Genomic DNA, 72,089 nt, shown 5'->3' on the forward strand with positions numbered 1-72,089 from the left:
ATACATACATCAAGTTAACGCCCCTCGTGTCCAGCACACATAAATAAAAAAAAAAATCATTCATTTTAAATCTGTTAAATATTTATTAAATATGATACTACTGTATATTATTTAAATCAAATTATTAAAACATGAAACTTTAATATATTTTAATCTATATAACTTTATTTATAGATCTAATACAGATGTAAACTGCTGTCAATGCTCCGGTGAAAAATACCACTCAAATGAATAAATTAATCCATGTAAAATGTTATATGGTCACATTATGGTACTTTAATTAGGCCTATGTTTTTACACATTTAAATATTACATTATTTTAACACCTAAGTATTTCAGAAGAGTATAGGCTACATGTGATATTTAAATCAGAAATAAAATGATTGCTTTGTTGTGTTTATATGTATAGAAAAAGTTATGTGGATTTCCTGAACCTGTTCTGCATGTTGTAGCTACAAGAAAATCCTTATCCCGATGTTCAAATTTTGAACCTCATATCTACATCCAAGTGATGTTTTAGTTCAGCGCCCAGATACGTACCGGATTTGCATGTCAAGTAGATGTCCAGATTGACCAACGCAATTTAGACTTAATCTGCACATCGGATAGACGCCTCATGTTTGTTGGGTTAGGGACTTACCCGCATCTTTCTGCACTCGTTTCTGGAGTATTTCGAATATTTTCCAGTTAATGTGCAGTCCGTCCATTGACATCTGGCCAAGTTTTTTGATTCTGATCTATGAGAGCAAGTTATTAATTTTTTTCAGCGATGTCTTGAGCTGATGAATGGCCCATGAACTCTGAGCCAATGTATTTAGTCTTCACCTCGGATCCATTCCATAGCCTGACGTGCGTTTCTAACCATTTAGACTGTAAATAGTGATTAAGGTTTTCAACAAAGAGCATAACAGACGCTTTGCTTCAATACATCTGTCAAAGTCAGTTTCTTAAAATAAGGAGTCAGTCCAAAAGTGCATAATATGAGCACTTGCATTTGCTGCATGCAAAGCTGGCCACTATCTTGTTGTCTGGGAACATAGTCTGAAAAAGCTGGCCTTTGTCTTCACAAGACTTGTATGAATAGTGCAAATTAACCACCTTTTAGTGTCCACAGTACCTCTGCTGCATCCAGAAACGAAACCCTAACTGCACTCAAAATGGTCCCTTGTTTTACAGTGGATGAGAGGGAAGCACCGGAGCAGGTGTCATGTCAGTCGCACAGTTGAAAACGGCAGAGATCGGATTGGAAGCTGTCGAGCACTTGGCTGCAGACTGGGGCTTTGCACCTTTAGCATGGCTAGACCGCGCTGCCTCTCCCACGTTAGAAGTGTCAAATGTTTTATGACACATTGTACATTTATCACGTCCCGGGTCCTGATCTTTATCCAGCCACCCCTCATATTTTTTCATCATGAAGCCATACATTTTTAAATCTGCATTTCCCAGGCATTGCTACACAATACTATTGTTAGCTGAAACTGCGTTACTCCATGCAGAGGTCGTCACGTGAACGTTAACTGGTGGTTTGACTATAGTTGATCAATATTGGTTAAATATGGGGAGCGTGATTTCACAAAAGTACAACATCCTTGTTGATCCTGGAACAACATTCCAATCAGAATTGAGAACTTTTCAGGAAATATAGGTTTTACGCTTTCTACACCCTTGTCAATCAGCTATCATTTCCCACTTATTTTAGAAATAAAATATGGGTAGGGCTAGGTTTAGGGATTGGGTTAAGTCTATATTTTTGGACAATGTTGATCCAGGATCTTTAGAAGACGTTTATCCAGGAACATGTCTTACTTGGCAAAATCACGGCGACCAGTCGAATATACAGAGATTGTGTAACAAATTTCCATGAAATTTCCTTTCGCTGTCAACTGGAAAAATAGACCATGCTCCCGCTGGCACCTTTGCCAGTCTGTTGACCACAAACTCAGATCACAGGGCTAAAATAAACTTTAACCAAGGTTGAGAGGTCCACTTCAAAATGCACAAGATGTTCAACAAAAGAGGCAAACAATTACTAATTCAAGAGTTTAATTCATGCATCCAATAGCTAGAAGAGCACAGTCATGAACAGGGAGGCATATATGTGGTCTCAAACACATCACCTGAAAGAGGAACAGAAATTTAGCTCGACACGTTCAACAGGTAATTCAGTGAAAATCATGAGCCACTGAATGCATACTTGGCTGATAGTAGTCATAAACCTCAACAACCGCTGGCTTGAGATTCTGAACTTCAAGAACCTGCTTCAGTTGTAGCCTGTAGGTCATGGGGACACCCTTGGGAACCTGCAAGACAGAAGGGATAAAGCAAAAGTAAATAAACGAATACACCGCACACATGAAGGGGATGGAGAGATAACAGCGCACAGCTCACCTCTTTCAAATAAACAAGCACATGGTCATCTCCAGCATCAACGCGCTGCACTAGTGGAGCAAATGAATCTGGTGGAGATCCAAGCTGAGAGAAAAAAAAAAAAAAAATCCATTAACCTCTTAAGCGGCTTCAAGCATTTTAATACTTTACATACAAGTCATCTTAAAACATACGAACCAGTGACGTATCTGCTGTGAAACCCGACAGGAGTTTAAGGTCCACAATAACCATATTAGTAGTTGGCTTTGCACCATTGTACCTAAATGGATTTAAATTTAGCGATTGGGTGCATCTACAAAAACGACTTAAATAGCATTTATGCAGAAATTCCAATTGAATGCTTTGATATTAGGGGTAGAGGTGGGACAGAAATACATTCACACGGGCTTTCATGTGACCGTTACAGAATTGAGCAGGCACAGAGCAGCCTTAGTTCAGCTGTGTAAAGATGCATTAAGGGTCAAACAGGACAGTGTCCGAAGCGGTTCTTACGTCACAGTGATGTTCAACATTAGATTGGCTCCACGCACGTTGCAGTCTCTTGCCACCTTCACTTCAACACTAAGTGTTCCGGAAACTTTAATGGGTGTCGGGATGTTGTAGAAACATGCAACCTGAGAGTACAAAACCAAAACATAAGGATAACTGGGACAAGCATAGAGGTAGAAGTTAAGCAGGTGAAGGTACAGACCTGCACAGACACACAGGTGGACCCTTGTGCTCCAACACTATATATGCCAGGAACATTCTTTAGTGGCTTCTCCTGATACAGCAGCCTGTTGTCCCCATTCACGTTGAAGTTATAAACCTCTCCTGCTACGGACAATGACTTTACAGTAACAGTGCTGGAGCCTTCCAAGCTGAACACTTGTTTGGCGAGCAGAGACAAAGCATGAAGAGCCACCACAGTGTCCTAAAAATAAAGCACCAGATTTTAAATTTAAAAAAAAAAAAACTCCACTCAGACAGGATGTTTGTGCTCATGTGTGGTAGTCAGTCACCTGGGTGGATGAAAAGCCTCCATAAGGATTCTGCTGGGTCACAAGCCAGTTGACAATGCGGTTAGCATAGCCCAAATCAGCAGTCGTGAGGGGCTGTACAGAGAGAATGGCCAGCAGCACATACGAGCTGATCTCTACTGCCAGAGTATCACCAGATGAAGTCTGAGACCAGTGGAGCTTATTGCCTTGGGACAAGACAGAGGACAAAGTTGGTGCCAAAGACCCTGAAGAAGGTCTCAATAGACTAGTGAAGCTCACCATCAGAAATGGCAACATTGTCCAAGGAATTTAAAAGCTGGGTTCGAGTGCTGGTCTCTCCAGCCAGACTGAAGGTGTAGGCAAGCAGAGCTGTGGCGTAAATGTTTCCCAGGTTCCCAACGACAGGCCTCAAGCAAGATAGAGCATTGGTAATGATGGGATCCTGAAAGCAAAGAAAATTTTAGACTACTGGGGGACTGGAAAGTGATCTTCAAGCTTGTAGAACTACTGGTAGGCATGGTTTTACCGTGACAAGAACACCCATTTCAAGCAGTGATGCAACAATGTAGCCCGTCATGGTCACGTTATCACCAACACCACCCTACAATGGAGCAGTATAACAGTTAAGGTCAGTCTTAGACCAGTTATGGCACATTTAAAAGAAATAAGCACCTTCATGTCATTGTGGTACAGAGTTCCCTCTTGCATGAAACAGCCATCTGAACCCTGCTTGCTGATCAACCAATCCTGTGCGCTCTGGAGGACCTTAGGATCAATGAAGATGAAATGCCTTGCTAGGCCAAAAGACCTCATGACGAATGCGGTCAACCTGGCCATGAAAAGTCACATTACAACCCAATTTAAGTGACGCTCAAAAGAACCGCATGAAAACCTACCATGTATTGGATGCATCGTAACCAAACGTGCTGTATGAGCCATCACTGTGCCTGTAATTCAGTTGTCCCTGGTATCCTGCATTTAACAAAAAAAAAAAAAAAAAAAAACACATTTGATCAAGAGTCAGTCCAATGAGTAGTACTTGTAGGATTTGGTCATCTGTACCGCTCTGAAGGTAACCAATGGCAATCTGTCGGATGGTTGGGGTAAGCTGTGCAGTGGCTTCAAGGTATTGTAGGATGTAAATATTGGGAGCAAGAACAATCATATTCTGTTCTCCACAGCCAGATGGCATCTGTAGCAAGCCATTAAGATTCTTTAGTGCACGACCCATAATATCCCCTAAGAGAGGAAGAAAACGAGTCAAACCAAAAAGCCAGAAACCAAAATTTTGCTGAACGGCTTTAGGTCCATTTCCCCTTAATGAAACTCTACCAAGGACTGAAACGGAGCATTTGGATGATCCTTGTATCACATTTGTTGGAAACGTCAGAGATGCATCTTCTGAAAGGACACTTCCTGTGTACCAAACAGAATGGATCACCACAGAGTGCTAGGTTACAGTTTACTGGTAAAGGGCGAATGTTTAGAATGTTGGAGAGCAAACAAACCCTTCGGACACAGTAACCAACTTTGGGTGAAGACCCTTTCAACTCCCTCAGGCTATAAAAAAAAAAAAAAAAAAAAACACACAATTAAACACCACATTAGTAAAACAGCATGAGCTGCAGGATCATACTCAAGAGAGCTGGTTAACACTTACCAGAACAAGAAGACTTTGAGTAACTACGTCAATGCGTCCTCTCTCTGGCACAGTCACAACTTCAGTGCCACATTGAACCTGGGATTGTTCAGCTTGAGCACTGACGGTCACATTTACAGATCCTATAGTACAGACAGGAAGTGAGAAAAAAAAACCTGTATACACTTCAGTTTAGGAAGAGACACCGTGCAAAACAGACCGAGAACAGAAGCTGAGAGAATCCATTTAAAGGTCTTTCTCCCATTGGCACAGAGACAGGAGGAGTATGGCTCATTAAGAGGTCGAAGACTGAAGTCCAAGGAAGAAGCTGGCGTCACTTTAACCTGCCAGTAAATTATACAAGTGCACATTAAGTAAAGACAAACTTATTTTCCTCTACAGATCCATTTAGGGTGTGGCAGACATGCTTCATTTTCTGGGATGGAGTTTTTGTGCTACTAACTTGGCTGGTTTAAGCTTGTAAGGGATAGTGGTCTACTGAAGTTTTCCATATTTAAATGTGGTCAGCTGATAAGTGACATTTAGACTTCTAGAAATCATTCTTGTACACGAGATATTGCTTCATATGAGAAAAAAAAAATAAAATAAAATGGAAACCCAGCCCACACTCATGGAAGGTGGCCCTGTATTTTACATTGCCAATTCTAACAGGGTTACAATAGGCTACGTCTTGCTGTGAAAGCAAGGTGACAATCAGCTTGCATATCTCAAACAGAAAAAAAAAAAAAAAAAAAAACCCATGACACTAATAAATATGAATCCAGACCATGATGCACTTGGACAGATAGTTGAACACTGTAGCCTTCAGCTCAAAAGACTCCCCACGGATGATGGAGTAAGGCAGGGAGAGCTCCAGGAAGAAGGGCTGGAAGGCAGTCAGCTGAACAGGAGGAGCCAAACCGAAACCTCTGGAGGACAGGCAGAACACCTCAGTCTCCCAGGTGGTGATAGTGTCAGGAACCTTCAGAGCAACCTGTGTGGAACCAGCGTTTCTGGAAAAGGACACCAGAAGATACCAATGAGGGGGCAGGAGAAGGAAACTCATTGAGGCAAAGTGGCTTTAGATCATTGGGCTGTGGTCCTACAGGAACTGTGTTTGACAGTTCATATTCAACTTGAAACACACTGGATCCAGCCAGTCACGTCCTTCAGGGTTATTTGAAAACTACATGGAATGTGTTTTGGGGCATGGTTGGAAGTGCTCTACAGGGCTGCAGCCCTCTAGGAACAGTTGGACACCTCTTTTAGGCTTAGTCCACATATACAGTCGTGGCCAAATGTTTTGACAATTACATAAATAGTTTTCAAAAAGTTTGCTGCTAAACTGCTTTTTGATCTTTCAGTGGTTTCTGTGATGTACTGAAATATAATTACAAGCACTTCATACGTTTCAAAGGCTTTTATCGACAATTACATGACATTTATGCAAAGTCAGTATTTGCATTGTTGGCCCTTCTTTTTGAGGACCTTTGCAAGTCGACTGGGCATGCTCTCAATCAACTTCTGGACCAAATCCTGACTGATAGCAACCCATTCTTTCATAATCACTTCTTGGAGTTTGTCAGAATTAGTGGGTTTTTGTTTGTCCACCCGCCTCTTGAGGATTGACCACAAGTTGGGATTAAGATCTGGGGAGTTTCCAGGCCATGGACCCAACATTTCAACATTCTGGTCCCTGAGCCACTTATCACTTTTGCCTTATGGCACGGTGCTCCATCGTGCTGAAAAATGCATTGTTCTTCACCAAACTGTTGTTGGAAGAAGTTGCTGTTGGAGGGTGTTTTGGTACCATTCTTTATTCATGGCTGTGTTTTTGGGCAGAATTGTGAGTGAACCCACTCCCTTGGATGAGAAGCAACCCCACACATGAATGGTGTCAGGATGCTTTACTGTTGGCATGACACAGGACTGATGGTAGCGCTCACCTTTTCTTCTCCGGACAAGCCTTTTTCCAGATGCCCCAAACAATCGGAAAGGGGCTTCATCGGAGAATATGACTTTGCCCCAGTCCTCAGCAGTCCATTCACGATACTTTCTGCAGAAGATCAATCCGTCCCTGATGGTTTTTTTTTGGAGAGAAGTGGCTTCTTTGCTGCCCTTCTTGACACCAGGCCATCTTCCGAAAGTCTTCGCCTCACTGTGCATGCAGATGCGCTCACACCTGCCTGCTGCCATTCCTGAGCAAGCTCTGCACTGGTGGCCCTCAGATCCCACAGCTGTATCCTCTTTAGGAGACGATCCTGGCACTTGCTGGACTTTCTTGGACACCCTGAAGCCTTCTTTACAAGAATTGAACCTCTTTCCTTGAAGTTCTTGAGGATCCTATAAATTGTTGATTTAGGTGCAATCTTAGTAGCCTCAATATCCTTGCCGGTGAAGCCATTTTTATGCAACGCAATGATGGCTGCATGCGTTTCTTTGCAGGTCACCATGGTTAACAATGGAACAACAATTTCAAGCATCACCCTCCTTTTAACATGTCAAGTCTGCCATTCTAACCCAATCAGCCTGACATAATGATCTCCAGCCTTGTGCTCGTCAACATTCTCACCTGAGTTAACAAGACGATTACTGAAATGATCTCAGCAGGTCCTTTAATGACAGCAATGAAATGCAGTGGAAAGGTTTTTTTTGGGATCAAGTTAATTTTCATGGCAAAGAAGGACTATGCAATTCATCTGATCACTCTTCATAACATTCTGGAGTATATGCAAATTGCTATTATAAAAAATTAAGCAGCAACTTTTGCAATTTCCAATATTTATGTAATTTTCAACTTTTAGCCACGACTGTACATGGGTATTTTTATTACATGAGTTTATGCTCGAGAAAAAAAAAAAAAAAAAAAAAAAAAACCAAATGAAAACAAACACTGAGGCACTGTCAAGAGCATGCTAAACCAACAGGTGGCAGTATAAACCCAACCATAAAGCCACATTGGCCAATTACAAACTGCCTCATGTAGACAGGAAATAATGGCGCACTCCAATGTCACAAGCGAAAAGTCTCCAGTTGTAGTGTTGTGTAGCCAGTGAAACCAGAGTTTCTGAAAATCTTCATTTCACTGACCAGATACTGCATTTGTGTGGACAAAGTAGAATTTGGCAGTTTTGAAAATACCGGTTCATGTCGACAGGGCCTTAGGAGTCAATTTGCTGAAACAAGACTTACCCCACTTGAGCAAGCTGCCAGATCCAGGTTTCTGGAAAGTAAGTCCTGATTGTCACATCAAAAGAGGAGCGGCCATCACCTCCAGCACCCCCGCCTTCAGTCCCGCTTCCCCAGCCGCTTCCCCGGCCACTTCCCCAGCCACTTCCCTGGCCACGTAGGCCAAAAGGGACTGGGAAGAAAAAAAAAAAAAAAAAAAAAAAACTTCCTTGGGACTGCAACAAATTGGATTTGTCCATTCATTATAGGCATTAGATAAATCTGTTCTGTGCACCAGGTTATCCTATAGTAAGAAGAAGGGTTCCACTGTTTACAGTACCTGGTACTTTTCAATTTCACCTTAGTTGATTTTCCAAGCATGTCATACCTTTCCAAAACATGACGTAAACCCTGCTGATCATGATGACCTCCCAATCTCAATCCGTACAGCTGAGTCTTTACTAATTTTCAAGAAACGGCTAAAGACTCATCTATTTCGCCTGCACTTAACCAACTAACACGAGCACTTTTCCTTTTCTTGTCTTTTAATTTATATTAAAAAAAAAAATAAAAATTAAAAAAAAACTACCTATGCGTTCTATACTAGACTAACTGAGACTTGTCATGGCACTTGTATACTGTTGTTCTCTTGTTGACCTGACTGCTTCTATTGTTCTCATTTGTAAGTCGCTTTGGATAAAAGCGTCTGCTAAATGATGTAAATGTGATCACGGATTGGCCACAGTGAAAAACACTACCCAAGTCATTGAACTTGCAACGAGACCTACTAAATCAGCACAGCGAGGACTGAATCCAACTTTTTGAATTAGCACACCTTTAAAATATTTTTGGTCCAGTTTGATTAAGTAGTTTTAACTCTGCTTTTCAAATAAATTCATTAAAATGGAGTTATAAATTACGGAGTCAATTAATGTACATTTAATACAAAAGCAGTTTTGGTTTTCAGCCAAATCCAGAATTCGGTTTTGGCGCATCCCTAATTAAAACAAGTACTTTAACACCTTGCATTTGGATGCAAGAAGTCTGGAACAACACCATTTAAGCAGTAGTTGCCCCACTGCATTTCGCTTTCAGATTTACCCCCCCCCAAAAAAAAAAAACCTCCTACAGACCATTACCAAGCATACCTTGGTAAGACACAGTCAAGATATTTAGATTAAGAACCTAAAATACATACTATAAAAGTTGCGATAGTAATACAGGCCTCGGTACATCAGGCAGTTAGGTTCTTGGACTAGCAGATTTGTTGCGACCTTTATCCCCACACTCTGTCAAAAGCAAAGCAAAAGATGCATTTGAAAGTCAAATAGTATTCAGCCACTAAGTGATTGCAAACAACTTCCAACCTTGAAAACATCATAAGCTTCGTTTGCAAGAACCGCTCGACGGGGTCTAACATTCAGGCACTCCTGTTCATCCTCAACCAGATATGGATAATCTGATGGTGATCGTACCGGAAGCTCTCTGAAGACCTAAAAAAAAAAAAAAAACACAACATTTAGCGGTTTAAGAGAAAGACACAGATTGGCATCTTGAAGCAAACCACTGAGCTTTTGTTAAGCCTTTAAAATGGTCTCAGGTTACGCATGTAACCATAGTTCGAGAACGAGACGCTGCGTCCTCTAGGGGGCGCTTTGGGGAACAGTATACCCACGCCGCCATGCTGAGGGGAGTGCAGGCCAGAATCATGGCGAGCACTAAGTACCAACTCTACCATTTCCTGTGACAGTACCCCTTACGGCCAAAAGGCCTAAGCTACATACCCAACTTAATTGTTAAGTCCTCTGCCCAGGGTAGGGCTGAAGGCTTGGAATCAGGAAAGATTCCTTTAAAGAGACACGGCTAACAACCTAGCATTTCTACCAAGTCTCGCCTGTCACAGGGGCTACCGCTAGCTTACGCATAAGCTTGCTGAAAGAGCAGTCTCGACAGTTCTCGAATAGTAACACCCTGTTTAGATGGGTATCAGAGGATACACAGGTGGCACCCAAAATGAACAGGGCTTTTACCAACTCAAGAAAGGGCACGAAACGACCGCGCGAAACCCTCACCATATAGGATTTTAGAAAGAACACAGAATACTGGCGTGCGAACTTACCACAGTGTGGATTTCAGAAAGTGTGCAAAGACGTCACGTGCACACTTACCATAGCATGGATTTTCAAATACTGTTCTAAGGAGGGGCTCTCGTGGCACTCTGATAGAGCAGCTCATAGATGGAACGTTGCATCTCAAAACAGTATGATTGAGAGTCATCAACTCGACCTATGGAAACAATACTGGAGCGCTCTTGGGGGAAGAGAAAAAAAAAAAAAAAAAAAAAAAAAAAAAAAAAAAGAGAACTCAGTCTCATATGAGAGGAGAACTCCGAGCTCAGAGTAGCGTGCTCATAGGCGAACCTTTTTTTTTTTTTTGGAAAAAGGGGAGCGCTGCTAAATTACCACAAGAATCACCCAAATAGCCCCTCATGTTGAGGGAAACGATGCTTGAGGTGTATAAACAAATACACACTGGCTGAATGGAGCCCAAGGAACCAAGGTCTAATCATCTCAAGAAAGGGAACGAATCGGAGCACGTAACCCTTATCTTACAAGATTTCAGAAAGTTTGCAAAGTCTTGCGTGCAATCTTACCACTTGTGGATTTTTAGAAAGTGCGCAAAGTGTTCACGTGCACACTGACCACCATGTGGTTTTGAGAAAGTACACAAAGCTTAGCGTGTGTACTTAAAGGTTCCGAAGCACCGCAGAGGTGCTGAATCTCACGGGAGAGGCAAGCTCAATTTTACAAACCTCGGGCGAGGAGAGCATCACCTGAGGCAGCATATACAAGAAGACTTCTGTAACTGCCACCTCCACTTCCCGCTAGATGCGACAGCACCCCTAAGTGGCCAGGAGACCCCTCGGGGTGACCTGGCCGGATATCCATGAAATTCCCTGCAGTGCTGTGCCAGGCCTGATGATCGAGGAGGCTCACTCAGAAACCTGTGATCTCAGCCGCCTATTACCGGAACATGAAGCCGGATGGCTGGTGCACTGCAAAGGAAACTCACAGAGTTTATTAGTAGACACGTAAACACACATAAGTATATACAGAGAGGGTTACATTTACTCACCCACGCTCCTGTGCTGAAGCCCCGCTCAAGGGGCGCCTCCTTTTAGTCTGGACCATCAGTCAGGTGGTTGCTATGAACATAGAACCATAAAAACATTATAGGTCCAGCATAGGAGACTGTTATGCGAGAGGTTTCCACCTAACCTCGATCAGGTGGAGAGCTGTTGGTTACAGGGGAATTAGGAAGGGGAGGATAAAATCAGAAGTTAACCCTCTGAAGTTGATTAACGCATATGAGTTATGAGGCCATTTTCTCCTGATAACCTCTTAGACTCCAGAGTGTTAAAAATCCCCAAAGGGAACGAGTAGATACCTCTATATCACTCCGCTGCCTCGTCTAGATCATACCCCTTAGGTTCTGCTTACCTCCTCGTGACCCACGACTCCTCTAACCCCTGCCCGCAGGTGGGGGAGAAGTAAGAGTTGCGACACTAGCCTTCTGTGCCCATCTTTGATCCTCAGATCGAGACAGGCCAGGATCCCTATGTTGTTCGTGCTCAAACCTGGACCTTCGTGGAACGGCGGAGGCGGCCTGCTTGGTAGCACGGAGAGAGATCTGTGGTGCGGTGCGCAGCTCAGCTACCTGATCAGAAAAAGGCCCCTGCCTCTACCCAGGTCTCTTAGCCTCTACCCAGGTCTCTTAGCAGATCAGTCTGATATGCTTGAAGCACCAGCATTGTGCTGTAATAAAGCCACAGCCTGACCTGCTACTGCGTATGCCTTGCCATTTAAGCGAGATGATTTTCTGAAGGGGCTTAGATGGCAAGGAGGGAGATTAAGAGAGGATGATCCCCTGCAGAAAGAAAAAATTGCTCTTTCTACATGGGGCATTCCCTCATAGCCATTCGGTGCATCACCTCGATGTCGGCAAACTACTTTAATGCCGAAACCGATGGATGCGAGAAAACTGCAGCTTTCATTTCTTTTTAGTCGCTGTATGGAGATCATGCAGAAATAAAAAGGCTCATCTGAGCTGGAGGGTTATGGTCAAAAGGTAATTATCGCTCAACCTCAACATACGCAGGGCAGGAGAATTGAGAAGGCTCAGCCTCAGCTTTTTCACCATCCTCAAATATCCGCTTTTCCTGGGTAAAAACCCAGCAGAGCACTAACCTCAGTATCAGAAAGTGTTAAAGATATAACATCATGCTCCCGAGGCTCTCTTGTCCGCTGCCCATTTTTTTTTTTTTTGGAGCGTGAAAGGGAAAGTCCCTCTTTAAACCATTCAGACAGATCCACCTGTATTCTCACGAGCTCATTCACTTCCACGCCTCAACTTGGATAGATCTTGAACCGTGAGAAGCAGATGGCTGCCTTTTTTTCCAGAAGAGACGAATGAGAGCTTTTTCCATTGGAAAAAAAAAAAAAAAAAAACCCACACACAATGCACGCAGAATGCCTCCTCAAAGACCGTGTGCGTGATCTTCACCCAAACAAATGACGCGAGTATCATCGGGTGACAAATAACACAAACACGGATGCGCACATCGTCTAAACGCTTGCTAGTTGTCTCTATGATAAACAGAGAAAGATCACCCTTACCGGTTATTTCAGATGCACACGTCAAACAAAATGGTCAGTGAAGATGAAGATAGTGACGTGCTCTCCCGGTGCTTATTTATAGTCGCGCCGGTAGTGACGTCGGAGGCTGTCACCGGCCAACAAGTAGGTGTTTTTTTCAATGTATGCTTCAGACACGGAACACGACGAGTTTTTTCCCGAAAGCGGCCCCTAGGGGACACTGTCAAGTTCCCTTTCGAAGGAACTTCAAACTGTCTTCTCCAAAGACCTGTCCATTTAGACAAAACACCAAGCAGCATGAAAACCAAATCATGGCACATTGGTGAAACAAGATAAAAAACAAAATCACTTCGGTTTAACTTTCCACTAATAGGCATGTCAGCAATTGATGCAAATCTAGACAAGTTCAACCAGTGATCACATCAGAAGTCAAACACCTGGGATTGTAAACAAATCGTTTGACATGTTGCATGCAACGCAATCTTTGGTGTATGCCACAATAGCAGTCCCATTTATAATTTTGCACAACTCATTCTAAAGAATAACCTTGATGTCAAATCAACTCAAAGAATGTATTAAACTGCACATGGATACCGCTTCAGCACTTAAACGTCTTTCTGGCTCCATGATCCGGACACTCTGATCAACAGCGCTGAGGCCACACAGGGATCCTGCTTGAGCAGAGACGTTCAAAACGGTTCCCTCACTAGGAACACCTGTAGGTGGAGAAAACTGCAGAGACACCTGGAACAAGAACAAGCTCAAGCTGAAGGACATGTGGCCATGCCCCACATAAAAGTACAAAGGTACCAAGATATCCACATACCTGGTTTTGAAAACACATTTCAGTGTCAAAAACTGCACTAGCAGCAACTACAGTCTCACTGGGCAGAACACAGAAGGCCAGAATCTGCACTACTGGAGCCATATCTGGACTGACATAAAGCTCAAATGACAGTGTGCCACTGGGTGCATTTAAAGCACTCACTTGGACCTTCTGAAATCCATGCAGAACAACCACCCCTTTGGACAAGACCTGACAGAAAACAAAGACTTAAAAAAAAAAAAAAAAAAAGGTAGTTTAAAAAGGTGCCCCCCCCCCCCCCCCCAAAAAAAACCCATCAAAACCGGCATCCACTCACCATATAGACTACGTCAGCACTGTAGTCACCAGTTTCTCCAACAAAATAATAGGCGATCGTCACTGGATATTTGGCACCACATTTCAGTGGCTGCTCAAACTTCAATATATCCATTGAACTAAACGTTGGGTTGTTGGGAGTAGCAGTTTGGTAAAGCGGCACAGACTTCACATCTATCCTGAAGAAGGGCGACTTATAACCATAAAAAACCGGTGAAGTTGCACTTGCCTGAGGATCAAAGTGAAAGACTGGTTTCTTTCAAGAGACGGCTTAGTTTGAAAATAGGATTAAGGCAAACCGTACCACCAGATTCAGATCAGCTTTAGGGAGATCAGCGGTGTTGAGGAAAAAAGAGGCCAGTCCATGCATGTCCGTAGTCAGATTCATCAGCAGTTTGTTGGGCCACTGGCTACCATCCAGGAGATAGACCATCTTGCTTGCAATTGGAGTCCCATTGAAAGAAGATGCCAAGATCTGTTGGGGGAAAAAAAGGTTAGGAAAGGGAACCAATAAAATCTAATAAGAGATTAACCTTTACTCGCCTCTCCATTAATCGTTGATCCATAGTTGAAGAAACCTGGGAGGTTCAAAAACATGACCTTGCCAACTTCAAACGTAATGGATACAGTTGTGGATTTTGATGTCACAACATCTGAGAGGAAGTAAATGCCACAAATTTTAAGGAACTAAATAAACAAGACCCTGCTTCCAATCAGCCAGAAGCTCACCTGTTCCCTCCTCAGTGACGTTCCAGTTAACAAGAAACACATCTTGCAGGTCATTTTCAAAACTGGTGGTGAAAAACGCTGATGTACTGATGGTAAGGGAAGCACAACCACTGTTGTTCAACTAGTAGAACAAAAAAAAAAAAAAAAAAAAAAAAGTCAGATTTAACATTTAAAGAAAAGAAAACATCCTGCTCTGCATGGCAGTAACATACCATAGCAGTTGTGTTAAGACACACACGAGATGCGCCAATTACCAAACTGTATGGGTATGGCTCACGACACACTTCCACCAATGCTTGACCAGGTACAGGTTGCCCATATGTGTATCTGTTTAAAAAAAAAAAAAAAAAAAAACCCAAACCCCACACACACGAGATCAAGAACACCGGCCAAAAGACAGTCAAGACAATAAGAGCTTACTCTTACTTGGCACAAGCCTCAACTTTCAGTCCCGCATCTCCCACACTATACATCTGTGCTGTAGTCAAGCGGACATCAAATTTGGGCAAAACTAAACCAGAAATAAAGGCTTCAAATTAGGACCGCAGTCATCAAAAACTACCCATTGCACATCAAGTGTAACTTACCATACTTTTTCACCTCAAAAACCTGTGAGATAATCCGATCACCAATAAAAGCCCTCAGGGTGTACATCCCAACCTGAGCCTCAGGATTTAACGGGTGAGAAAGCTCCAATATCCACCCAGTTGATGAAATGTCGGTCCACTGATTAATCCGGTTATTATGCTTGTCCTATTTAGAGGGGAAAACCTGGAATAAGAAACTGCAAGCCAAAACACAAAGAACATGCAGAGATAAACCAGTGTTGTATCCATCCAAAGACTTGGTCCAGAACAAGTCCTCACCTCTACCACCACTAGACTGTACTGTAAAAAGACAAAAACAGTAACATTAGGCAATCAAGTACTTGGGGCAGGGGGTGGGGATACTGGACTAGAAGCAGATCAGGCTTTACCATTTGATCAAAAGGAACAAGTTTAGCATCCATGGTCAAAACCCTGAAGTTCACTGCAAAAGGGAAACAGAACATAATGCATTTGAACATGTAGAAAGATCACTGTACTACAAGTTCTGATCAATTAGATTTATACAAGGGTTATTCATAGCTCACCTGTTTGTCCTGGATTGTAGATGGGTTTGTCGGTTTGGATGAAGGTTAAAGGCAGGTAACGTCGGAACATGACTTTCCTCTCTTCTGTCATTTTAAAGAACCTCCCTTGAAGTACCACCCTCACTTTCTGCACCACTTCTTCATCTACTCGAGGGGCCTGTAGAGAAACAGTCTTAATACAAAATATTTATATTTATATATATATATATATATATATATATATATATAAAGGGGCCACATGTGCCCACAGTAAAAGACCTGGAAACAAAAACAGCGGTGAAACTCTGTTGAGGATCTCTGCTGCGCAAGCAGTGTTGTCTGGTTTTTGTCATCAACCAGAAAGATGGTCATTGTAAGACTCTCATTGGGTTTTAAAAGACTTGCACACAATTCAGCGTTAGAACAGGACTCAATCACTGCAGAAAACGTCACCAAGAAGGATCTGTGGAAACAGTCATTTGGTATTAGAAACCATAAGTCAGATCAGCACAAATTCATGCAGGTGTATAATCACAGAGGTAATTCCCGTAATATAGAGACAAAAACAAACTTTGAAGAATAATGTTAAAAAATAAAATGTCTTTTCAACCATTTACTCACGGTCCTGATGCCTGTCCATGAACAACAAAGAGAAAAAGGGCTAAAATAAGCCCTTTCCAAACACAAAACTCCTTCGAAGCCATGAGGGCGATCATCCAAGACTACAAACAAAATCAAATCCCTCTCTCACAAAACCTGCAGAACTTCACCAAGCTCTACAGCTACTCTCAATCAGCTGCACCTATTGCAGCAATATTTGAACGCTTTTAATTGGAGGAATTCATCGAATTCGTTAATGTCAATAATTAACTTCCAGCTAGTGATGGGAGAAACGAAACTTTTCAAAGCTTCGACTCAATTTAACTAATTGCTTGAGGAGCGTCTCGCTGCAGCTTGCGGTGGACATCCAACCTCGCCCACATCCAAGTGTGACGTCAGATGCCACGCCTATGCCATACGTAAAAATACGTCATCGGGTGCCAGGTGAACACCCATGTGTTGTGCGCATGTGCAAAAACGGTGAAAGTATGTTGTTTCGGGGATCAAATTAAATAATGTTATCTTTCGTTTTACTAATACAGGTTAAATAACTTGTATTAAATAAATTTAAATAGTACAAATTAAACCTAGGCCACATCTCTAATGTATGGAAGTAAATTCATTCCAAACAGTAGGTAAAACGCGTGCATTGCTTGATTATACTTAGGCAAATTAAAACAATATTTATATCTTTCGCTGTTCGCTTATGTAATGACAAATTCACATATTTTATGATCGATTGTAACATACCTTAGACAATATCAAAGTTAAGTAGACAATTTTGTTTAAGGCATTTTTAATTATCTAATTCTCTAAAAATATGTTTCACTTATAAGGTGGGAACGTTAGTGATCATATCACTATTTTAAGGATAAATATGGGTGTTATGCAATAACTGGAATCCTCCCCTCTTTATTTATTTTTTTAAAATGTGTTCTTTCATTTTAAATAAAAAAATGTTCCTGACTTTGGCAAATTTATATACTTAATTTGGTTTTAAGTATTTTTATTTTCCTTTTAATTATATACAAGAACAATTATGATCTACACACTAATATTTTTAATATGTGCATGGCAAAAAAAAAAGATTATCACCTCGCAAAAAAAGAGCAACATTTGCATGATAGGATTGATGGTTCTCTATATAGACTAAGCTACACATACATAGGCTTAAGTCATTGGTTGCTTTGATAGATTATGTAAGTAACATGGCATTGACTTTTGGGCCTTTTTCCATCAACACAAATATATATAAAAATGTGTCCAAGTCCTACGGATGCATAAAGATCAATAAAAAGACATCCCTTGTTTCACTGGGTATTGTTATATTTATTTCACAAAACAATAATATTCAACAATGTAGAGTAAATAAATTATTATAAATTAAATTTCTCCCAGAAACATGGCATTGACTTTCAGCCCCTGTTCATAAACACATTTTAATAAGAATGTTTCCATATCCTCGCGATTGTCAAAGACAAACACACAGGCATCCCTTGCTTTCTCAGTCTCTCCTTTCAGGTAGTCTTTGATTATATTAGACGGTTTTCTTCGTCCATCTGGAGAAATTCAGGCTCTGTAAGCTGTTCCATGGAGAGGTGACTGTGGCTCTGAACCCAGCACCATGCTACACCAATGTCCCTTATGAACTTCCTCTTCAGTTCCTCTTTGAACTTCTGTTGAAAGTACAAAATAAACTGTGTTTGTGGGGTAATTCTAAAATTACTATAATTATTTTCACAAAAAAAAAAAAAAACGTTTTTACCTCATCACTGTCATCTTGACCCATCACAGTTTCCGAACTAGCTGGCTGTTTGGTGATGGTGGACTGTGACAACCTAAACACAGACTCAAAGGTTAGGTAAATGGACCATTTGTAGAGAATCTTTTTCTAGGAACAAAACATTCTAGGAGGAAACATTTAGTGTTTCTGGGTAGTTTGAATGCAGAAGAATCCATTTCATTTCATTAACCAGTTGTGTGTATCTTGGATGTGACAGGTTTTGCAAGAGCAAACGACACCACCACCTTCGGAGCTGAGGGATGTCATCCTAACAGATAAAACACAAAATAAAAAAACTGAGAATGCATTCAAAAAACTTCTGGAAAAAATAAATATATAAAAAAAGGAAAACCTTCCAAAAGAAATTTGAGGTCATCACCTGGCTAAAGTCAAATGTCCAGTCCAGGGCCATATAGAGTGCATACTGAAAATGACAACAAATACCATTGAGAAAATTCAAATACTAAAATGTCCTGTACGGTACAGATAACACTAGACCGTATTCATCTAAATACTGCATGTAAACTAAACTAAACTTTTGCCATCACCATAACTGCTCAGAATCTGTAATTCACAGCTTACCATCAGCATGAACAGGCCACAATCCAGTCCCTCTCTCTGGGTTGGAATATTCTATCAAATATTTAAATATATAATTATTTTTTTATACATAAAACTACAGAACAAGGACTGAAAAAAAAACTAAAGATTGCATTTTTGTACCTTGGTTTTAATGATCTTCCATGGGCCATTCATTTTAAGATGAAGTAACCTGTAGGATTGTAGGAAAAAAGTTAACAAAACTGTAGAGTGTTCACAGCAAGTTACAAAACACACATAGATAAATAACAACAATATTCTCATCAATTTAGTGGTTCCCAAGAAACTACAGTTCATCTGGTTGTTCTTTGAGATTCACATACATATTTAGATTATACAACATACATATACATGCATATATGATTTAAAAACACAAAAACCAATCATTATCTAAAGACATGCTCTCACCATACCTCCATGCTCCACTGCATGACTTATGTGCTTCTCTAGAAGGTGAAGTGTCAAAGAGAACTTCTCTTCAGTGGTGGAACTGCAGCAGGGACATTCAAACTCTCCATCACGGCAGAACTGTTCTGGATCAGGTTTGGACTGCAGATGTGTAGGATACTGTAAAACATGATAAATATTATGTGTATTAATATAGAAGGATACAAAGATTTGCCACGAACAGAGAGTTATCAAGTAAGAAAGAAATGATGTGGTTGCTCAAACAAGTTAAACAAGTGAATCAATGCACATATCAAGATACAGTTAGGAACATTATAGACATTATGAAAGTAAACACAGCAGTGTTGGTAGCCTTATAACGTGCCTGTGTGAAGTCAGCCTCGTGTTATCGTTTTGCTGTTAGTTTCACTTCATGTCTAACAAAATATTCCTTGATAATTTAATGTATACATTTAACCATTTTAACTATTAACGTTAAGCAGAGACATACAGTGTGACAAACACTTTTGGAATTACACCGGGCTAAGAAACGAATTTTCATTACTTACAGCCATGGCATATAACTTCTTACTCTTCTGGGCAACTGGCAAATACAGATAACAACAACTTCTTCTTCTTTCGGGCAATCGCAAAACAATATTTCCTTCTTTTACCAATTAAAAACAACACAAACTTCTTCAACGTATCTTCTAGTCTTCTCGACGCTTCTTCTATTGCAAGCCGTTTTAGCATTTAAAACCTTTTTTTGACTATTCATAAATATAATTTCGGATAGTCACAGTTGTAATTCGGATAGGAAATAATTATAATTCGACTAATCACAATGATAATTAGAGATATCTGCAATTATAATTGCACTAGTAAGAAATTGGATTAGAGATATCTCTAAATACTTTATGACTAGTCAAAACTCCATTTAAGATATCTTCAATTACTTTATAGAGATCTTCAATAGATGCGTCATACATTCACAAATGTAATTAGAGATATCTCTAATTAAATTTCGACTAGTAACAATTATAGTTTGAGATATCTGAATTGCAATTCCTCCTAGTCGAATTGCTGTTGTGTGATATCAGAATAAATTTACTCAGCTCCTCTCTGCCTACTCTACGAACTGCTAACAACATAATAAAAGTCTGCTTTTGTTGTCATGGAGAGAAAAGCTACTGAATGAAGTGCTACATGGATCATTGAATATATCTGGATGCAGACTTGTGTGGTAAAAGGTCTCCAGCGTTTTAATTGAATCATGTTGAAAAATAGACCAAATGCTGTGTAATGTTCAATAAAGGCAGAAAATCACAAACTGCTTGTCTGAATTTATCTATTATATATTTAGACAATGAAAAACAATGGTTTTTATTTAGTTTTTTAAAGAAAGGTAGGCCTAATTTGCAGATTTTCTTACCATTCATTCTGACTTTTTTTTTTTTTATCAGGATTGTGATATAGGGGAGAGTGGGGGCGGTTGCAACACTTTTTACATTTCCTTCAGTTTCTCAGCGACTGTTTGTATTAGAAAGACAAATATATATATATATATATATATATATATATATATATATATATATATATATATATATATATATATATATATATATATATATATATATATATATATATTAAACCCATATATATCACCTACCTGCCCATACTGTTTCAACATGTGTACATGTGATAATATGAAAGTAATTTGTACTTAAATGGACCCTGAAAAATGTACCGAGGGGCAGTTGCAACAGTCATTTAGATGTAATAAAACTCATACTTCGGGATTATTTTTCAAATCTTTTTTTAGTTTTTTTGAGACCAGAGTTCACTGAGTTAACTTATTAAAGTAAAAAACAAGTACACAACCATGTAACACCTTTGTAAATCCCACAAACTGATTCATGTAGGCCCTAACAATTTCATTTTGGTTTTGGTTTGTTGGCTTGTTTCCATTGTGTTTTTGTCAGTTTTCTCTTAACTTTGGTTGGCTTTCTCTTAACTTTTGCTTTCTCCCTCTCCAAAGCCTCCTTTTCGGGGGTGTCTGTCAAGATGACTGATTTGAATTTTTTCCTACCGTTTGCTTTCGTTATCTTCCGTGGTCCTGCTCTGGGGTGAGGTCCAACAGTCTCAGGTGAGAACTCAGCTTGCACTGGAGGAACTGTAGTAGCAGCAGAAGTCCCAGCATGCACTGGAGGAACTGCAGAAGAAGCAGAACTCCCTGCGTGCACTGGAGAAACTTCCAAAGGAGCAGATGTCACAGCAATATCTAATTGTCATTATTATTGTCAGGAGGGACAGTTGCAACACCATGTGGGGACAGTTGCAACAATGCCTTGCAACTGTCCCACCCCCTGGCAGCCATATTAAAACTAGTGATGCTAGCCTAACAAATTAGCTTGAACACATTGTACCTAAGTCTGTTAAGAACTAAGAAACTGCACATTCAAACTATAAAACTATAAACATCAATGCTTAAACAGTTTAGACATTATAACAAAAAATCTAGTTGTAAAAAAGTTACTTTTTTACCTTGAATTTCAGTTCTCCCATAAGGTAGTTTCACATGTGGCTGTAAACTTCCAGAAAGAAGGAGGGGCATACTGAGCATGTGCAGTAGGAGTGTCACGACTCCAGCTCATTCCTGATTGGATAAATCAGCAATGTTGCAACTGCCACACGTTGCAACTGTCCCCACTCTCTAGACGATAAGAGATATACATTTTATAACTGTGAAATAAAAAGTTGCTTTTTTCTTTATTAATTAATTAATTAATTTCTTTATTTAGTGGTGGAAACGAGCTTCCATAAATAGCCCACAAGGTGGGAGTATTGTATTGTATTATAGCAAGAGATCCATGATGATGATATTCTGCTGTCTTCAGTGATGAGCGCCAATGTATTCTTTCAGGGGCGAAAATCTCATCTAAATGTTGGGGGGGGCAATAAACATAACATTTCTCACAAGCAAGTTTTGAAGGGGACACCAATAAAACAGGCAAGATTGTACTTAAGGATATGTGTACAGAGAGGAAAGCCTTACTATTGCATGGAGAACGTTCCATTATCCTTCTTCTCAAACTTTCTTTCTGGTTCAATGAAAAAGCTGACTAAATTGACCAAAACATTCTGCAAAACATTTTTTTTTTTTTTGCAATGTTTTTGAAGTTGTTTACAAAATCAAGCCACCAAAATACAATGGAATTTGAACTTAACTTCAACTTTTATTTATTTGTATAGCACATTTAATAGCAATGTTGTTGCTTCACAGTTATAATTAAAACATGCATATATAAAAACATTTGCCATGCCTAGCAAAATGAAGGCATACACACTCTTAGATAACAACTGTATAGCAGGGCCGGCCCTGACCAATTTGCTGCCCTAGGCAAGATTTTACCTGGCGCCCCATGCATCACAGCCCATTTCACCCTGTCATTGTGTTCATGATTTAGCATATATATATATATATATATATATATATATATATATATACACACACACACACACACACACACACACACATTACAGCAGAACTGTTTCCAACACTCATAATAAATCATCATATTAGAATGATTTCTAAAGGATCATGTGATAGACCGGATGTCACATGTGACACTGAAGAATGGAGTAATGATGCTGAAAATTCAGCTTTGCATCACAGAAATTAATGATAATTTAAAGTATAATAAATTGAAAACCAATTATTTTAAATTGTAATAATATATCACAATATTACATTTTTTTCTGTATTTTTGATCAAATAAATGCAGGCTTGATGAGCAGAAGAAACTTCTTTCAAAAACATTAAAATTAGTAATGTTTCCAAACTTTTGGCCTGTACTGTATCCCCCCAAAACTGCACAACTGTAGAATAAAACATTAATAAAAAAGTGATAATAAAAAAATGCATCTTAAAACTGACATGATTGTACAAAATCACAGTCTGGGGACTCAGAACTCAGAACCACTGCTAACATTAAGTTTAAGGTAAAAATAACTGCCATGAAATTATAGTATCTTACTCCTATGCAATAAATTGTTCTTTCACTGCATCTCTTTACCTCTGTCTTTATCCTCTTCTCTTCTTTTTGGCACTGTATCTATCGCAGACTATGCTCATTTATAATGTGTCATGTAAATTCGGCCTTCCGTCACAATCAGGAAACTTTCACCGTGTCTAGAACTGGCGCGAGCTGCCAGGCCCGTTTCTACGAGCTGTGTGTTAACAGAAGCAGTGCTGTCTACATTGGATGCGGCGTCGGGCACGCTACACAACAAATTACCAACAACTGATCGTGCGCGCGCTCTGTTTCTGACGCACTTCAAGCACTCGACGGGCGGGGGAAGATTGAAGAGCCGGACTTTTTTTTTTTTGCTTTATTTGGTAGTATTTCGAATTAATGGTTTTTAAATAGTAGCCTATTATAAAAAAAAAATGTAAAAAAGAAAAAAAAAAATTCACTCGTTCACTCATTCTGGCGCCCCTATGGATGAGTGGCGCCCTTAGCATTTGCCTATACCGCCTATGCCGCGGGCCTGAGATCGGTATAGAAGTAAAAGAGAGGGGAGAAAACAAAAAATAATTATTATTTATTATTTATTACGTCAATGACTGATTTGTTCAAAAAGTGGATTCATTCAGTTAGGAAACACCTCCTCATTGTGTTTCTCAAAATAAGTGCTGTTACTGCTGTAGATTAGTTTTCAACTTTTTTCGTTGGTGAAATAGAGCTAAAACAGGCAATATGGTGCCTAAAATGCACTTAATATTAACTTATTGTTTATTCAATTTTTATAAAAATCTAAATCACATTTGTTATGCTAATATCTGGAGAACAACTGCACTCTTATTGTGATGTTATATTAGATTGACTATATTAAATGAAGTAAACCGACTAAATCATAGTGAACGCGGGAAAATCTAAATGCGCACCCGCGCTAATCTAATCTAACGTACAAGACTGTGTGAATGTCGGTGGTGAGGTGAGATGAAAATGGGAGCAGGCAGTGGACCAAAGCAATGTAAGGCAAAGCAGGGAGAACTCGAGATGTTTAAAACTTTTTTTGTTGTTGTTGCTCCGTTTGCATTTGTATTGTTTTACTACTTACAAATTAGTTTAACTATATATCATTATATTATTTACAATACACATATTTCAATTATATTATAGAGGGGGACAACCCTCAGATAGGGGGGGTCCGGACCCCCCGACCCCCCCCGCGATTTCCGCCTATGTATTCTTTTAGGCAGCAGCTATTTGCACTAGGTGTAAATTGCATATTTTCTTAGCGATAGATGATATTTACACTAAGTGCAAAGAACTATAGATTATATTTACATTGTTAAAATAGCAAGATTTTCTGCTATTTATACTACTTATTTCAAATAGTGGCAATTATCTGCATCTCAGTATTGTAGTAGCCTACATTATAAAACAGTACGCAGTAGGTAAATGATCATTTTAATTAGCTAAACATTTTTAATGGATGCCACCTTAACGGGACAAAAAAAGCCCTCCCTACACCTACCCTAACCATTATTTATTTTCAACTTTTTAATTATTTCCTTAATTTTTATTGAAAATAAATGCCTTTCCAATACGATATGAGATTTTGAAAAAGTAGAAAAATGTTTGGCAAAAAACGGACGCGAACACGGGTAGAATGTACCAACGAGCACAGCTTTTAACCGCTACACAACTACAGTTGACGTTAATCCAACATCGTTTATCATTCTTAACTGATATCATATGTTGGTAGACAACAGTTTCCAAGCTAGGATTGATTGAATAAAATGTTTAAGGTTGGGCTCAGCAAAGGTGTATTTGCATGCACATTGTTGATATCTATAAACGTAATTTGACTAGTCAAATTGTTAATTTCATATATCTACATTGCAATTACGCCTAGTAACAAAGCTAAATGCAGATATCTCTAAATCTAGTTCTTCCTAGTCACAAATCTGATTGGGATATCCATAATTAAATTGCAGATATCTTTAAATTAGTTTTGACTAGTCATAATTCCAATTCAAGATATCTTTAAATATGATTTGCCTAGTCAAAATTCCAATTAAAGATATCTGCAACTGTAATTTGACCAAGTCATAAATGAATTGCAGATATCAAATGTATTTTGGATATCTTTACAATTTTTGAATTAAAGATATCTTATATTGTATTTTGACTAGGCAAATCATATTTAAAGATATTTTGAATTGGAATTACGACTAGTCAAAACTCAATTGAAGATATCTGAAAATATTTTTCAATGGAAGTCAATGGAAGGTTATGACTAGTCATAATCACATTGTAGATATCTTAATTCCAATTACGACGAGTCATAATTGCAATATAGATATCTGGAATTACAATTGTGACTATCCGAAATTATAATTTTGGATGGTCAAAAAAAGGTTTTAAATGTTAAAACGGCTTGCCATACTTCTTCCTGTTTGAAATTTAATGACAACATGATGTACTCGTAGACGGATATAGGCGCGGTTTATGATGGCACATCCGGGTGGGTAGGGTTGGATGTGTGACGTCTTTGGATGTGGGTGTGGTTTCTGACGTCACACTTGGATGTGGGCGGGGTTAATGACGTCACGGTTGGATGTGGGCAGGGTTGGATGTCCACCGCAGGCTGCAACTTGGATTGCTTCGCAAAAAGATTCACTGTTTCGAAGCGCTCAAAACACCACACGCTGACTCCTGCTGGTCATGAGTGTGTAAATGCAACAAAAAAAGGCTAAAATATGCATAAAAACTGCTTTTCGCAAACGCGATGCAAATGCTTTCTTGAAAGTATAATATATTAATGCACTCAAAATAATGTAATACTATTAAATGGGTCATTCTTACTATTCGTGCCATTTCAGCTTGGTAACTTTCCATTAAAAAAATTTACATTTCCATGATGTAATAATTTTATATAAAAGGGCTTGTTACACTTTAAGAAAAATATGCTGGTCTACCTCAGGAAATTCCTCAGATATGCAAGGACCAAATGTCCACCCTGTTACAGGCCTTTCTTCTCTCAATTAACAAGTGTTTTGAATGAACAGTTATCGTAATATTTACATTTTCTAAGATTCAAAATGTTCTTCTCTCTGCAAATGTACTTTTAAATGTTCGTAAATCTGGCATTATCTTAAAAAAGTTGTTGTATTTATGAGACACAGCGTAATTTCAACACATTTATTTTAGAATAAAAATAAATTAAAATGGAATTTTGTAACCATTTTATTTTAATTCATTTTACCATTTCATTCCCTACAAGTAACCACAAATATATATGTATAGTACAGTCGTGGCCAAAGGTTTTGAGAATTACATAAATATTAGTTTTCAAAAAGTTTGCTGCTAAACTGCTTTTAGATCTTTGTTTCAGTTGTCTCTGTGATGTACTGAAATATAATTACAAGCACTTCATACGTTTCAAAGGCTTTTATCGACAATTACATGACATTTATGCAAAGAGTCAGTATTTGCAGTGTTGGCCCTTCTTTTTCAGGACCTCTGCAATTCGACTGGGCATGCTCTCAATCAACTTCTGGGCCAAATCCTGACTGATAGCAACCCATTCTTTCATAATCACTTCTTGGAGTTTGTCAAAATTAGTGGGTTTTTGTTTGTCCACCCGCCTCTTGAGGATTGACCACAAGTTCTCAATGGGATTAAGATCTGGGGAGTTTCCAGGTCATGTACCCAAAATTTCTACATTCTGGTCCCCGAGCCACTTAGTTATCACTTTTGCCTTATGGCACGGTGCTCCATCGTGCTGGAAAATGCATTGTTCTTCACCAAACTGTTGTTGGATTGTTGGAAGAAGTTGCTGTTGGAGGGTGTTTTGGTACCATTCTTTATTCATGGATGTGTTTTTGGGTAGAATTGTGAGTGAGCCCACTCCCTTGGATGAGAAGCAACCCCACACATGAATGGTGTCAGGATGCTTTACTGTTGGCATGACACAGGACTGATCGTAGAACTCACCTTTTCTTCTCCGGACAAGCCTTTTTCCAGAATGTCCCAAACAATCGGAAAGGGGCTTCATCGGAAAATATGACTTTGCCCCAGTCCTCAGCAGTCCATTCACTATACTTTCTGCAGAAGATCAATCTGTCCCTGATGTTTTTTTTGGAGAGAAGTGGCTTCTTTGCTGCCCTTCTTGACGTCAGTCTTCGTCTCAGTGTGCGTGCAGATGCGCGCAACGATTCTGGTGGCCATGACTCGCAACATCGGCAGTTTTGTCTTTGCTTGCTCAGTTTGTGCCACTGGTTAGACTTCCAATCGACCTCCAGATGGGTTACTTCAACCGCTGTCAGTCCCTTCGAGACCCTGGTCCCACATCGCTCTAGATTTTATTACTGCCCTCCCGCCCTCCCTGGACAACACGGTAGTTTTGACCGTTGTGGACCGGTTCTCGAAGGCGGCTCATTTCATTACCTTGCCTAATTTACCCTCGGCCAAGCAGACAACGGTACCTGTTGTAGGTCACATCTTTTCTACCGTATAGACATGGTTTCTGACAGGGGTCCCCAATTTGTCTACAAATTTTGGCAAGTATTTTGTAAGTTACTGGGGGCAAGTGTCAGTTTATCTTCGGGGTTTCATCCTCAAAGCAATGGACAAAATAAGAAAGCCAACCAGGATTTGGAGAGAGTGTTGCAATGATCACGAGTACCTTCACTGGGAAATACAGCACCGGATCACCCAGGATCATCACTGGTTGTCCACCGAGGTCCCTGCGTCACCCACTATCAGTGCTTGTGTTCGTCACCACGTCACCACTCAATGTTTGGACTTCCTGGTTGTCTGTTTGTCTGACCTATTACCTATCTTGTCAATAAACCGCCTTGCATTTGCATCCTGCCTCTGTGTCGTAACAGTTCTTGAATCAGCTTCTCCCGACAATCTTCCCAAGGCTGTGGTCATCCCTGTTGCTTGTGCATCTTTTTCTACCACACTTTTTCCTTCCAGTCAACTTTCTATGAATATATTTTGATAAAGCACTCTGTGAACAGCCAGCCTTTTCAGCAATTACCTTTTTTTTCATTTATTCTAAGCTGTAAGTTGTAACCATCAGAATAATATAAAAAAAACTATTAAAATATTTCAGTTTGTTTGCAATGAATCTATAATATAAGAATGTTTGCTTTTTTATTAAAGTACAAAAAATAAAGACCTTTTCCATGATATTCAATTTTTTTTTGAATGCACCTGTAATTGGTTTAATTGCAGATGAGTGACAATTCTATAATATCTGATAAACAATGAGACGAGTATTTGGTCTCATCTCGACTGGTGGATTGGCGTATAGAGGATGTTGCCATTATGGAGGCCCCTCCTCAAAGCCCGAGGCCCTAGGCAATTGCCTGCTCTGCTTATAGCTAGCGCTGGCCATGGATATAACTAGGGGTGGGACGATTTACAGAAAGAAATCAAACCATATGGTTCTCCACACTCAGTTCGGCATTCCCTGGGACCGTGGTTCAATTTAAAAGCAGATGTGGCCCTGGAGTATGTGCAGAAGGTCCTTTGCCTGGAACACGCAATCAAAGGTAAATTGAAATGAAGGTTTGCTCTCCGGAGCTTAACCTTTATTGCAGATGTGTGTCTTCTGCCTCTCTGGGCTAGAGTAAGAACTTGGTCGGTCCACTTTGTCTCTCTAGGCTGGAGATTCAGGACATGCTGCATCTGTTTGTTGTCTCGCTGAACAAAGACTTTAAGACTTGTGGTTTGCATCAGTTTAATGTTTGAGAACATAGTTATGAATGGATTTGGATGGAACTCTGTGATTCCTCTTTGTTTCACCAATTGCTGCTGCTTCCAGATGTCCTAAGGAATTTTGATGGCGGGCACAGGCCAAAACCGGAGGAATCAGACTGTTGGTGGGTGAAGTGCAGAAACTGAATTTTGACCAATAGTAAGTCCTGTCCTTCCCTGGATTTTTACCGACAGTCTTCTTCTTGCCCTCTAAGAGGTGTCTGGCTGTTGTCCTGGCACCTTTATCTGATGGCTTTGGACAGTTTGAAAGAGAAATATGAGAAATTATTATATTAATAAGTAGAAGAAATAGATGGTCAGTTCTTATACGGGACGTACCATATTACATACATACCTCATATCAAACCATTTTACTGCAGCATTTTTTGAGATATGGAACATTATTACATTTTAGAATGCTATAAAGACCCCATTTTTAATAAGCAGAAAAAGCTAATGGTTAATCCTTATACAGCACATCCCAAACTATATGCAGACAGCCTGTAAAACATTATACTGCAGTATTTTCTATATATGACATATTATTAAACACATTAATTATTTAATACACATTATTAAAGTGTGTTCAGCTGAATTCAATTTCCGTTTTGTCGGGTTTAAAAAAGATTAGTATACAGCGGCAGCCCTCCAGTTAAGCCCTCCTCGTGTGAAGACCGAAGAGTGTAAAGACCATCGACTCTACCGTGCGACTCCACCGGGCAGGGACATCGGCAGGGAATATAAGTATTGTTTTGATTAATCTTTTTCCTTTTCCTTGTTTCATTTCTGTTTCAGTTGTTTTTTTTGTTTATAACCAAATCTTACTATGTGTTTCCAGATCCCTACTATCATTTCCACTCGTAAACCATGCATCACACAATGTAGACAGCGCAATCTTAACAAACTGCACACTTTGCCTATGTCTGCTAAAACACTACTTTCTTTTCCTATTGGTCTCTGGAATAGCCAGTCTGCTGTAAACAAAGCCGATTTCATTACTTCTATTATTAGTCATTCAAAGCTTAATCTCATGGCCCTAACAGAGACCTGGATCAAACCAGAGGACTCTGCTACACCTGCAGCACTCTCCAATAATTTCTCATTTTCCCACTCCCCCCGTTTGACTGGAAGAGGTGGAGGTACTGGTCTGCTCATCTCTAATTATTGGAAATTTAATCCTTTACCATCTTTGGGTATCAACAGCTCCTTTGAATCTCATTCAGTTTTTTAGTTGTCTATCGACCCCCAGGACCACTGGGTAACTTTTTGGATGAATTAGATGTGTTGCTCTCAACCTTTTCTGAGGATGGTACTCCCCTAGTTATGCTTGGAGATTTCAAAATTCATCTAGATAAACCTCTGTTTGCCGATTTCCACACTCTGCTTGCCTCTTTTGATCTCAACCGAGTGTCAACTACTGCTACTCACAAATCAGGCAACCACCTGGACCTTATTTATACACGAAACTGCTCTACTGATCATGTTCTGGTTACTCCACTGCACATGTCCGATCACTTCCTCCTCACTCTTAACCTCAACATGATCCCTGACACATCACTTACTCCTCCACATGTCATCTTTCGACGTAACCTACGCACACTTTCACCCTCCCGGCTATCTGCAATGGTTTCATCTTCACTTCCTTCCTCTAAACTGTTTGCATCTTTGGACGCGAACAGTGCTGCTGATACTTTCTGCTCCACTCTTTCATCTTGTTTAGACACTGTTTGCCCCTTATCTTCCAGGCCAGCCCGTAACACCCCTTCTGCCCCTTGGTTATCTGATGTTCTACGCGAACACCGTTCTAAGCTTAGAGCTTCTGAAAGGGTGTGGCGCAAGTCCAAAAATACTACTGACCTTATTGTGTATCAGTCACTCCTATCTTCTTTCTCTGCTAATGTCTCCTCTGCTAAAATGACATACTACCATAACAAAATTAACAATTCATCTAACTCTCGCATGCTTTTTAAAACACTTTCCTCACTTCTTTGTCCTCCTCCTCCCCCTCCTGCTTCATCTCTAATAGCTGACGACTTTGCAACGTTTTTCATTAATAAAATTAAACACATTAGTGCACAATTTTCCACACCACAATCAGCCAAGCTCATATCACCAGCAAACTTACACTCATTTACATCCTTCTCTTCACTCTCTGAGGCAGAAGTCTCTAAACTCATCCTTTCTAATCACCCTACAACTTGCCCGCTTGATCCTATGCCATCTCATCTCCTTCTAGCCATTTCCCCTGCAGTTGTACCTGCACTCACTCACATCATCAACACTTCCCTCCACACTGGTGTTTTTCCCTCATCATTTAGACAGGCACGTATAACTCCACTACTTAAGAAACCCAACCTCAACCCATCTCTTTTAGAGAACTACAGACCAGTTTCCCTTCTTCCTTTTATTGCAAAAACACTTGAACGAGCTGTGTTCAAACAAGTCTCTACATTTCTCACACACAACAATCTCCTTGACAGCAACCAATCTGGCTTCAGAAGTGGACATTCAACTGAGACGGCCTTGCTCTCAGTTGTTGAAGCTCTAAGACTGGCAAGAGCAGAATCCAAATCTTCAGTACTTATCCTGCTTGATCTGTCCGCTGCTTTTGACACGGTTAACCACCAGATCCTCCTATCAACCCTACTGGCAAATGGCATCTCAGGATCCACACTTCAATGGTTTGAGTCTTACCTATCAGATAGGTCCTTCAAAGTATCTTGGAGAGGTGAGGTGTCCAAGTCTCAACATCTATCTACTGGGGTGCCTCAGGGCTCAGTTCTTGGACCACTTCTCTTCTCTGTCTACATGGCATCATTAGGTTCTGTCATTCAGAAACATGGCTTTTCATACCACTGCTATGCTGATGACATTCAACTCTACCTCTCATTCCATCCTGATGATCCGACGGTAGCTATTCGCATCTCAGCTTGTCTAACAGACATTTCTTCCTGGATGATGGACCATCACCTTCAACTCAACCTTGCCAAAACTGCTTGTGATTCCAGCAAACCCATCGTTCCATCACAATTTCACCATCAAGTTAGGCACATCAACCATAACTCCTTCAAAAACAGCTAGAAGCCTTGGAGTTATGATTGATGATCAGCTGACTTTCTCAGACCACATTGCTAAAACTGTCCGATTTGCAGATTTGCTTTATTCAACATCAAGAAGATCAAGCCCTTTCTTTCGGATCATGCTGCACAACTCCTTGTTCAAGCTCTTGTTCTGTCCATGCTGGACTATTGCAATGCTCTCTTGGCAGGTCTTCCAGCCAATTCTATCAAACCTTTACAATTGATTCAGAATGCGGCAGCAAGATAAATTTTTAATGAGCCAAAAAGAATACACGTCACACCTCTGTTTATCAATTTGCACTGGCTTCCAATAGCTGCTCGCATAAAATTCAAGGCATTGATGTTTGCCTACAAAACTACCACTGGCTCTGCACCCATTTACCTAAATTTGTTACTTCAGACTTATGTGCCCTCTAGAAGCTTGCGTTCTGCAAGTGAACATCGCTTGATTGTGCCATCCCAAAGAAGCACAAAGTCACTTTTACGGACTTTTAAGTTAAATGTTCCCTTCTGGTGGAATGAACTCCCCAACTCAATCCGAGCAGCTGAGTCCTTAGCCATCTTCAAGAATCGGCTTAAAACACATCTCTTCCATCTTTATTTGACCCTCTAACTTTAACACTCACTATTCTAATTCTATTCTTAAAAAATCTAACTACCTTTCTAATCTTTTTATATTCTATTTTCTTTTCATTCATTACGCAATTGTATATGTTTGTGTGTGTGTATGTGCAAAGACCTCTAACTAGCTTGCTCTATACTTTTTTATTTTTTATTTCTATCTGTTTTCTTTTTATTTATTATATTATTTAAAATCCCATGCTACGTGTACTGTGTTAACCTAACTGAGACTTGTTATAGCACTTATATATCATTGCTCTTTTTGTTGATTTTGATTGCTTCCACTGTCTTCATCTGTAAGTCGCTTTGGATAAAAGCGTCTGCTAAATGAATAAATGTAAATATATTAAACTTCAAAGGCCTATAAAGAGCCCATTTCTAATATGCAGAAAAAGATAATGGTTCTTATAAAGGACGTCTCATACTATATGCACACCTCATATGAAACCACTTTACTGCAGTTTTTTTTTAGATATGTGACTATATGCTGCTTTAGAGGGCTATAAAGCCCCTATTTCTAACAAGTAAAAAATATAAATTGTCAGTTCTTATACTGTAAAATTAAGCATTCTATGTAAAAAATCAACAAACAATTCTTACAAGGGTCCTCCTATAATGTGTGCACCCTTTATACACTGATCAGGAATACCATCATGACCACTGACAGGTGAAGTGAATAACACTGATTATCTCTTCATCACAGCAGCTGTTAGTTTGTGTGATATATTAGGCAGCAAGTGAACATTTTGTCCTCAAAGTTGATGTGTTAAAAGCTGGAAAAATGGGCAAGCTATGAATTTGAACAAGGCCGCATTGTGATTGCTAGATGACTTGGTCAGAGCATCTCCAAAACGGCAGCTCTTGTGGGGTGTTCCTAGTCTGTAGTGGTCAGTATCTATCAAAAGTTGTCCATGGAAGGAAAAGTAGTGAACCAGCGACAGAGTCATGTCGGCCAAGGCTCACTGATGCATGTGGGGAAGGCTGGCCCATGTGGTCTGATTCAACAGCACGCTACTCTAGCTAAAATTTTAAAATTAAAAAACAAAAAAAATTAAGTTAATGCTGGTTTTGATGGAAAGGTGTCAGAATACACAGTCAGTGCATTGCAGTTTGTTGCATATGGTACTGCATAGACGCAGACTATTCAGGGTGCTCATGCTGTCCCGTCCATCACCGAAAGCACCAACAGTTGGCATGAGAGCATCAAAACTAGACCACAGAGCAATGGAAGAAGGTGGCCTGGTCTGATGAATTAAGCTTTCCTTAACAACACATTGCTGGTAAGGTGCGTTTTTTGTCTCTTAGCTAGGGAACACATGGCACCAGGATGCACTATGGAAAGAAGGCAAACTGGTGGATGCAGCTTAATGCTTTGGGCAATGTTCCTCTGGGAAACCTTGGGTCCTGCTGTCCATGTGGATGTTACTTTGACACGTACAACCTACCTAAGCATTGTTGCAGATGCTTTCACCCTTGGAAATGGAAAATTATATTCCCAGGTGGCAATGAACTCGTTCAACAGGATAATGCGACCTGCCACAAAGCAAAAATTGTTCAGGAATGGTTTGAGGTGCACAACGAGTTTGAGGTGTTGACTTGGCCTCAAAATTCCCCAGATTTCAACCCAATCGAATATCTGTGGAATGTGCTGAACAAACAAGTCCCATCCATGACGGCCCCACCTTGCAACTTACAGGATTTAAAGGATCTGCTGCTAACATCTTCACCCTTCAGGGGTCTAATGGAGTCCATGCCTCGATTGGTCAGGGCTGTTTTGGCAGCATAAGTAGGACCAACACAATATTAGGAAGATGGTCATAATGTTATGCCTGATCAGTGTATGAAGACATTTTACCGAGCAATTTGGTAAATTCTCAGAAACTCCAGTTTTGAGAAGTATAGAAATATTCTTTTTAAAGAATTCTAAAGAAAAGGCTGTTTCTCCTACTTTTTTCAGCACACCTAATGTGAAGTCTGTGTACTGTGGCAGTTTGAAGTAGAATTCATTCATACACAACAAATAACTCAAAGACTGTTTTAATATTTTCTCATTTTTGCAACGTATAGAAATATATATATATATATATATATATATATATACTGTATATATTTTTTCATAAGTAGAAAAAATATTGGCCTTTTCTAGCAAAGTACCTCATACTCTATCAGCACAGTTAATTAGGAGTGTGCGTACTGTGGCAGCTTAAAGTTGCATACATCCAAGAAATAAAAAATAAATAAAAAATCTTAAAAAACAGTACATTGTTTCTCCAGTTTTGAGGCTTATAGAAACGTCATTTTAAATACATCAATAAAAATAATGGCCTTTGCAGGCACTTTCTACTCTGTTAGCAAATATGAAATCACACACACTTCAGAACTGTCACACTATACCTCACAAACTGTCTGAATACCTAATATGGAGAATTTTCTCTGTGAAAGATTAGAGTGGTATGTATCCGATGGATGCATGGATGGATGGATCATAGCATATCCCTAGTCTTGCTTCTAGAGATCTCACTAAAATTTCAGCTCTAAACCTTATACTCTGTATGTGAAATAATTTCATGCTCCTAAAAAATATTGAAGTTAAATGTTTTCCATTGAAAACATTAAATCAAAACGACTATTTTTTACTTACTAGATTACACTTCTCTATGAGCCTCTGAAGTGAAATAATTCTCTATAATAATTTCTCTACATTGTCTCAGTAAAATGGCTTCATATATAGTGTGCATGTAATCTGAAATGTCCTCTAGAACTGACCATTCATGTCTTTTACCTTACAGAAATTAGTATTTTTCTGGCCTTATAAAGCATAATAATGTCCCATATCTCTCAAACGCTATAGTAAAATGGTTTGATATGAGGTGTGCTTTTAGTATGGGATGTCCCATATAAGACTGACCATTGCTTGTTCTACATATTTGAAATGGGGTCTTTATAGGCCTCTGAAGTAGAATAATACCCCATATCTCAAAAATGCTGCAGTAAAACGGTTTTGTATGAGGTGTGCATATAGTCAAAGTCACCTTTATTTATATAGCGCTTTAAACAAAATACATTGCGTCAAAGCAACTGAACAACATTCATTAGGAAAACAGTTCTTGAAGGCAGTTCATCATTGAATTCAGTTATGCCATCTCTGTTCAATTAAATAGTGTCTGTGCATTTATTTGCAATCAAGTCAACGATATCGCTGTAGATGAAGTGTCCCCAACTAAGCAAGCCAGAGGCGACAGCGGCAAGGAACCGAAACTCCATCGGTGACAGAATGGAGAAAAAAACCTTGGGAGAAACCAGGCTCAGTTGGGGGCCAGTTCTCCTATGACCAGACGAAACCAGTAGTTCAATTCCAGGCTGCAGCAAAGTCAGATTGTGCAGAAGAATTATCTGTTTCCTGTGGTCTTGTCCTGGTGCTCCTCTGAGACAAGGTCTTTACAGGGGGTCTGTATCTGGGGCTCTAGTTGTCCTGGTCTCCGCTGTCTTTCAGGGATGTAGAGGTCCTTTCTAGGTGCTGATCCAGCATCTGGTCTGGATACGTACTGGATCCGGGTGACTGCAGTGACCCTCTGATCTGGACACAGACTGGATCTGGTGGCCACGGTGACCTCGGAACAAGAGAGAAACAGACAAATATTAGCGTAGATGCCATTCTTCTAATGATGTAGCAAGTACATAGGGTGTTATGAGAAGTGTTTCCGGTTCCGGTTTACCTAATTAATGCAACCTAAAAATCCTTTAACGGATTTGGATAATAAAAGCATATTAGTATGTTATGTGTATGCCAGGTTAAAGAGATGGGTCTTTAATCTAGATTTAAACTGCAAGAGTGTGTCTGCCTCCCGAACAATGTTAGGTAGGTTATTCCAGAGTTTAGGCGCCAAATAGGAAAAGGATCTGCCGCCCGCAGTTAATTTTGATATTCTAGGTATTATCAAATTGCCTGAGTTTTGAGAACGTAGCGGACGTAGAGGATTATAATGTAAAAGGAGCTCATTCAAATACTGAGGTGCTAAACCATTCAGGGCTTTATAGGTAATAAGCAATATTTTAAAATCTATACGATGCTTGATAGGGAGCCAGTGCAGTGTTGACAGGACCGGGCTAATATGGTCATACTTCTTGGTTCTAGTAATAACTCTTGCAGCTGCATTTTGGACTAGCTGTAGTTTGTTTACTAAGCGTGCAGAACAACCACCCAATAAAGCATTACAATAATCTAACCTTGAGGTCATAAAAGCATGGATTAACATTTCTGCATTTGACATTGAGAGCATAGGCCGTAATTTAGATATATTTTTGAGGTGGAAAAATGCAGTTTTACAAATGCTAGAAACGTGGTTTCTAAGGAAAGATTGCGATCAAATAGCACACCTAGGTTCCTAACTTATGACGAAGAATTGACAGAGCAACCATCAAGTCTTAGACAGTGTTCTAGGTTATTACAAGCGGAGTTTTTAGGTCCTATAATTAACACCTTTTTTTTCAGAATTTAGCAGTAAGAAATTACTCGTCATCCAGTTTTTTATATCGACTATGCAATCCATTAGTTTTTCAAATTGGTGTGTTTCACCGGGCTGCGAAGAAATATAGAGTTGAGTATCATCAGCATAACAGTGAAAGCTAACACCATGTTTCCTGATGATATCTCCCAAGGGTAACATATAAAGCGTGAAGAGTAGCGGCCCTAGTACTGAGCCTTGAGGTACTCCATACTGCACTTGTGATCGATAGGATACATCTTCATTCACTGCTACGAACTGATGGCGGTCATATAAGTACGATTTAAACCATGCTAATGCACTTCCATTAATGCCAACAAAGTGTTCAAGTCTATGCAAAAGAATGTTGTGGTCAATTGTGTCAAACGCAGCACTAAGATCCAATAAAACTAATAGAGAGATACACCCATGATCAGATGATAAGAGCAGATCATTTGTAACTCTAAGGAGAGCAGTCTCAGAACTATGATACGGTCTAAATCCTGACTGGAAATCCTCACATATACCATTTTTCTCTAAGAAGGAATATAATTGTGAGGATACCACCTTTTCTAGTATCTTGGACAGAAAAGGGAGATTCGAGATTGGTCTATAATTAACTAGTTCTTTGGGGTCAAGCTGTGGTTTTTTGATGAGAGGCTTAATAACAGCCAGTTTGAAGGTTTTGGGGACATATTCTAATGACAATGAGGAATTAATAATAGTCAGAAGAGGATCTATGACTTCTGGAAGCACCTCTTTTAGGAGCTTAGATGGTATAGGGTCTAACATACATGTTGTTGGTTTAGATGATTTAACAAGTTTATACAATTCTTTCTCGCCTATAGTAGAGAATGAGTGGAACTGTTCCTCAGGGGGTCTATAGTGCACTGTCTGATGTGATACTGTAGCTGACGGCTGAATGGTTGCAATTTTATCTCTAATAGTATCGATTTTAGAAGTAAAGTAGTTCATAAAGTCATTACTGCTGGGATGTTGGGAAATGTCAACACTTGTTGAGGCTTTATTTTTCGTTAATTTAGCCACTGTATTGAATAAATACCTGGGGTTATGTTTGTTTTCTTCTAAAAGAGAAGAAAAGTAATCAGATCTAGCAGTTTTTAATGCTTTTCTGTAGGATATGTTACTTTCCCGCCAAGCAATACGAAATACCTGTTTTGTTTTCCTCCAGCTGCGCTCCATTTTTCGGGCTGCTCTCTTTAGGTATGTTCATTATACCATGTTCATTATACCATGGTGTCAAACTGTTTTCCTTAACCTTCCTTAAGCGTAAAGGAGCAACTGTATTTAAAGTGCTAGAAAAGAGAGAGTCCATAGTTTCTGTTACATCATCAAGTTCTGAAGTTTTGGATATGCTAAGGAACTTGGATACATCAGGAAGATAACTTAAAAAGCAGTCTTTTGTGTTAGAAGTGATGGTTCTTCCATACTTGTAACAAGAAGTAGAATTTACAATTTTGGCTATATGAAGTTTGCACAAAACTAAATAATGATCTGAGATATCATCACTTGGCTGAATAATTTCAACACCATCAACATCAATTCCATGTGACAGTATTAAATCTAGAGTATGATTTCGACAATGAGTAGGTCCTGAAACGTGTTGTCTAACACCAATAGAGTTCAGAATGTCTATAAATGCTGATCCCAATGCATCTTTTTCATTATCAACATGGATATTAAAATCACCAACTATTAAGACTTTATCTGCAGCCAGAACTAACTCGGATGTAAAATCACCAAACTCTTTAATAAAGTCTGTATGGTGCCCTGGTGGCCTGTATACAGTAGCCAGTACAAACATAACAGAGGATTTATCATTAACATTTGTTTCTCTGGATAATGTTATATGAAGCACCATTACTTCAAATGAGTTATACTTGAAGCCTGCTCTCTGAGAGATCCTGAAAACGTTGTTATAAATTGAAGCAACACCTCCACCTTTGCCTTTTAGACGCGGCTCATGTTTATAACAGTAATCTTGGGGGGTGGACTCATTTAAAATAATGTAATCATCAGGTTTTAGCCAGGTTTCTGTCAAACAGAGTACATCTATATTATGATCAGTGATCATATTATTTACAAAAAGTGTTTTCGTAGAAAGGGATCTGATATTCAATAAGCCAAGCTTTATCATTTGTTTATCCATATTGCTTCTGTTTTTTATTTGTTGAACCTCAATTAAATTGTTAATCTTAACTTGGTTTGGACGTTTTTTGTTTTTTCTAGTTCGGGGAACAGACACAGTCTCTATAGTGTGATATCTAGGTGAAAAAGTCTCTATGTGCTGAGAATTAACTGACCTCTGTGACGGGTATGGTATTTCCCGTATAAGTGACTGACTATTCATTTATTCTACTTATTAGAAATGTTATCTTTATAGCCTTCTAAAGCACCAAATGGTCCCATATCTAAAAAAAATGGTGCAGTGAAATTGTTTCATATAAAGTGTGCATATTGTAGAGGATTTCCCATATAAACAGTAAACAACTTTGAGTTGTTTTTTTAACCTAACCGTTGGGTTACACATATTGGGTCAATGTGTTGGGTTATCTTAAAATTTGTCTTTTTTGTTTTGTTGTTGGGTTATTTTTAGTTATAACCCAGCTGTTGGGTTAAATATGTTTCCCGCTTCACTCCGGTTCAAATTTAAATGGTCCAGTCAGCGACTGTGCATATTGTATGGGACATCCTGTATGAGAATTAACCATTGTTTTTTTTTCTACTTATTAGGAATGGGGTCTTTATAGCCCTCTAAAGTGCAATAATGTGTCATATCTTGAAAATGCAACAGTAAAATGTTTTCATATGAGGTCTGCATATAGAATGGGAGATCCTGTAAAAGAATTGACCAGTGCGGACATCAACAGCAGCCTGCCCTGCATGATTATGAGGTAAGTAACTGTTAATATAATTGTATGATGTATAAAACTTTTATAACATTAAGTAATGTGTACTGATACGTTATTTGTAATTTTTTATACGTTAAAAAGTTTTCATTCCCTTTAGTCTGTTTTTTCCCCCAGAGAATCAGATCGATTGTAAATGAATGCTGTTCCTGTTTGTTCGCCAGCATCAATACATTAAAAGATTAGCTGCAAAACTGTTTAGATAAGTATTACTTAACGTTAATAAAAATGTCTGTGAAATGTTTGACTAAATCATTAGATTTAAGCTAGAAAAGCCATTTATCGACCATTTATCGGATCGGACCAGTGAATGAAGCTGCTCTAGCGAGCTGAGCTCACACACATCAGTCATGTGACAGACAACAGACTCCGTGTAGGTGCCAGGTTTGGGTTGACGTCTTTTATTTTGAAATTTATTTTTTGGTTTGTTACGTCACTTGCTTTAGGTGCATATTACTTGTTAGTTTGTGTGTGGTTGGCATGGAGGAAGGGGGTGAGTAGCTGGGACGCTCACTTTCTGTTGACCGTTTTCATTTCATTTAGATTTATTTCATTTCTTTTCCTTTTGTTTACTTTACCGTCATCATCATCATGTTGCTGTTCTTTTCAATGTTATAATAAATCACATGGATCAACTATGGAAACGCGTCAATCTTTAATCCCTCTACTCAGCCTCTTAGCGGTTACTGGCTGCCGCTATATTTAGTCAACAGAAACCGGCCACTGTTGGATTTGATTATCGTGGATTGGAAAGGATTTCTACGCACACCGCATGCACGCGACATGCTGACGCACACACTGAAGTGAGATCGCGCTTCTGTATCCGGAAGGCAGAAGAGGTATGTGAGCGGTTTTGCTATGTTTGGCTGCAACATTGCTGTTTATTGAATGAGAAGACGCTAGTGTCGCTGTGTTTGGATACCGCTTATTGGATGGATAGTGGTTGTGGAATGAAGTGCAAGTTTACTACGCACTCGTGATCGCGTTGTGGTGGTGCGTTCATTCATGAAATTGTTGGCTTGATCTACGCGTTGAATACAGCGCCGTTTGGATTACTTGGATTGCGTTGTGAGAAATGGACGCAAATGAGTCTGCGCACGCTGCTATATGCAGCAAAAGAGAACCTAAGCTTACAGCAAAGGCCTTGGCTCTTAGAATTGAGACGTTGCAAAAGGATCGCAAGTCTAAGGTGAATCAAATGAAGAGCTTAATTTTATCAATGAAAGATCTCATGGAATGTGATGAAAATGCTTTACAATTGTCTTCAATGGTGGGATCTTTAAAATGTTTGAAAGATGATGCATCTTTGTTGCATAAAGAAGTACTTCCTTTTCTTCCTCCTGAGGAACAAAACAAACAAAATGAGTGGTTTGATGCAGTTTCTAAGCACAATGATGGATTTGTGGAAGATGTGGAACGATGGTTGAATGAAGCTAAGAATCTGAGGAAAAATGGTCAAATAACAGAATCAAATTCTACTCAACATTATGCAAATCATTGCCCATCACTTTCTGTCATTCATCATCCAAAAGCAATGGATAATTGTGCTGAACCTCATCTAAGCTGTGATACTAATGTTCCACCTTCTGCTGAACCAGTTTCATCATCTCATAATATGCATGTTCTAAGTGAAGATCCGAACTGTGACATGGACGATGGTGATGTGCAGAATCAGATACAGCCAAACGATAGTGTCTCTAACGTGGGCAGGAGAACGACAACTACTCATGGATCTCGAACCAGTCGATCTTCCATTGTATCTGCTCATCTTAAGGTTAAGGCCGAAATGGCAGCCTTGTTGGCACATCAGAAAATGTTGTCACGGAAACATGTACTGGAGAAGGAGGAGGAGGATTTGAGGAGGAGAAAAGAACAAATGGAACTGGACACTAAAATTGCTGTATCCATGGCCAAGATGAAAGTGTATAGTGACGTGAGGTCAGAACAAAGTGCTTGTACAATCTCTTCTGATGCCAGTGCGTTAAGGGCAAGAAATACTGGAACCAGTTCTCTTAACCCTAATGTGGAGCCATTTTTACCTTTGAGTTCACATTCAATGCCACAACATCTACCTGTATTTCATATACAGGCTCAAGCAGCACCAGAGAATCCGATGCGTTTTCCAACTCAGTCCGCTCAACAACAGCAACAGAGTGTAAATTCTAACACAAGGTTGACACATTCTACATTACCCAGCATCAGTCATGATGGTGGACATGGACCCGGAATGCAGGGTGCACATGGATCAAGTTTACAGGATGGTTTGGCAGGAGGAAGTATCCTTAAGCTTATTGACAAGCAGAATGAGATTGCTGCCCTATTAGTTCAGCAACACAACTTATCTTCACTTCCACCAAGGGAGGTCCCATTCTTTGATGGAGATCCATTGCGTTATCACGACTTTATGCGAACATTTGAAGAAGTGGTGGAAAAGAAAGCAAGTGGCCATGCAGATTGCTTGCATTTCTTGGAACAGTACACTAGAGGGCAACCTAAAGAGCTTGTTCGAAGCTGTCATTTGATGATTCCTTCACAAGGGTATATAAAGGCTAAGGCTTTGCTCAAGGAGCATTTCGGCAATGAGGTAAGAATAGCCTCAGCTTACATGAAAAGAGCGCTCTCATGGCAAACGATAAGATCTGAGGATGCTAAGGCTCTTCAGGACTACAGCCTCTTTCTTAGGAGTTGCTGCAATGCAATGCAGAACATTTATTACATGAACGAGTTGAATCTTGCCTCTAATATGCAAATTGTTCTGGCAAAACTTCCGTATAAGTTCAGAGAAAGATGGAGAATGGTGGCATATGATTTACAGGAAAGACGGAACCATCCAGCTTGTTTTTCTGATATTGTGGACTTCGTAGAAAGACAGGTAAAAATAGTCACAGATCCGGTATTCGGAAACATTCAAGATGTTCTGCCTAGTGGAGGTAGAAACCTGAATACCAAATTACCTCATACAAAACCTAGAAGTAGTTTTGCCACTACAGTCACTGCAAGTGGTGCAAAGGAGTGTGGTGGGAAGGCTGTGAATAAAACCTGTCCCTTCTGTGAGGGAGCGCATATATTGGACTCATGCAAGAGGCTTTTTGAAAGATCTCATGCAGAAAAGATGAATTTTCTGAAGAAAAAAGGGATTTGTTTCGGTTGTTTATGTACAGGACATTTCAGCCGTGATTGTAAAGAGAGAAGCATATGTAAAATATGTCATCTCAAACACCCAAGTCTTCTCCATATTTTTCCATCAGAAAGAAAAGGCATGCAGTATAAAGATGAGTCAAAGTCAACAGTGGAAAGTGCTTTTGTCTCGCTCCAGTCCAGTGCTCTTACTGGGGCTGGTAAAGAAAATTGTGCATTGTCTATCGTTCCTGTATGTGTGAAATCAAAGAAAGGAAGTAAAGTTGTGACCACCTATGCCTTTTTGGACTCTGGGAGTTCTGCAACTTTCTGCACAGAGAGTTTGATGTCCAAGCTCAATCTCTCAGCAAAGAAAGTTAACATTCTAATGAGAACCATGAGTCAGGACAAATCCGTTTGCTGTTACGCTTTGAAGGATCTTGAAGTGTCAGCATTGGATCAAGAGCATTACTGTGCTTTACCAGAGGTATACACACAGAGGACCATGCCTGTGGGTAAAACTAACATCGCCACACAAAACGACCTTGCTTGCTGACCTCATTTAAGTCATCTTTGTTTGCCTTCCATTGATGCTGGTGTGGAGTTACTGATTGGTGCTAATGTGCCAGAAGCTTTGGAGCCATGGCAGATTATCCGCTGTCAAGACAGTGGCCCATATGCTATTAAAACCATGTTTGGATGGGCAGTTAATGGACCAATCAAGCGACAGGAAGAGTATGTTGTTAAGGAACGTTCTCACATGACTGTCAATCGGATCACCGTTATGAAACTGAATGAGTTATGGGAGCAACAGTTCAAGGGTGACTTTCCTGAATGTGTGCAAGAGGAACAGCAAGGATTGTCAAAGGAAGATCATCAATTCATGGATTTTGTTTCACAGTCATCAAGACTGATCAATGGGCATTACTGCATTGGTCTTCCACTTAAAAACGAAAAGGTAGTCATGCCAAGGAATAGAGCAATAGTGGAACAACGTGCTCTGAATCTTAAAAGAAGGCTTCAAAGAAACACTTCTTTTCATGCTGACTATACTACCTTTATGGAGAGTGTCATCGCTAAAGGCCATGCTGAAAAGGTTCCCACAGCTGAACTGGAACGACTGGATGGACGCTTATGGTATATACCCCACCATGGTGTTTATCACCCTAAAAAGCAAAGGATCAGAGTGGTGTTTGATTGCGGAGCATCATATCAAGGAACATCATTGAATGAACAACTTTTGCAAGGTCCAGATTTAACTTGTGCGATTCAGAATGGAGGATGTTGCCATGATGGCTGACATAGAAACGATGTTTCATCAGGTTAAGGTAAAGCCTTATGATTGTGATCTGTTGAGGCTTCTTTGGTGGACTGGAGGAAACATTGATGCCAACCTGGAAGAATACAGAATGATTGTGCATTTATTTGGAGCAACGTCATCTCCAAGTTGCTCTAGCTATGCATTGAGAAAGTGTGCAGAGGACCATAAGGATCTGTATGATGCCAAGACTGTGGACATTGTCTTTAATAACTTCTATGTAGACGACTGTCTCGTGTCTGTGTCTACTGACTCAGAAGCTGTTCGACTGTACCAGAAGCTCACAGAAATGTGTGCTAAAGGTGGATTCCGATTAACCAAATGGATAAGTAACAGCCGCACTGTGTTAAATGCCATCCCTGAGGAAGACCGAGACAAGAAAGTTAAGAACTTGGATTTGGAACATGACATGCTACCTTTGGAAAGAGCATTAGGTGTGCAGTGGTGTGCTGAATCTGATGTCTTCAAGTTCAAGGTGACCATCAAGGACAGACCTCTTACTCGAAGAGGGATTCTTTCTATTATTAGTTCCATCTATGACCCTCTTGGCTTTCTGTCTCCTGTGATTCTACATGCAAAAATGATACTTCAAGACCTGTGTAGAGAAAAAATTGGATGGGACAGCACTATTCCAACAGTGTACATTCAGCGATGGACAAGTTGGTTAGAGAAACTTCATGAATTGGAGAAATTCGAGGTCCGCAGGTGTTTAAAGCCGGAAAGCTTTGGAGAAGCTATATCTGCCCAAATGCATCACTATTCGGACGCCAGTGAGAAGGGTTATGGCATGGTGTCGTATTAACTACTTCATAATGATCAACAACGTGCTCATTCCTGTCTTTTAATGAGCAAAGCAAGAGTGACTCCTTTAAGACCTATCACTATCCCTCGTCTGGAGCTCACAGCTGCCACACTTGCTGGACACATGGATAAGTTGTGGAAGAGAGAGCTGAAGATGAAACTTCAGGATTCGGTATTTTGGACCGACAGCACCTCTGTCCTCAAGTACATCCAAAATGAGACTTCTCGATTCAAATGTTTTGTAGCCAACCGAGTTGCTGAAATTCGCAGTGTTTCTGAAATCAGACAATGGAGGTATGTTAAGTCTTCCAACAATCCAGCTGACCTAGCATCCAGAGGTCTAAAGGTTGATTCATTTTTAAAGAACCAGATATGGATTTCTGGTCCTCCATTTCTTGTTCAACCACAAGAGTTGTGGCCCGTAGATCCTACTGATGTAGGTGTGATGTCGTCTTGTGACCCAGAAGTGAAAAGGAGTGTTCTGGTGAATACTGTGCAAGTTCATCAAGAGTATGATTTTATGCCATACTTTCATTATTACTCTTCATGGATGCGATTGAAAAAAGGCGTAGCTTGGATCCTTCGATTCAGGAACATTCTAGTTGATCTCAGCAAGGAAAGGAAAAGGTTGATGACTGCTTACTCTGATATGGATAAGGTGCAACGAGAGACTGTTGTTGAGAAAGAGATACAAAGCTTTAAATCCAATGTGCCTGCAAAATTGTTGTCTTCAGATGAGTTGGAAAGAGCTGAATTGGAGATTATTCGTCTTTGCCAAAAGAAGAGATATTCTGAGGAACTGGTTAGTCTACGGAAAGATGGATTGGTAAAACGGAATAGTGAACTCTATAGACTTAATCCTGTGCTTCAATCAGATGTCATCAGAGTTGGTGGGCGACTGGACAAGGCTATGATGCCTGAAAGAGTTAAGCATCCAGTAATACTGGCCAAGGATTTACACATTTCAGATTTGATTCTGCGACAGATTCATCATTACATTGGACATTGTGGACGAAATTACATGCTGGCTAATTTACGGCAGAGATATTGGATCCCTGGTGCTAGCACGGCTATTAGAAGAATTTTGTCCAAGTGTGTGGTCTGCAAACGTCTTCATGGAATCCCGGGTCATCAGCAGATGGCAGATTTGCCACAAGATCGAGTCACACCTGACAAACCGCCATTCACGCATGTTGGAGTGGACTGCTTTGGTCCATTTGAAATAAAAAGGGGAAGGAGCGTTGTAAAACGTTATGGAGTGATATTCACATGTTTAACTATAAGAGCTGTTCACCTTGAGATAGCGAATTCTCTTAATACAGATTCTTTCATCCATGCATTAAGACGATTTATTGCATGTCGAGGACAAGTTGTCGAGATCCGTTCAGACAACGGGACAAACTTTGTTGGTGCCCAACGTGAACTGCAGGAGGCTATAAAAAACTGGAATCATAATCAGATCAATTCATTTCTGCTTCAAAAAGTAATTAAGTGGAACTTTAATCCCCCAACTGGCTCGCACTTTGGAGGAATTTGGGAGCGGCTTATAAGATCAGTAAGGAAAATTCTAAATTCTATCCTTAGAGGGCAAAGTCTGGACGAGGAAGGTCTTTACACACTTCTTTGTGAAATCGAATCAATCCTCAACAATCGTCCAATATCCAGAGCATCTCTGGATGTTAATGATTTGGAAGCCCTTACTCCAAACCATCTTCTCCTCTTAAAAACACAGCCATCTTTATCACCTGGACTCTTTGACAAGAACGATCTGTATTCACGACGACGTTGGCAACAGGTCCAATACATGGTGGATCTATTTTGGAAAAGATGGACCGGGGAATACCTACTTCAACTACAAGAACGCCAGAAGTGGCTGGTGAAGAAACGCAATTTTCAAGTGGGAGATATTGTGCTTGTAGTGGATGATACTGCTCCAAGGAGTTCATAGATAATGGGCAAGATCATTCAGATCACAAAGGATACAAAAGGATTAATACGTCAAATTAGAATCAAGACCAAAAGTTCCTGTTTGACCAGACCCATTACCAAAGTTTGCCTTCTTCTTGAAACGGAGGATTTTAACTAGGTTATTCTACGACCGACTGACTAATTGACTGACTGACTTGTGAGAGCTCTCAACTGACTTACTGAAGACTTTGACTAAAGACGTTTTAATTGACATGTTTACTTCAGTCGATTATGGACATTGTTCACATTGAAGAATTGGACATTTACATATACATGCATACATACACATACATGTGTAGCCTATACATTGTTTATTTGCGGAATAAAATTTAGCGATTTATATGTATGTAGGTACATATTCAACGATGTGTAACTTGCATGATTGTGTTGTATTATGATTATTACAGTTTGTGGGTGTAATAATCAGGGGCTGGTGTGTAGGTGCCAGGTTTGGGTTGACGTCTTTTATTTTGAAATTTATTTTTTGGTTTGTTACGTCACTTGCTTTAGGTGCATATTACTTGTTAGTTTGTGTGTGGTTGGCATGGAGGAAGGGGGTGAGTAGCTGGGACGCTCACTTTCTGTTGACCGTTTTCATTTCATTTAGATTTATTTCATTTCTTTTCCTTTTGTTTACTTTACCGTCATCATCATCATGTTGCTGTTCTTTTCAATGTTATAATAAATCACATGGATCAACTATGGAAACGCGTCAATCTTTAATCCCTCTACTCAGCCTCTTAGCGGTAACTGGCTGCCGCTATACTCCGTGAGAGTAGTTTGAATGAACCTGCAATTTTCCGTTATAAAAGTTCAAAACCCAGACGAAAGAAAAGAGTGCAGTCGTGAAGCAATGAGCTCTTTCAGCGGAAATTTATACCAGTGCCCCAAATTTACATAACGTTAACGTTACTCCTACAACAAACCAGAGGGGAGCGTAAAAAAGAAACCGTATTTGTCTTAGTGCACCAGCACTAATTAATTGAACAGTAAAAGTGTTTTTTTTTTTTTTTATTAAAGGTGTTTATTCATATTGGATATTGTTATGCCTCTATTAGAATAATGCAGCCATTTCTCTTATGAAGCTATCTATCTATCTATGTGTTTATACTTATGTTTTAGACAATAGACTTTTTCGTGAAGGGAAAATTGCAACAATAGAACGTCTGCCTGTTTATTGAAACATTTCAAGGTAAGTAAACTATTTAAATGAATGATACATTTGACAAAAATTTACAAGTTTTCAATTTTACTTAGACCTATGACTTCCAAAAATTATGAAAAAAGACAAATGAGGTGAAATGATAAGTGTACTGCTGCTGCATTCCGTCCAACAAAGCTTCCTTTCATTTACAGTGTACTTCTGTTCCTCCCTACAAGTCCAAACTTAATGACCAAATCAGTTAAAGGGTAAAGGGTGGTAAAATTTACTCACATTAGCCGCAAATATTGCCGCAAATTTTCGGGAGGGAGTGAAAACTGGTTTAGTCTGTCTCTTAGTGCAAATGATAGTAGATCCCCACAAAGACTGTAAAAATGTAAACTGTAAGCTTAGTTGTTTTTTTTACTTGTGTTTTCTCTGTACTTTTGTCATTTAAAGGTGTTCGTGCAGAAATTGTCTTTAAAAAATGGTGTGCACAACACGGAAATGAAGCGGTCTTTCATTGACATTCAACCTGTAAGTAAAAGCTTGCACACTGCAAAATCATATGATAAAAATTTAGTGCCCTGTTTAGTCAAGTCATCTTTATTTATTTTGTATAAGACACACATTGTACAATACAAATCGTTCCATGAAGATATTTTGAAAAAAAAAAATGATGACAGAATTTTAATTTTTGGGCAAATTATCACTTTAACCAATTTAAATTCGCTATAGCTTTAACTCATTTAAATTCACTCATTTGTAAAGTTAGTGTATCAATGAAATATTAACATGTTAATATTATTAGCATGTTAACTGAACTTTTTTTATTCTTTTATGGTTGGCACTAATATAGTGCTGTACTTGAATCACGAGACAAGCCAGAATCCACATGTCCTGGTGCTTGGTGACAAGGAAAACTCCTCTCAAGTTTTTATTATTTTAAAAGGGGAGGCAATGGAACAGGAGACGATACTACAAGCAGTCGATCTGTGTTTCAAACTTTTCTTTGTATATGACATCAACTACCTAAAGCCCTCTGCTCCCATTTGAGAGTTTTTGGAACACACCGTCTTTAATAGTTCCTTCTTCACACTGTCTCCTCCTTAAAAACTTTGGATTTAGTAATCAGTAAAAAACTTTTTTATTTTATTGATCATTAGTAGGTCCAGCAGCTAGCATATTATTACTTGATTTTATGATTATATGTTAATTTTATTTGAAAGTGAAAGTCATGACATTTGCCAAGTGTGGTAACCCATAGTCAGAATTGGTTCTCTGCATTTAACCCATCCAAGTGCACACACACACAGCAATGAGAAGTGAACACACACCCGGAGAAGTGGACAGCTATAGATCCAGCACCTGGGGAGCAACTAGGGTTTCAGTGGCTTGCTCAAGGGCACATCAGTCATGAGTATTGAGGACCAGCAACCTTCTGGAAACTAGTCCAACTCTCTAACCATTAGGCCACAGCTGTGAACTGTATTTGCACATTTGTGTGTTTTGATATGAATATGAATTGACACATTTGTACATCTTGAAAATGTCAGTTGTATTTTTACACATTCTTGTACATTTAAATAAACTATTTTAAAATATATTTGTAAATGTGTTATTTGCATATTAAAATAAAATTTGTAAATTACAACAAAGTAGTTTCATAATATAGGTGTGTTAAGTAATATTTTTATAAAAAAAATACGGATGTTAATTAATATAAATGATTAACTCAACTGTTGGGTAACTTTTAACCCAACAGGATTTTAACCCAATTCATTGGGTTGAAATAACCCACAGATGGGAAGGTGCTATACCAACCCATAGTTGGGTTACAGGTTGGGTTATTTTTAACCCAACATTTTTAGTGTGTAAGAACTAACCATTATTTTTGTTTTTTCTACTTATTAGAAATGGGGTCTTTGTAGCCATGTAAAGCACTATATAGTCCCATATCTAAAAAATGCTGCAATAAAATGGTTCAGTATGAGGTGTGCATATTGTATGGGACATCCCTCTAAAGTGCAATAATGTGTCATATCTTGAAAATGCAACAGTAAAATGTTTTCATATGAGGTCTGCATATAAAATGGGAGATCCTGTAAAAGAATTGACCATTGTTTTTTTTTCTACTTATTAAAAATAGGGTCTTTATAGCCCTCTAAAGTGTAATAATGTGTCATATCTTGAAAACCCTGCAGTAATTTTGCAATGTAGGCATTCATATTAATGGATGTCCACGTCAAAGTTGGCTCTTTTCATCTCCTCCACCACATTCTCTTTTGTCACTTTGTATTCTGCAGAAACCACATCCTTGACATAAAACAAAGGCCACTGACAATGGCTGTGAATATTTTATAATGTTCACTAGAACTTCATCAATGTCCTTTTACTTTGCTGAAAACAAAATAAAATTAAAGTGACTTAATAAAACTGTGTTACTCATGACATTTGTATAAAGTTTTTAGGCTTTGATATCTTGTTGCTGTTGTTTTCTATTCACTTTTGGCATTGAGAGGGCCTGATTATTTTATACACACCTGATCTATGTACAGTACATCAGATTTTGACAACCGTCAGTTACAAGAAGGTGTTTGGAGTGCATGTGTCGCAGCATTGACGAGGTGTTATTGTTGTATATCAGCTGCTGATCACAAACCACAAAGTTGTTTTCCAAGTTCTAAAAAAGGACTGATTACTCCAGTAATTTCTAGATATATTTCAAATGGCAAATTATACATTTTCCTGCCAAATTTTACCATGTCATTTTTCTTTTAAAGTACAATATGGTGAGATTTTACATCCGGTGGTTAACTAGGTAGGCATCTTGAGGTGAGCACTGAACATGGATAGACTTGAGATCAGTTAAAACCACAGTAGACACTGGTTCATCAGTTCACTTTGAGATCAACTTCCCCTAGTGGCAGTAGTGTGACATAACAAAGCCTTGTTTGCTGGAATCACATAACAGTGATACAACCTCCAAATTTTAGAACAAAAGATCTGTAAAGGTTTTGAAGCTTAACTTGACTACAGGAGTAATTTTTCATGTAAAAGCTCACAAAACAGTTTGGTCTCTAATTAAAACTAATAGGCTTGTTGTATTCTGTTATATATAAACAATATACAACACAAGTTGTGTACAATTCTTTAATGTATCACATTTTCAAGTAAAGTAGATTTTTGTTTTTTTCATGCCATGAAAATGGAGCACACCTAATATGTCAAATTCAAGAACTTGACAAATCAATGAGGGAGAGAAAAGCTACTGAAATGTGTTGATTTAAAAGTTATATTTTTGTTTTAATATTTGCTGTTGCTGTATTTTTGAAACAGATAAAGAAATACATTCAGACATTTCAGTAAAAAAAAACACAGATATGAACACAACACACACAGCTCTCACAGAACAGGAGAATAATAAATGAGTTAAAATGCTATACATTTCTTTACATAATCAATTCTGAACATTTACTCTGTGATGAAACACACAACTTTATTCTTCAGTTTCACATGGTTTGTCAATACATTGCATTAAAGTAATTAGTCTGCATCGCTAATGTCATAGAATAGCATACTTTAATAATAGTGGGGGCACATTGCCACAATGCTCGCCATCTGTGCTATTGGAAATTAAATCAGACAAAAAATTTACTTCAGCCAGAATTTGGCTTTTGCTATGGTTAAATAAATGTTAAGCGTTCACTTTTTTCACTTTATAGTGGTGACATGGCAACTAAATAGCATAGGTTTTCTATGCTAGCACATTGAGTTGATATGAGCAAAACTTCACAATTTACAAATGGGAACATATTGATTGATTGATTTAAATAAATAGAAAATATGGTTTATCCTGCTGCCTATTTTGTTGTTTAATGAATCAGTGACTTCACCTGTATCTCATTCTTCCTAGACCGAAAATCCAAACATCTCAATAAAAATGTATCACCAGAATTTAACACTAACACCAGGAAGTCGCAGAAACAGCAGCTGGCTGCTCTCTAATAGTATAAACGAGATAATGAAAGAATGATGTGGTGGTGATATTCACAGATCAATTCTCCATTAGAAGGAAGAACATCTTCAGTCCCTCTGGCCATTAGACATCCATGGTCTCAGTGGCTGATGGACTGACTGCTGCCTCACACATGGCGCTGGGCTTATGAGCTGAGATATTTAGCACAAAATAAGATGAGAAGCCTGACAAATACTGCTGTTTGCCTACTTTAGTTTAATGTCAGAAGAACTGACTGAAGCGGCTCTGACTGTTCACTGTTTACTCTTACAATAACTGATTTGTTTTAACAGCCTTTCTTCCTTCAAACATTTAAGTATTATTAGAAAAATGTTGAATAGGCAAGTTACATTGTCTAGGTTCCCAGCAGAGGACTGATAAAAATGTAGTGGAGATTTGCAATCATGCTTCTTCAAAAACTTTTCTAGTTATTCTATCTGCAAAATATGTTTTTCAGTGCTCAAGGCAGCAGTGCAAATGAGACAAGTCAGTCTTTTAATTATAAATTGGGAAATAATATCTTGAAGCTAAAGAAAGAACATTCTAGTACATTCTTATATCTCAGCTGGTAGAGTATGGCATGACCTATACCAAAGGTCTTGAGTATGATTTAGTAAACACAAAAATTCCCAATATTTGTTATTGGTGAATGCAGCTGTCTACCAAATGTACAAATGCCAGTGGGCTGAATCTTGATAGCCTAAGGTGAATATTGTTAAATGATTTGTATGATACGTCTGGTCTACCTGGAAACCAGATATAAAAAAGACAAATGATACTAAGAATAATTAGACAAATAATAAGAATCTCTCTTCCCTATAATATAATAATATAATCAGCAGAACTTATTATTTTTCATCAATGTTTTTGCATTGCTTAAAATAGGCTTCTCCTTGAGGAGTCCTGCCTGCCTGGAACTAAACACGGAACAACTAGAAACAATGAAAACAATCAAACACGGGAATAACTGGGTCATGGGGAGCACATCACAAGACACAGAACATAGGGTGAGTCCAAGGGCGTGACATTACCTCCCCCTCCTGGAAAGAGCATCCACAAGCAGACTCAGGGGGTGGAGCCAACACTGGAGCCAATTGAGGGGAAGGAGCCGACACTGGAGCAGACTCAGGGGGTGGGAGCCGACACTGGATCGGACTCGGGATGGAGCTGACACTGGATTGGACTCAGAGGATGGAGCCAACACTGGAGCGGACTCAGGGGCTGGAGCCAACACTGGAGCACCGGAGCAGACACTGGAGCGCACTCAGGGGAAGGAGCTGACACTGGAGCAGACTCAGGGGCTGGGAGCCGACACTGGATCGGACTCGGGATGGAGCTGACACTGGATCGGACTCGGGATGGAGCTGACAATGGAACGGACTCAGAGGATAGAGCTGGCACTGGAGCGGACTCAGGGGCTGGGAGTCGAGACTGGAGCAGACTCAGTGGCTGGAGCCAACACTGGAGTGGATTCATAGGCTCGAGCTAACAGTCTTTTCCTCCTTAGATCCATCCCCTGGTTTGAGTTGAGGGAGAGAGGGTTTGGGAGTGAGTTGGCCAGCGGGCTTGATGCTGAGCTGGTTCTGGATCTGGGCGGACACTCTCCAGACACTGGAGAATACCTGCCCTCCACCTTAGTCCAGTGGTGTCTGGGAGGTCCACGGGGAAATGGTAATTGAGCCTGCAGAAATCAATGAAGGGAAGATCCCTGTGGGCTAGGATGGCAAATCTTGTGCCGGATTCCATGATCACAGGGAAGCGGAAAAACAAAACACTTTCAAAAAATGAAACAAAAATGAGGAGAAGGTGCACTGCTTACTGTTCGGTCCAATCTTCTGTCATGAAATGTCTATTGTGTTGGAGCACAGAGCAAAGGAACAAGGAGACACAGAGATGAGGGAGAATCATAGAAGAGTATTTAATGAAACAGAACAGGGGAAACATACACATAGGACATGACGTAGAAGTTTAAGAGTGAAGACTAGACACAGGAAAACACAGGGCTAAATAACTGGAACTAAACACAGAAAACCTGGAAACAATGAAGACAATCAAACACGGGAAAAACTGGATCTTGGGGAGCACATTACAAGACATGGAACACAGGGGCAGTCCGAGGCTGTGACACATGTATAACTTGCATGTGCATTTGCATATGTATTTTCTAAAGGATGCCCTGGGTTTATCAGAAAATCTAATTCAAAGCAAAACTGACAACTAGCCATTGGTCATAGCCCAACAAGATAGTGATAGTAATCTAACCTATTAAGACTACATCATTAAAATGTACATTTACTTATTTTTACTATCAAGTCAATAAGAGACTCCAAAACATTGAATGCCTTCCAAGGTCTAATGTGTGTAAGGAGCCCGGCACGTCATCTGTAGGAGAAAAAAAGTTAATCCGTGGAGACTGTTTTGCAATCCGTCCCCTCAGTTTGTAAACTGTAATCACAAATTCTTAAACTGTTCCCTCTGTTTAACAAATCATGCCCACAGATTAATAAACTGTAACCAATCATTTCCAATCCGTGAGCTCTGATTTTGTAAACTGTACTCACGCAGTACAGTTAACATACTGTTTTGAAAGGAATTAAATTATTTCTTTACGAAATTAACTCCTCAAGCCAATACTCAGGAACTCACAGAAAACAGATACCATTCTGCCATGCAATAAAACAATAAAACTGATCTGGAAAAGAGATATTCAAGGAGTGTAAACAACACCTATTTCCTTGCTCATTTATGACCTCCTTCCTCCCTCTCCTCTCCCCTCCTTGTCTCTGACTCTCACTTTTATCCCCAAATGCAAAAATATCCTTAGGCCATGTTATATCTTGTGAAAAAAAAATTTTCACTTCATGTTTAGTATCATTTTAAAGGTCTCTATGTGATTGGTAAAATGGTCTAAATTTTACAGTAGTCATTTAAATTATGATTGTCACGGTGCAGGGTGCCTTCTCAGCTACCCCTGAATCTGTCCCAGTGTTCGCTGACTTTCACTCTCCAGCCTTCCTGTTTCCCCACAGAGCAATCCAGGGTAGCGTTCTTCATCACTCTTTCAATAGGTCAAGCAAGAGAGTGGGATTCACAATGTGTTTCACAATCCTTTCTAAATTGGCTTCTAATTATTTCATTATGTAATTGACATGATACAATTTTACCAGACTAATAATAATATTTTATATTTGATTCATCTTAAACTCTTCTGAAATCATTATGACTAGTAAACTGTGAGGAGGCTTTTGTTACCTCAAATCAATGGCTAGGATAGGTCAAACTGAAGACTTGAGAATGATAGGAGCAGTAAGCATGTCATCGGAGTTGTTCTGATTTCTGTCCATCGCTGCTGTTAGCAAGTTGTAAGGGAAAAGACTAAATAAACTACATTTTTGTCATAAGCAAGGAGTAGGCGGCAGGAAAAACATGTATTAGTTTACCTACATCCTCTGACTAACATCAGACTGGCAAGTTTGTGATCGTAAGATCCACATGAAGCTAGTATTAGACTTAAAAGAGATATTAGGTCCCCAGTGAACGGATAATTGAAAGTATAGTGAGTCCGGAATAATCAAATATCAAAACTGATACATAATCCACCTTTGTGATCAGTTTTTAAATAGAAACATTGTCTAAATTCAGTGATCACTTTAAACTGGAGTCAGATTGAACACGGAGCTAGAATAAATGTACACTAAATTCTGATAAATTCAGAAGCGCAAGTAAAAGACCGAATATGCATTAAATATTTGACCAGGCCGCTGGATTCTGCTATTTGGGCTGGTGGGTGGATACTTAAAATTTATTGAATATTATTATGTGGAATAGGTCTACAAGAAAGTGTCTTAAGTGATTCTCTATCAATTGTAGTACGAGGTGGAATACAACGATTTAATAAGATGTGCAACAAAATCTTGTTTAATTTGTGATAATCTTCGCACTTGATTATTATTGTATAATAAACCTGGCATTGTGACTGACTGAGTTTGTTGACTCTCTGTTTGTCTTTTGTAAGTTGCCTTGGATAAAAGCTTCTTATGCATAAACTGTATAATAACAATAATAATAACAAATAGTTATTTTTGTTATTATTATTTTAATTTATAGGCTAAATAAATGAGTGTACTTAAAACAGTAAAATATTTGTCATAAAATAATTAATGAATGTTTTATTTTTAAATAACTTTTTACAGTTTTGGAAATGTGTACTATTCTTTCTTAACATAAAGACTCATTTTGGTGATTTTAATATACAAAACGCTTCGCCCAGATTTAGATTCTTCACTGTTAATGTAATTATTTAATAATTAAGGCCTATTATAATATTGCATTCAATTAGAGAGCAAAGGAATGACAACATAACCGGCACATTATTATAATTTTTTTATTGCTTTTTACCATCCTCTCTCGAAAATCAGTTTTTTTTTTCTTGTTTTTTTTGTGGAAAATTCAGGGAATTTGAAGTTTAAGCTTTTCTGAAGTTTAAAATCATTGGTTACCCATAAGCCAATCACATAACGTTTGGTTATGATGTGTGTTATGCGCCGGCTCAGCCGCCTCGAACTTCTGTAGTAAACACAGGTATGCTGCGAGAAAAGAAAAAAAAAAAATCAAGTGAGTTTCGTGCCTCATTAACCTGATCCTGCATGAGAGTGTCGGGTCTCGGGGCTAATCACCTGTCTTTTTGGTGTGGGTGTGTGTGTGTTGGGATGGTGACAGCTCACCACATCTGCCTGTTTGTGTTTTCCCCGCCTCCCTTGTTCCCCGTTGTTAACCATAATTGCTCGCCACCTGTTCTCTATGTCCTTCTAATTTTTTCCCCTTTATTATTCCCTGTGTTTCTCTGTCTATTGTCAGACTGTTGTTATTCGTTCCAATAGCTCCGATCATCTAGCAGTTCTTTGTACTCACCCTGTCGTGTCTTGTCCTCAGGCTCCAGTGTGTTTGGCTCTTTTCTCTGCTCTAGTTCTTACAAGCCCAGAGCTCCTAGTAGCTTCTGCTGTTCATCCTGTCACTACGAGTGAATCCTGTGAAACGTGACTCATCTGCTGTTCATCCTGTCACTACGAGTGAATCCTGTGAAACGTGACTCATCTGCTGTTCATCCTGTCACTGCGAGTGAAACCTGTGGAGCGTGACTCTTTCTTCTCTGTCTCCGCTTTGTGAATAAAGCCTTGAGTTTACCCGCACCTGAATCCAGCCTGCTTTCTCCTGACAGAACAGTCTGACCATATCATGGATTCAGTGGGATCTGGTCCGCTTCACGCGGCTCTCGCTCAACAGGGAGTGTTGATCGGGCAGCATGCCACTCAGCTCAACACCACCGCGCTGGATGTGGAGGTTCTCAGTGCCCGAGTCTCCGAACTCCTCACACGGGTGGACGATCTTCAGCAAGAGGCAACGAGCCGGGGTCCCGTTCCTCACACCGGTATGTCACACGAGTCCGAACCCCATGCCAACAATCCGCCGGTCTACGATGGCGATCCTAACGCCTGTCAAGCGTTTCTCTCCCAATGCTCGCTGGTGTTTTCTCTGCAGCCCCGGCGTTACGCTAATGAAGAGACCAAGGTGGCTTACGTCCTTACACTCCTCTCGGGCCGTGCCCGCGAATGGGGTATCGCCGTTTGGAGATCGCGGGCTCCCTGTTGTGCCACTTTCGCGGTTTTCAGTCAAGAGATGGCCAAATTGTTTGATCGCTCTGCTCAGGGTGACGAGGCGGCGGCCCAGTTATCACGACTGTCTCAGGGGAGGAGCTCCGTGACTGACTATGCTATCCAGTTCCAGACTTTAGCTGCGGCATGCGGCTGGAATGAGAGCGCGCTGCGCGCTCGTTTTCTTGAGGGGTTGGATTTCGCCATTTCGGATGAACTCGCGGCCATAGAGCTCCCGCGGGAATTGGATAGGCTCATTAGTCTCGCGCTCCGCATTGAGGGTCGTCTCAGCCGGCGCCGCAAACAACGGCAAACACCCGCCCCGTGGCGCCACCTAGAGTTCTCTTCAGCCAGTTTAGCCAGCCGACAGCCCTCGGAGGAGGAGCCCATGCAGTTGGGTCGTCTACGGCTTACACCACGGCAGAAGCAGGAGCGTCTGTTGTCGGGGGCGTGTCTATACTGCGGCAAGGGAGGCCACTTCGCCCTTCAGTGCCCATTAAAGGGCCAGGGTCCACCTGTGAGGCGGAGCGTCCTGGTGGGCACGGTTCTCAGCTCAAGCTCTCCTGCAACACGCACTCAGCTGCCGTTCCAACTCTCCTTCCAGAGTCATTCACACACTGGACTCGCCCTTGTGGACTCAGGGGCTGAGGGGAACTTCCTTGATGCTGCCTCTGCTCAACGTTGGAAGATCCCGCTTGTTCCTTTGGCTAGCCCCGTTTCAGCATGGTCATTAGCTGGCCGTCCCCTTACCACCATCACCCACGTCACTCCCAAGATAGACCTCCATATTGCTGGCAGTCATCATGAGCGGATTGAACTGTTTATTATTGATTCCCCTAAAGCTCCTTTAGTTCTGGGACACCCATGGTTGCACAAGCACAATCCCCACATTGATTGGGTCTATAATTCTGTTTTAGCCTGGAGTCAGTCTTGTCACGTGTCATGTTTGGGTGCTGCTTTTTGTCCTGTCTCTGTGTCTTGTGTTCCTCAGGAGGATCCCTCTGACCTGACTGGTGTTCCGGCGGAGTACCATGATCTTCGGGCGGTCTTCAGTAGGGCCCGGGCCACCTCGCTACCTCCGCATCGCCCCTACGACTGTGCCATTGATCTCCTCCCGGGCTCTTCTCCGCCTAAGGGTCGTTTATATTCCCTTTCAGGTCCAGAGAGAGAGGCCATGGACAAGTACATACGTGAGTCACTTCAGGCTGGGCTCATCCGCCATTCCTCCTCTCCCGCTGGTGCAGGGTTTTTCTTTGTTCAAAAGAAGGACGGCTCCCTGCGCCCTTGTATTGATTACAGAGGTTTGAATGACATTACTATCAAGAACAGGTACCCCCTACCTTTAATGTCTTCTGCTTTTGAATTGTTACAGGGAGCTCGGGTCTTCACCAAGTTAGACATGCGCAACGCCTACCACTTGGTGCGCATTCGGGAGGGGGATGAGTGGAAGACGGCATTTAACACCCCTTCGGGACACTACGAGTACTTGGTTCTTCCGTTTGGTCTGACCAATGCTCCAGCCGTTTTCCAGGGACTCGTCAACAGCGTGTTGGGTGACATGATTAATCAATTTGTCTTTGTGTATTTGGATGATATTTTGATTTTTTCTTCTTCTCTCCAATTACACACCCAGCATGTCAGACGGGTTCTCCAGCGGTTACTAGAGAACCAGTTGTTTGTCAAGGCGGAGAAGTGCGAATTCCACGCTGAGTCTGTTACGTTCCTTGGCCATATTATTTCTACGGAGGGGATCAAGCCTGATCCCGCTAAGATTGAAGCTGTTGCTCAGTGGCCGGTCCCTGACTCCCGGAAGGCTCTGCAGCGTTTCCTGGGTTTTGCCAACTTCTACCGGCGTTACATCCGGAATTTTGGTCAGATCGCTGCACCGCTGACAGCCTTAACCTCCACTAAGGTGTCTTTCAGGTGGAACCGGGAAGCGCAGGTAGCCTTTGACATTTTAAAGTCCCGTTTTGTCTCTGCACCTATTCTGATGGTTCCAGATCCGGAGGCCCAGTTCATTGTCGAGGTTGATGCTTCTGACGTTGGGGTTGGCGCAGTTCTATCTCAGCGTTCCCTCCATGATGGGAAGGTTCATCCTTGTGCATTCTTCTCTCGTCGTCTCAGCCCTGCAGAACGTAACTATGACATCGGCAACAGAGAGCTGCTGGCGGTACGATTGGCCTTGGGTGAGTGGCGTCATTGGTTGGAGGGGTCAGCGCAGCCCTTCTTGGTCTGGACGGATCACAAGAACCTAGAATACATCCGTTCGGCCAAGAGGCTGAGCTCGCGTCAGGCCCGCTGGGCGCTCTTCTTTGCCAGATTCAATTTCACCCTCTCGTACCGGCCGGGATCAAAGAACACCAAGCCTGATGCCCTCTCTCGCCTGTTCGGTGCTCCGGGGGGGAAGTTTGCGGCCGAGGCCATCCTTCCTGAGGGGGTGGTGGTCGGGGCTCTTTCGTGGGGTATCGAGCAGCGAGTTGAGGAGGCCGGTCGAGGGGTGCAGGTGCCGGGAGAGTGTCCGGCGGGCAGGTTGCTGGTGCCGGCTGCGCTGCGCTCTGAGGTCCTTGAGTGGGGTCACTCATCCAGGTTAGTCTGCCACCCAGGTATTCGGAGAACGTTGTCTGCCATCCGACAGCGTTTTTGGTGGCCTACTATGGCCGCAGATGTTAGACAGTTTGTGTTGGCCTGCCCCACATGTGCCCAAAGTAAGCCTGTCAATCGCCCTCCTGATGGTCTACTGCATCCTCTCCCTATCCCTTCCCGTCCTTGGTCACACATTGCCCTTGATTTCGTCTCTGGGCTTCCTCCGTCAAAGGGAAACACTGTAATTCTCACGGTGGTGGATCGCTTTTCCAAAGCGGTTCATTTTATTCCCCTGCCCAAGCTACCCTCCGCCCGGGAGACCGCCCAACTGGTGGTGGATCACGTCTTCCGTCTCCACGGGTTACCGGTGGATGTGGTTTCTGATAGGGGTCCCCAGTTCGTCTCCCGGTTCTGGAGGGAATTTTGTAGACAGATTGGGGCCTCTGCTAGTCTGTCATCTGGTTTTCATCCTCAGACCAATGGGCAGTGTGAGCGGGCCAACCAGGATCTAGGAAGAATGCTCCGCTGTCTAGCATCCAACAATCCGAGTTCCTGGTGTCAGCAGCTCTCCTGGGCAGAATACGCCCATAACACCCTTCCTGCGGCCGCGTCAGGTATGTCCCCTTTTGAGTGTGCTGTTGGTTATAATCCACCTCTGTTCCCATCACAGGAACCCGACGCAGCGGTTCCATCCGCCCTGGCTTTCGTCCAGCGCTGCCGTCGCACCTGGGAGAGAGTCAGGAGGATTTTGGTCCAAGCCTCTGACAGAACCAAGGCTGCAGCTGATCGTCGCCGGTCCTCTCCTCCTACCTATGTGTGTGGTCAACGGGTTTGGCTCTCTACCAAGGATCTGCCTCTCCGGGCGCCTTCTCGTAAGCTGGCACCCAGATTCATTGGGCCTTTCCGCATCACCAAGGTGGTTAGTCCGGTGGCGATCAGGCTCAAGCTCCCTCCTACTCTTGGTCGGGTTCACCCGGTGTTTCATGTTTCCAGGGTCAAGCCTGTGTTCTCTTCCCCCCTTAATCCTGCTTGCAGTCGCCCCACCCCCCCACCCCCTCGTCTTGTGGATGGATCTCCTACCTATACGGTTAAGAGATTACTCGATGAGCGGCGCCGCGGCAGGGGGTTTCAGTATCTTGTGGACTGGGAGGGGTATGGTCCAGAGGAGAGGTGTTGGGTGCCGTCCCGGGACATTCTGGACCGCTCGTTGATTGAGGACTTCCGGCGGCATCGAGGTAGGCCCCTTCCTAGAGCGCCAGGTGACGCTCCTGGGAGGGGGGGTACTGTCGGGTCTCGGGGCTAATCACCTGTCTTTTTGGTGTGGGTGTGTGTGTGTTGGGATGGTGACAGCTCACCACATCTGCCTGTTTGTGTTTTCCCCGCCTCCCTTGTTCCCCGTTGTTAACCATAATTGCTCGCCACCTGTTCTTTATGTCCTTCTAATTTTTTCCCCTTTATTATTCCCTGTGTTTCTCTGTCTATTGTCAGACTGTTGTTATTCGTTCCAATAGCTCCGATCATCTAGCAGTTCTTTGTACTCACCCTGTCGTGTCTTGTCCTCAGGCTCCAGTGTGTTTGGCTCTTTTCTCTGCTCTAGTTCTTACAAGCCCAGAGCTCCTAGTAGCTTCTGCTGTTCATCCTGTCACTACGAGTGAATCCTGTGAAACGTGACTCATCTGCTGTTCATCCTGTCACTACGAGTGAATCCTGTGAAACGTGACTCATCTGCTGTTCATCCTGTCACTGCGAGTGAAACCTGTGGAGCGTGACTCTTTCTTCTCTGTCTCCGCTTTGTGAATAAAGCCTTGAGTTTACCCACACCTGAATCCAGCCTGCTTTCTCCTGACAGAGAGCAACCAAGGGGGACACAATCACATTTATCGCACTTATCACCCTGCCGGACTTTGGCCTCCCCAGTTTCTCATCATTCAGCATTTCTGCTGTCGTTTTCGATTTCCCTAACCTAAACTATGATCTTACATCCAGCGCTTAGCATTTAAATCACGACTCTCAGCCCGCCCTCTATTCCTCGACTGGCTGGCTGTTTTGAGGCCGGAGGAAAACTGAGAAATAGGTTGCTATCTCAGACTGCACAGAAGCAAAATGAAATTGAGCGGAAGTACAAAGTCTGCGACAGCGGCAAAGAACCGAAACTCCATCGGTGACAGAATGGAGAAAAAAACCTTGGGAGAAACCAGGCTCAGTTGGGGGGCCAGTTCTCCTCTGACCAGACGAAACCAATTCAATTCCAGGCTGCAGCAAAGTCAGATTGTGCAGAAGAATCATCTGTTTCCTGTGGTCTTGTCCTGGTGGTCCTCTGAGACAAGTTCTTTACAGGGGATCTGTATCTGTGGCTCTAGTTGTCCTGGTCTCCGCTGTCTTTCAGGGCAGTAGAGGTCCTTTCTAGGTGCTGATCCACCATCTGGTCTGGATACGTACTGGATCCGGGTGACTGCAGTGACCCTCTGATCTGGATACAGACTGGATCTGGTGGCTACGGTGACCTCGGAATAAGAGAGAAACAGACAAATAGTAGCGTAGATGGCATTCTTCTAATGATGTCGCAAGTACATATGGTGTTATGTGAAGTGTTCCCGGTTTTGGTTTACCTAATTAATGCAGCCTAAAAATCCTTTAACGGATTTGGATATCAAAAGCATATTAGTGTGTTATGTGTATACCAGGCTAAAGAGATGGGTCTTTAATCTAGATTTAAACTGCAAGACTGTGTCTGCCTCCCGAACAATGTTAGGTAGGTTATTCCAGAGTTTAGGCGCCAAATAGGAAAAGGATCTGACGCCCGCAGTTGATTTTGATATTCTAGGTATTATCAAATTGCCTGTGTTTTGAGAACAGAGCGGACGTAGAGGATTATAATGTAAAAGGAGCTCATTCAAATACTGAGGTGCTAAACCATTCAGGGCTTTATAAGTAATAAGCAATATTTTAAAATCTATACGATGTTTGATAGGGAGCCAGTGCAGTGTTGACAGGACCGGGCTAATATGGTCATACTTCCTGGTTCTAGTAAGAACTCTTGCTGCTGCATTTTGGACTAGCTTCAGTGTGTTTACTAAGAGTGCAGAACAACCACCCAATAAAGCATTACAATAATCTAACCTTGAGGTCATAAATGCATGGATTAACATTTCTGCATTTGACATTGAGAGCATAGGCCGTAATTTAGATATATTTTTCAGATGGAAAAATGCAGTTTTACAAATGCTAGAAACGTGGCTTTCTAAGGAAAGATTGTGATCAAATAGCACACAAAGAAATTACTCGTCATCCAGTTTTTTATATCGACTATGCATTCCATTAGTTTTTCAAATTGGTGTGTTTCACCGGGCCGTGAAGAAATATAGAGCTGAGTTTTATCAGCATAACAGTGAAAGCTAACACCATGTTTCCTGATGATATCTCCCAAGGGTAACATATAAAGCGTGAAGAGTAGCGGCCCTAGTACTGAGCCTTGAGGTACTCCATACTGCACTTGTGATCGATTTGATACATCTTCATTCACTGCTACGAACTGATGGCGGTCATATAAGTACGATTTAAACCATGCTAATGCACTTCCATTAATGCCAACAAAGTGTTCAAGTCTATGCAAAAGAATGTTGTGGTCAATTGTGTCAAACGCAGCACTAAGATCCAATAAAACTAATAGAGAAATACACCCACGATCAGATGATAAGAGTAGATCATTTGTAACTCTAAGGAGAGCAGTCTCAGTGCTATGATACGGTCTAAATCCTGACTGGAAATCCTCACATATACCATTTTTCTCTAAGAAGGAATATAATTGTGAGGATACCACCTTTTCTAGTATCTTGGACAGAAAAGGGAGATTCGAGATTGGTCTATAATTAACTAGTTCTTTGTGGTCAAGTTGTGTTTTTTTGATGAGAGGCTTAATAACAGCCAGTTTGAAGGTTTTGGGGACATATCCTAATGACAATGAGGAATTAATAATAGTCAGAAGAGGATCTATGACTTCAGGAAGCACCTCTTTTAGGAGCTTAGATGGTATAGGGTCTAACATACATGTTGTTGGTTTAGATGATTTAACAAGTTTATACAATTCTTCCTCTCCTATAGTAGAGAATGAGTGGAACTGTTCCTCAGGGGGTCTATAGTGCACTGTCTGATGCGATATTGTAGCTGACGGCTGAATGGTTGCAATTTTATCTCTAATAGTATCGATTTTAGAAGTAAAGTAGTTCATAAAGTCATTACTGCTGTGGTGTTGGGAAATGTCAACACTTGTTGAGGCTTTATTTTTCATTAATTTAGGCACTGTATTAAATAAATACCTGGGGTTATGTTTGTTTTCTTCTAAAAGAGAAGAAAAGTAATCAGATCTAGCAGTTTTTAATGCTTTTCTGTAGGATAGGTTACTTTCCCGCCAAGCAATACGAAATACCTCTAGTTTTGTTTTCCTCCAGCTGCGCTCCATTTTTCAGGCTGCTCTCTTAAGGGTGCGAGTATGCTCATTATACTATGGTGTCAAACTGTTTTCCTTAACCTTCCTTAAGCGTAGAGGAGCAACTGTATTTAAATTGCTAGAAAAGAGAGAGTCCATAGTTTCTGTTACATCATCAAGTTGTTCTGAGGTTTTGGATATGCTAAGGAATTTGGATACATCAGGAAGATAACTTAAAAAGGTTAATATTTGCTTCTTTACTGAATGGTTAATCATGGTTTCATCAAATAAGCAGCTCCACTCGAGTCTGCGCTTGTGGCTGTAGAGTGCTTTTAATAACAAAAAAATAAGAAAAAAGTTTGCCTGGTTTGTTTTCCATAGGAGAGAGTGCGCTTTGAGCATATAAGTTAAACAAAATTTCCCTGCTCAGTTATCATCCGATTCATTAATCACCTATCATCAGTCATTAATCAGGAATTTTTGTTGCTCGGTTCTGTACGTTAAATCCCGAATGGATTAACCATCTTGTTTATGCTACTAGAATCACCTATTGAAAGATATATGAATATGACATGTCTTTCGCCCACCAAAAATAAAATAAAATAAAATAAATAATCGTCATTGTGACAAAAATCTAAGGACATTCAAATAAATGTAAGGACGTTCATACAAACCATTGTACCGGTCCAAATGCGCCGCCTGCTGGCAATTTGATGATTTTTGTTTAGAACGGTGCAATTTGCTAATTTGCCTCCAAAAATCCAAACGATTTACAAGAAAGGGTGTCCGTGGGGTAACTGTGCGTGTGCTTAACTGAGGTAAGAGTATGTATGTAAAAATGTAATTTACCCAGCCGTAAAGTGCTGGAAATTTAAATGTCCTTGGAAGTGCTTGGATTTGACTCAAACTAAGGCGTAAGAACCCTGGGGTTCAATTCTCTGAACAACAGGGTGTGAAGAGAACTTATCATCCTCTAATCATCCAATTCTTTAGGCAGCTGACTCACTGAGTATCAGGCATTAGGTGTGTTCGACTTCACACAGCACTGTGCAAACTGATATGCAGACAATCTGACTTGAAGTAGTGCATGCCGGTTAGAAATTTTGTCCAACTTGAGACTGCGCTGACGCCACATTACCATCATGTGTGGCATCAAAGTACCGTAAGGGGCCGTTCACATGTTGCGCCTAAAAACGCGTGGAAAACGCTAGGCGCACTAGTGATGGGATTTATGGCTCTTTGACGGGATCCGGATCTTCGCGATCCGTTCCTTTCAAAGAGCCGTTCAAAAGAACGGCTCTTTTGGCTCTTTTTAAATATTTAGTCAGTTTTAAGAAGCCAGCTTGGAGGCATCTCAGTTTATCCTGGAAATAATCACTGGGAGGAATGATGAGGTGAGATTTGTAGTCAAATAATTAAAACTCAGATATCACACACCAATATCTGAGTTTGAATTATTCTGAAATATTGATTATTACCTCGTTTGTCATGTGTGGACTATATTCCATAGGGTTGCACAAATCCCTCTGCTTAGACAGTGACAGTATTTAAAGTAGATAAAATTAGAATAAATAAAATGGAAATGTCTATACTACATACTATTACTACTGTAAACTTTGCAAATAGGACATCAGCCCCTTCAAGTCAATGAACAATAACAAAGTGGGCTGCAATGAACATGCACAACTAATAACTAATATCATCACGCTATAAAGGGTTGGCCTGCGCTGGGTGCGCCCCTCCCCCATAACTGTTCTGTCTCGCGGAGGAGCTCATTTGTGTGCATCTGTGTGAAACACGCATAGGATAAAAGAACGACAGAAAGAACGGCTCCCCTCCAGCCGCGACTCGGCTCCCATCGTTCATGTTTATGAGCCGTTCAAAAGAATCGGTTCGTTCGCGAACGTCACAACTCTAAGGCGCACAGATTTCTCCTTCTTTCCAAAGTGCTTGGGCAATTGTGCCCCTGAGGCGTCTGCCGTTGCTAAGCAACCATGACGCGCTCTCTCTCCATGAAGACGCGGAAATTTCAGCAAAGGATAAATGGATTTGCAGCACTAAAAATCGCTTGCATTAGCTCTGCTACTAAATTTATTTAAAAATGGCAATCCATATACAGCTATGATCAGCTGTTCCTTCATCTTGAAGCGTTACGCTTCTGCGGTTGCCAAGGCGCCGCACGAGGTGGTGGTTTGGGGCGATGTGTGCGTCTTGGACTATGAATACAGTGATGCGCTGGAGTTTTTACACTTTGCTCGCTCTCCCCCACTCGAGTGTGTTAATCAGGGATTTGCTTTGACAAACTATGTTTGTCCACCGCGGCTTCGGACTCAGAGTAGGCTCTGGCCGGCACATGCGGTTCTTTCCCTCCGAGCGAACAGGAGAAACGCGTCTCCCCTTCCTCAGTGAGCTGTTGAATGTGGTTACCCGCGTGGTGGATAAACTATACCCCCCGTGAGCCGCTACCCTTCTTCACGGACCTCCACCAAGAGGTTTCGAGGTCCTGGAAGCAGCCTTAATCAGTGCAAAAACCTGAGTTGGACGGCAAAAGCCTCTCGTCCTCAATCCCCTTACAGCAGTTTCTATACTTCGGCTGTTCGTCAGGGACTGTGCCCTCCACTAGAGAGTGCTGTTGGACTGCTAACGCACATCCAACCTATCACTGCAGTCCCCACACTCTAACATTGACTGTTTCGCAGCAAAGGCACCTCGAGCATCATTGGATTGAGCTATCACTTGAGCGCCCCATCAGACACTCTGCACAATCCAGCCTTCAGAGTTTGAGGGACGGCACAAGAGGCTGACAAAAACGGCCAGTTTATGACGGCTCACATAGCTGCCACGTTCTTGCTAGCGGCGTGGCCCGATGTTTATCTTTTTGGATTAAATCCTGCCATGGATACGCTTCATGATTATACACAACGAAACGCAGCGACTTTGACGCATGCGCTTCCCTTCCTGTTCATCAGGGACTGTGCCCTCCATTAGAGAGCGCTGTTGGACCGCTAATGCACATCCAACCCTCTCACTGCAGTCCCCATGCTCTAACACTGACTGTCTCGCAGCAAAGGCACCTCGAGCATCATTGGATCAAGAGCCTGACTAAGACGGCCTGTTTATGACGGCTCACACAGCTGCCGTAATCACGCTAGCGCCGTGGCCCTATGTTCATTTTGTTGGATTTAATTCTGCTGTGGATACGCTTCAGGATTAGACACAACGGAACTTAGTGACTTTGACACATGCACTTTCCTTGCTTACGGATGCTGTGAGCTTTCCGTGCTCAGACGTTAATGCATGTGGGAACGCTGCAGACGGAGGCTTGGAAACCACTACATTTTATGGGCCGCAGGGTAGCGCTTGCCCAGCATTTTCACTATGGGTGTTACGCAAAATTCGTCACGGATACACCATTCAGTTCAGAAAGGCCCGCCTCTTTGCCGTGGAAATCTTCCCATGGTTGTTAACCATATCGTGGTGCTGCGGCAGGAGCATCTCTGCGGGGAATAGGGGCTATAAAGTAGACCCCTCTCAGATGTTATTTAAATAAAAGTGACGATTTACGCCGTTTGAATCTTGCACTCAAGATGAGCAAAATCAAGATGTTAACGGTAAAGTCTATTCTGTCTCAGATTCAACCAAACAGTTGGTTTGTCACGATCGATCTGAAGGATGCATATTTTCATATTCAGATCATCAAGAGACACAGGAAGTTCCTCAGATTCGCTTTAGAGGGCAAAGTGTATCAATACTGTGTTCTTCTTTTGGCTTAGCCTTGGCTCATTGAGTATTTTCGAAACGCATGGACGCAGTTCTGGCCCCGTTGCGGCTCCAGGGCATTCGTGTATTGAATTGCCTGGACGATTGGCTGTTGTTAGCACAATCGCAGACTCAAGCACACTCCCATCGGGATCTTGTGCTGAATCATCTAAACAGCCTGGGCTTATGCACACATTTCTGTGTGCTGAGTGTTTTTTCTGAGTGTTTTAATTCCCTCTCAGCGGATAACCTTCTGGGAATAGACTTGGACTCTCGCGCGATGACAGCAAGACTATCTCTCCCGCGCGCTCAGTCTCTCGCGTCATGCGTGCGTCACTTCAAAGTGGGTCGCACAGTGACAGTGAGTTTGTGCCTCAGACTTTTAGGTCTAATGGCAGCGGCATCCCCTGTAATCCGTCTGGGCTTACTTCACATGCGCCCTTTTCAGTGGTGGACGACAAGCTGGAACATTTCACCCCGTTGTCTTCCGCATCGGACGATTTTGGTGACACGGAGGTGTGTTATGTCAATAAGACAATGGATGTTAACCGAATTCCTTCTAGCTGGAGTTTGGCTGGGGATTTGTGCTTCCCGAGAGACTGTCACGACGGACGGGGATTGGGGAGCTGTTTGTCAAGGGCGCCCAGCTCACGGAGTATGGACACAACGCAGATGGCATATAAACAGGTTGGAATTACTGGCGGTTTTTCTAGCTCTCCAGTATTTCTCGAATCTGCTGATCGGCCGTCATGTACTACTGAGGTCAGACAACATAGCGGTTGTGTCATATTTGAATCATCAAGGATGATTACGCTCTCGCCCCCTGTGCAGGCTGGCAAGAAATATTGTTCTTTGGTCTCAGAACAGATTTCTGTCGATCCGAGCGGTTCATGTCCCCGGACGTTTGAACTTCGGAGCGGATTTGCTATCCAGACAGACTCTGGAGCAGGGGGAATGGAGGTTGCACCCCCAAATGGTGAGCCTTTTATGGCAAATATTTGGAGAAGCAAGAGTGGACTTATTCGCATCGAGCATGACTACGCATTGCCCGCTGTGGTTCTTCCTATGCCCTCCATCGCCCCTAGGCTTGGATGCGTTAGCTCACAATTGGCCCAGAACCAGCTTGTATCCTTATCCCCCGATTCGTCTAATTCCAGCGGTGTTATCCAGGATACAGCTGGACAGAGTGAAGCAGCTGCTGCTGGTGACTCCGTGGTGGCCCACACAGCCGTGGTTTGCGGACCTGGTCAGTCTGTTAGCGGGCTCTCCATGGGAGATTCCCCTCAGACAGGACTTACTATCGCAAGCACAGGGAATGATTTGGCACCCAAGGCCAGATCTATGGAAGCTGTGGGCGTGGCCTCTGAGCGGAGTGAGTTAATATGTCCCGGTCTTTCTGTTGAAACCACCGAGACTATAATGAATTCTAGGGCAGCTTCTACGAGACGCTTATATGCTTTCAAATGGAAACTGTTTACAACCTGGTGTGGAATTCGTAATATGGATCCTGTTTACGACCTGGTGTGGAATTCGTAATATGGATCCTGTTTACTGCCAAGTGGCTTCAGTACTGGAGTTCCTTCAAGACCGTTTCTCTGATGGAGTAACGCCAGCCACTCTGAAAGTTTACGTGGCAGCCATTTCAGCTAACCATGTATAAATAGATGGTGCTTCAGTGGGCCGTCCTCTGCTGGTCTCTCGTTTTATACAGGGTGCGCGACGGCTGAGGCCTTACCGCCCTGTGCGAGTTCCTTCATGGGATTTATCCATTGTGTTGCAAGGTTTATTCAGCCTTTTCACTTTCAACAAGTGGTCTTGGAGGCTTTACCCCCTGCAGAGGCGGGGTCAGGAGATCTGAGTCTTTGCCCTGTCAGAGCGCTGAAGACTTATGTTAATCGAACAGCTCCATGGCGTGAGTCCGACCAGCTTTGTCTGTTAGGACACAAAATAGAGGCCATGCTGTCACAAAGCAGCACATGTCCCATTGGCTGGTGGAGACTATATATTTAGCCTATGAGGCGCGTTGACTCGCTTCGCCTTAAGGAGTTAGAGCTCATTCCACGAGAGCAGTGGCTTCATCACAAGCTTTCTCAGTGGTTCTTCTATATATGTTGTCTGTGCTGCGGCAGGATGTTCCTCACCGTGCACTTTTGTCAAGTTTTACAGTCTGGATGTGAGGATGGCTCCTGGCTCCTGGCTCCCGGGTTCTGTCCGCTTGAGCAGATGCTTTCCTTGGATTCCAACCAGGGGCGTCATGCATTCATGATTTTTTAGGGGGCACATTTTGGGGGGGGGGGGGTTGTGTCCGGAGTATAAGTCATTCTACGAAAGCACTGTAGAACTGATATAGGCTTATTTTTTTATTATTTTTTTTTTCCTTTTTATTCAAAACAATTCAAAACAATTCTTTATAGATTGTTATTTGATCAATATATGGAAACGTACTCGGTTACTAAACGTAACCTCGGTTCTCTCTAGAAGAGCGAACGAGTAATGCGTCTTAGCTAAGCCGCTACGGGAAAAGTCTCTTTTCACGAAATACTGAAGCAAAAATTATCCTTAATTTTGTATTTTTGTAAAGCGCATTTGCAGCAGTACACAGCCATAGGCGAGACGGCTCGTTCGCTCATTGGCTTGTTCTGCGGCAACTGCACAGCCTATCGAGCGCGGGCTGATGCAACATCAGACCAATAAGGGCGCTTCGCGCCCTTCTTGCCACTTCCCGCCGAAACGGGTGTGGCCCAACCTATAAAAGGAGCTCGAAAAGGCTGACTCACCTGATTTATTTCATCGCCGAAGCGAACCAGAGTGAATCGTGCGCACGGCAGAGAACGCAGTACTCGTTCGCTCTTCTAGAGAGAACCGAGGTTACGTTTAGTAACTGGGTACGTTCTCTTACGAGAGCTCTCTCGTACTGCGTCTTAGCTAACACGCTACGGGAACCCAATGTAAAACGCCGTGCGCGCAGGGATCACACACCAATAAACCTGAAGCAACGCCCAGGATTTACAGTGCACAGTCACCTGAGGGACTCACAGAGAGTCCAGGACAGAAAAGGGAAAAAGCCCTCCGTCCTATATCTAGCAGCATCCGTAGATGCGGCAATATGACATCACACAGCCGAGGCAAGGCCTGACCAATGTGGCAATGCGGGTCTTACGCAATACTGCCCATATAACAGTCGGCAGCGCAAAGCGCTCGTGAACTCAGAATTCCCCTCAGGGCCCTG

At 41.2% G+C, this 72,089-nt stretch overlaps 1 protein-coding gene across 1 annotated transcript; it reads right to left on the minus strand.

The window, feature by feature from the left end:
• Nucleotides 1-2,026: 2,026 nt before the first annotated feature.
• Nucleotides 2,027-16,607, minus strand: LOC132157494 (alpha-2-macroglobulin-like). The gene is made up of 33 exons (XM_059566855.1): nucleotides 16,433-16,607; nucleotides 16,091-16,274; nucleotides 15,833-15,989; nucleotides 15,656-15,729; nucleotides 15,288-15,453; nucleotides 15,127-15,211; nucleotides 14,913-15,027; nucleotides 14,701-14,821; nucleotides 14,515-14,624; nucleotides 14,276-14,446; nucleotides 13,973-14,200; nucleotides 13,657-13,866; nucleotides 13,425-13,574; nucleotides 9,543-9,668; nucleotides 9,361-9,464; nucleotides 8,200-8,304; nucleotides 5,795-6,020; nucleotides 5,228-5,351; nucleotides 5,029-5,150; nucleotides 4,877-4,928; nucleotides 4,701-4,784; nucleotides 4,431-4,607; nucleotides 4,265-4,340; nucleotides 4,041-4,197; nucleotides 3,895-3,969; nucleotides 3,648-3,810; nucleotides 3,390-3,574; nucleotides 3,080-3,301; nucleotides 2,881-3,002; nucleotides 2,566-2,647; nucleotides 2,389-2,472; nucleotides 2,195-2,300; nucleotides 2,027-2,117 (listed from the first exon to the last, which is right to left on the minus strand). Exons 1-33 carry the CDS (start codon nucleotides 16,525-16,527, stop codon nucleotides 2,077-2,079), a joined length of 4,299 nt encoding a protein of 1,432 aa, XP_059422838.1. The 5' UTR covers nucleotides 16,528-16,607; the 3' UTR covers nucleotides 2,027-2,076.
• Nucleotides 16,608-72,089: the final 55,482 nt, after the last annotated feature.

Source organism: Carassius carassius, chromosome 14 (assembly GCF_963082965.1).
Source record: "Carassius carassius chromosome 14, fCarCar2.1, whole genome shotgun sequence".
NCBI lineage: Eukaryota > Metazoa > Chordata > Actinopteri > Cypriniformes > Cyprinidae > Carassius > Carassius carassius.

Excerpts from the sequence above, each read along its gene's own strand:
- LOC132157494 (XM_059566855.1), bottom strand. The coding sequence starts at position 16,527 with ATGATCGCCCTCATGGCTTCGAAGGAGTTTTGTGTTTGGAAAGGGCTT. Across the intron at positions 9,669-13,424 it reads GACGTTTAAGTGCTGAAGCG|GTCTTCAGAGAGCTTCCGGT; the intron begins GTATCCATGTGC and ends TTTTTTTTTTAG. Across the intron at positions 9,465-9,542 it reads AAGCTTATGATGTTTTCAAG|AGTGTGGGGATAAAGGTCGC; the intron begins GTTGGAAGTTGT and ends TGCTTTTGACAG.